Source organism: Trichosurus vulpecula, chromosome 8, assembly GCF_011100635.1.
Source record: "Trichosurus vulpecula isolate mTriVul1 chromosome 8, mTriVul1.pri, whole genome shotgun sequence".
In the NCBI taxonomy this organism is placed as follows: Eukaryota; Metazoa; Chordata; class Mammalia; order Diprotodontia; family Phalangeridae; genus Trichosurus; species Trichosurus vulpecula.
The window spans coordinates 203,274,538-203,346,626 of NC_050580.1; the positions used below are offsets into that span (position 1 = coordinate 203,274,538).

At 41.8% G+C, this 72,089-nt stretch overlaps 1 protein-coding gene across 2 annotated transcripts; it reads left to right on the forward strand.

The window, feature by feature from the left end:
- Positions 1-22,273: 22,273 nt before the first annotated feature.
- ABCD4 (ATP binding cassette subfamily D member 4) lies at positions 22,274-57,392 on the forward strand. 2 transcript variants are annotated; one of them, XM_036736302.1, is made up of 19 exons: positions 22,274-22,377; positions 29,594-29,712; positions 34,986-35,113; positions 36,554-36,693; positions 37,445-37,561; positions 38,171-38,296; positions 39,721-39,771; positions 41,821-41,915; positions 42,169-42,290; positions 42,748-42,839; positions 44,878-44,967; positions 45,404-45,603; positions 46,621-46,712; positions 47,970-48,006; positions 49,931-49,980; positions 50,629-50,681; positions 51,275-51,351; positions 55,629-55,744; positions 55,972-57,392. In XM_036736302.1, the coding sequence occupies exons 1-19, from the start codon at positions 22,331-22,333 to the stop codon at positions 56,038-56,040; spliced, it is 1,821 nt and encodes a 606-aa protein (XP_036592197.1). In that variant the 5' UTR covers positions 22,274-22,330; the 3' UTR covers positions 56,041-57,392. The 2 variants fall into 2 exon arrangements, with proteins under 2 accessions (XP_036592197.1, XP_036592198.1); XM_036736303.1 differs by lacking the exons at positions 22,274-22,377; positions 29,594-29,712 and having other exon boundaries at positions 35,042-35,120; positions 55,972-56,421.
- Positions 57,393-72,089: the final 14,697 nt, after the last annotated feature.

The window sequence follows — 72,089 nt, forward strand, 5'->3', positions numbered from 1 at the left end:
CAATTCTAGACTTACCTCACTGATTCCCGCCCCCAACCCCCAGAAAGGAGGAGGTAAGCAATTTATCCTTAATCAATCAAGGGTAAAGACTCACTAAGGACTCTAGCAAAAGTGGTGCTGGGACAAATTTCTAACCCTCATCTTCATAAACCATTCCCTCACACAATGGAAGACCTGTATTGACCTCTAAAAAACCCTTTTCACTCATTGGTCTGTACTGACCATTCAGTCTGACCACATGCTCTATATTCTCTCAGTTTTCACTAGGTGGCTCAGTGGATAGTGTGAGTACTGGACCTTGGAGTCAGGGAGACCCAATTTTGAATCTTGCCTCAAACACTAGGTGACCTCGGATAAGTCCTTTAAGTACTTTTAGCCTCCTCCTTTGTCAAACGGGAATAATAGTAGGGCTTTTGTGAGGATCAAATGAGGTAATTTGTGTCAAGGTTTGCTTTGCAAACCTTAAGGCATCATTTGAATACCAGTTATTCTTAGTGCAGAAAAGAATCACATAGTCCAGTCCTTGCACCCGATGTGATGTAGTAGAAGGGGCATTAGATGAATTATTACTCACTATTTAGCCTGAGTTTTTATATACATTATGTTACTACTTAGGTGTTTCTAGGGGAGTTGTTTGACAGGCCTCAGTTTCCCCATCTGTAAAATGAAAGGGTCAGACAAGACAAATCCATATGGGACAGATAGGACTGACCTGGAAGCATCTCTGATGAGTTTTGAAAAACTTGATTGAATCTGCCTAGACCTCTAGCCAGAGCAATACGATTTTGATATTTAACAAACAGCGCTAGAAGATAAATAATAATGATAGCTATATTTACACGGCACTTTAAGGTTTGCAAAGTGCTTTGCAAACATTAGCTCGTTTTGTTCTCACAACAACCCTGAGAGGTAGGTGTTATTTTTGTCTTCATTTTGCAAATGAGGAAACTTGAGGCAGTCAGACTTGTCCAGGTCTGTGACTTGCCCAAGATCATATAAGTAGTAAATGTTTGAGGTCAAATTTGAACTCAGGTCTTTCTGAGTCTAGGTCCATCATTCCAGCTCTATCCACTGCACCACTGCTTCTAATAAATGAACGAAAGAGCCTTAAGTCAACAAGCATTTATTAAACACCTACTATGTGCCAGATACTGTGCTAAGCACTTAATCTAAAGTCAAATATAGGAGTGAGAAAGTCTCCTTTCTAAGAGGAAGAGGCAATAAATATAAGAGAATGGCAGCCAGGGATGCCTGTTTAAATTTGGGACATTACGGGGATAGTGAGAAAAATAGGAGATTTGACTGATAAGCCCTTTTTGGTACTATTTGAAATATTGATTTGATTATGATTTGGGTAGAGTGGAGGGTATGTATAGGAAAAAGGCAAGAAGGTGGTTGGAGGTGGAATGTGAAGACTGGCTGGAACCAGCTAAATATAGTGGGGCATGGTAGTCATTGGCAGCTAGGTGGCACAATGGATAGAGTGCCAGGCCAGAGTCAAGAAGACTTATCTTCCTGAGTTCAAATCTGGCCTCAGACACTTGTTAGCTGGGTGACCCTAGGCAAGTCGCTTAACCTTGTTTACCTCAGTTTCCTCATCTGTAAAATGAGCTGGAGAAGGAAATGGCAAACCGCTCCAGTGTCTTTGCCAAGGAAACCCCAAATGGGGTTACAAAGAGTCAGACACAAATATAGAAGACTAAACATGGTACTCATTAATTAGGACTACAGGACATTAGGGTGGGATTTCTAGAACTGAGACTATTAAAGTGGCCCAGGACAAGTCTGTGGAGGTCCGGAGGTCTTGAAGGTACAGGGACAGGCAGGGGAAAACAGATGTTTTGTAGTGATCATTGTTACTTTGAAAGAGGTTTTTAAAAGCCCTCATCAGTATTATAGCCTCTCTAACTCAGTTTGCTTATCTATATAATGGAGAGGCTGTACCTGATAACCTCACAGGTCCCTTCCAGATCTAAATCTATGAGTTCTATTCAGTTAACTAGAGACTTTTGTTCAGTCATTTTAGTCATGTCCTACTTATAGTGACCCCATTTGGGGTTTTCTTGGGAAAGAGAATGGAGCGGTTTGCCATTTCCCACTCTAGCTCATTTTACAGATGAGGAAACTGAGGCAAACAGGGTTAAATGACTTGCATGGGGTCACATGGCTAGTAAGAGTCTGAAACCAGATTAGAATGAGTGTTCCTGACTCCAGGTCCAGCACCATATCCACTGCGCCACCTAGCTACCCCAACTAGAAACTAGAAACCACACACACATGAGGGATGCACACGCATGCGTGCACATGAGGGATAGACACATATATATACATACACACGAGGGATACACACACACACACACATTAATTCAAATACTTCGTATCTGTTAAACATAGAACACTGGTGCATTTCAATTAATATGATATAGCCCTGATAATTAGAGTGGAGGTCCAACTTCAGTCAAAGGGACTTCTGGACTTTCACAACAATATTTAAAACTGAAGCTATTTGCTGAGATTTTCCTTTTCCTCCCTCCTCTCCTTACCTCTCCCAGGTGCCATCTGCTGCCACCTTTTATGTCACCCCTGTTTCACATAAAGAGATGGCTCTTCTCCTTGCCTTCTTCTTTTCTCCTTCTCTACATTCCCAAATGATCCCATTCCATTTCTCCTCCTCCTCCTCCTCCTCCTCCTCCTCCTCCTCCTCCTCCTCCTTCTCCTTCTCCTTCTCCTTCTCCTTCTCCTTCTTCTCCTTCTCCTTCTCCTTCTCCTTCTTCTTCTTCTTCTTCTTCTTCTTCTTCTTCTTCTTCTTCTTCTTCTTCTTCTTCTTCTTCTTCTTCTTCTTCTTCTTCTTCTTCTCCTCCTTCTTCTTCCTCTTCTTCTTCTTCTTCCCCCTCTATCATCCCTACTCTTTTACTTGTCTTCAATCTCTCATTTTCTGCTGGCTGTTTCCCTACTGTGTTACCTCCATACTCAAAAACCTCTCTCTTAGTCCATCCATCCCTTCTAGCTATAGACCCACATCCTTCCTCCCTTTTGTGGTCTTTGAGACAGCTACTTACAATAGGTATCTCCACTTCTTTTCCTCTCACTCTCTTCTTAACTCTCTACAATGTAGCTCCATTTAGCAGAAACTACTCTCTCCAAAGTTACTAACGATCTCTTAACTGACAAACACAATGGCCTTTTCTCCATCTTCATTCTTCTCAATCTCCCTGCAGCCTTTGACACTGTTGGTCATCCTCTCTTCTTTCTAGGTTTTTGTGACACTACTTACTCATGGTTCTCCTCTCTATCTAACTGCACCATCTTAGTCGCTTTTGTTGAATCTTCATCCAGCTCATGTCTGTGAACCACAGGCATCCCACAGAGCTCTATCCTGGGCCCACTTCTCTTTATCCTATTTCACTTGGTGATCTCATCAGCTCCTATGGATTTAATTATCATCTTTATGCTAATGATTCTCCCATCTACTTATCCAGACTTAACTTCTCTGCTCACTTCTAGTCTCCCATTTCTAACTACCCAATGGATATCTTGAATTGGATGTCTTATAGCCATCTTAAACTGAGCACATTATCTTCCCCTTCCCCCAAACTCTCTCCTCTTCCTAATTTCCTGTTACTGTCAAAGGTAACATCCTCCCAGTCTCCTATGGTTGCAACCCAGGTATTATCGTCCACTCCTTAATCTTCTCTCCCGCCCCCCCCCATCCCTCCCACATCCAATCCATTGCCAAGGCCTGTTGATTTTTACCTTGTAACATCTCTTGTAACATGTCCTCTTTTCTCCTCTATTACTATAAGTACCCTGGTGCAGACTTTCATCACCTCACACCTGGACCTGTTAGTGGGTCTGCCTGTCACAAGTCTCTTCCCATTCTAGTCCATCCTCAATTCAGCTGACAGAGTGATTTTCCTAAAGATCAGGTCTGACCAGGTCACCACACCTCAGTAAACTACAGTGGCTCCTTATCCCCTCCAAGGTCGAATATAAAATCCTCTGTTTGGTATTCAAAGCCCTTCATTACCTGCCCCTACCTTGCCCTCCTTCCCCATCTTCTTACATCTAATCCTCCCACCTCCACATACTCTATGAACCAGTGACACTTAGTGTTCCTTAAACAAGGTATTCCATTTCCTGACTCTAGACATTTTCCCTGGATGAAATGCTCTCCCTCCTCATCTTCTACCTCCTGGATTCCCTGGCTTCCTCCAAGTCCTAGCTAAAATCCCACCTTATATAGGAAGTCATTCCTGATCCCCCTTAATTCAAGCGCTTTCTCTCTGTTGATTTTTTTTCCAATTTATCCTGTATACAGCTTGTTTGCATATAGTTGTTTGCATGTTGTCTCTCCCATCAGACTACAAGCTTCTTGACAGCAGGGGCTGACCTTTGCCTTTCTTTGTATCTCCAGTACTTAACATAGTGCCTGACACATAGTATGTACTTAGTAAGTCTATTGACTAACAGTCTCCTGAAAGAAATCCTGAACTGAAAATATCCAGGAATACCTTAGCCAAAAATCAATAACATAACATAACATAATCTATAATCTAAGTAAAATAAAAATGCTTCAAGCAGCCAGAAAGAATGAGTTCACATGCAATGAAGCAACAAACAGGATTACATAATATTTTGCAGCAACTACTACATAGGAAAAAAAATATTGGAATACAATACACAATACAGCAAAAGGTAAAGCCTTACAATAAGGAACAACTTACCTATACCATCATTATAATCCTATAGAGGGGAAATGGGTATTTAATAAAGGATTTCTAAGCATTTTTGATGAAAAGACCACCTCTGAGTAGAAACATTAAAACAAACATAAAAATCAAGAGAAATATAGAAAGGTAAATACATTTGAACAATTGGAAGGAGCTTAATGAAGATGAACTGCTTAGCTCCTAATAGAAAGACAAAAAACCCACAGGTTTCTTTTAGAAATTTCCTCTTTTCAAGGGTCACAGAGAGCGTTAAGTAAGAAAAACACAGTACCTGAATATGGTTCAGTTTTCTCCAGTTTAAAAAAGGAAGGGGGAAAAGGAAGGAAAAAGAAACTCAGTCAGGGAGAAAGGACAGAGAAGAGGGAAGATCATACTATTTCTCATAAATGGATTATAGTACTCAAGAGAGAGAATATATGAACATGGAGGAAAATGAAGGGGAATGAGCATCTCATGGCATTAATATTATCTAAACCAGAGTAAGGAGGATCGAACATAGACCTGCATACACACAGAATTTGATGTGGAAATAGAGCAAGCTCAACAGGGAAACATTTGGAGGCAAGGAAATGGAGAAGGTGGGGTAAAAGAGGGTAGAATTAGGTAGGAAATCCAGTAAAAACAAACTTCAGTTTTGGAGAGCTGAAAGGAAAAAGAAAAAGGAAGTATAAGAACCCACAATCTAAGAAAGAGTGGATATGAAGAATTCAGAGAAGCATGGGCACTGATGTATATTGAAGCAAGCATGAACTCAATATCTACAATGACCAAAATGTTGTGAATGATAAAAATACCAACATGCTAACCCATGGCCAAATGCTGTATAATTATGACCAAGCTTGGCCACCAAGAAGAGATGAGAAAATATACTTCTCTCACCTTTTTTAGCTGAATAGGAAAAGAGGAGGGGTCTGCAAATATGGAACATAGCATATACTATTGGGATTTGGCTAGTTTTGTTGACTTGCTTTTTTTTTCATTCTTTCTCATTATCATAAATGTTAGCTCACTGGGTAAGGCAGGGGAAAGGACATATTTGGAAATGAAATAAAAACAAAATTTATTGCCTAAAACTTAAATAATTTTGTAAAGGATTAAATGGCTAGTTAGTAGAGGCAAAAAGAGGTGAAGACAGATTTCCTGGCTCCCAACTCAGTATTCCTTCCAATGATTACCTAGGCTTCTATGTAGTAAACCTCTGGCCAGAACGTTAATAATGACTTGTAGAAGGAAGAAAAGAAAAGCTGGGTAGCTTTGAAAACAATATGTAGTATTTATTATATAGGTTTTCTTGAAATAGAAATTTATTGTACTATATTGAATCCTCTGTTATGCTCTGCTGTGTGTACATAGAAATGCTCTTTTATTTTCTTGTTTTGTATTTAAGTTTAAAATGAATCAAAAAATTTATGAAAGAAAAAGAATAATAATTTGTGAATTCTTCCTGAACTCCCTCAATAGCTCGAAGTTCAGAGGGGTTAAATAATTTGCTCATGGCAACCCACTAGGTAGGTGTGTGGGTGAGTGGGTGGGGAATTTGTTCCTTGGTCTTCTGGATTCCAAGGCCAGCATTTAGTACTACTACACCACATTGCCTTTGGTAAAAAGGAAGACTTCTCTTATAATGGGAAAAAAATCATCTTTGTAATTTACCTAGCTCTTCTATATATTTTACATTCTATTTTAAAAGCAGGCAATATTGCATTGCTCGATATTAGCCTTTCTCAAAGCTTCTTGGGTTTTTTCCCCCTTCTTCAAAGGAGGGAGCATGGGCCAGGGAGCATGAAAGATGAACAGATGATCAGCCCTTAAAGAGAAACGGCAGGGATGGGATCATCAGTGAGATAAAGCAGGAGGAAGGAGAAGCCCTTCTGAGCCTGCACTGAAGCAAGAATCTTTCTAAAATGATTTATCTCTGGAATGGGGTCCATGAGGCATGAGTCATTTCAGCCCTTGCAAAATTTACTGTGGCATCTCAATGCTGCCCTTTGTTCGCTCAAAGACCTGACCTCCCTGGCTGGTTTCCACATAGATAAAAGCAAGGGCTTCACATGGATAAACTGCAATTTTCCTTTGTACTAGGTATATTGTAGGCTTTTTTTTTCCAATCTGGGCAACTCAATGAATAAATCCAAGCTTAAAAATTTGTTTTTATTAAGTATCAGTGTCACGCAACAGAAAACCTGCTGACTTTGGTGCCAGAGATTTTGTTCAGTCGTTTTTTAACTCATGTCTGCCTCTCTGTGGCCCCATTTGGGGTTTTCCTGGCAAAGATGCTGAAGCAGCTTGTCATTTCCTTCTCTAGATCATTTTACACATGAGGAAACTGAGGCAGTTTTAGTTAAGTGACTCGTCCAGGGTCACACAGCTAGTAAGTGTCTGAGGTTGGATTTGAACTCAAGAAGATGAGTCTTGCTGACTTCAGGCCCAGTGCTCTGTGCACTATGTCACCACCTAGCTGTCCTTGGTGCCAGAGAACCAGCCTTCATATCCTATCTCTTTCACTTATTATCTGCATGACTTTGGGTAAATCACATAAGCTCTTGATTTTTTCACCTATGATAATAATAGCTAACATATAGCTTATTAGAGAGCTTCACAACAACTCTATGAGGTAAGTACTATCACCCCCTTTTTATAGCGGAGGAAACTGAAGCCCACAGAGGTTAAATGACTTGCCCAGAGTCTCACATCTAATAAGAGTCTGAGGCTGAATTTGAACTCAGGTCTTTCTGACTCCAGCAAGTGCACCAAATACCTGCTTCTGTAAATTAAGGGATTAGACAAAAGGAAGCTCCACTTCCAGACCTGTCATCTTCTGAGAGCACTTTATTTTGTCATATGGAAGGATCTCCAAATCATTACCAAGCAAGCTTGGGCCATTTGTTAGGGGTATTTTCTTCATTTCACACATCAGGAGGCAACTGAGTTCTGCCACTGGAGTGGAGAAGACTGGGTTTAAATCCTATCTCAGATACATATTCTTTTGATTAGAGTTGGCAAGACGCTCAATCCCTCACTGCCCTGGCAACTCTTTTTCTGATATTTAAAATTTTTATATTACTTCATCTCACAATATATTCCTTGCACCTCCTCTTCCCGAAGGACCATCTCATATAAGAACAAAAAAGAAGAGGGGAAAAAACCGTACAGCAAAACTCACCAACAGATCAATAAAGGCCAATATTGGATACATCAATTCATGCTCTCAGAGCTCCATCTTGGCAGAGAAGGTGCGTTCTCTTATCTTTTCTCTGGGGCCAGACTTGAGCATTATAATTTTATAGCACTCTTTTTAATTGTTTGATGATTATTCTTTGCATTAACATTGTGGGTTTGCCTCTTCCTGTTTATTTCGTTTTTTGTCAGTTTATATCTCCCCATGCTTTTCTGCAGTCACCACACTCATTGTTTCTCATACCACATTCCACAACATTCATATACCCCCATTTGTTTAGCCAAAGTCATGCAGATGGTAAGTAGGATATGAAGGCTGGTTCTCTGGCACCAAGGACAGCTAGGTGGCGACATAGTGCACAGAGCACTGGGCCTGAAGTCAGCAAGACTCATCTTCCTGAGTTCAAATCCAACCTCAGACACTTACTAGCTGTGTGACCCCGGACAAGTCACTTAACCAAAACTGTTTGTCTCAGTTTCCTCATGTGTAAAATGAGCTAGAGAAGGAAATGGCAAACTGCTTCGGCATCTTTGCCAGGAAAACCCCAAATGGGGCCACAGAGAGGCAGACATGAGTAAAAAAACGACTGAACAAAATCTCTGGCACCAAAGTCAACAGATTTTCTATTGAATGATACTGATATTTAATAAAAAACAAATTTTTAAGCCTGGATTTATTCACTGAGTTGCCCAGGTTGGTAAAAAAAAAAAGCCTTGCAGTATACCTAGTACAAAGGAAAATAGCAGTTTATCCATGTGAAGCCCTGGCTTTTATCTATGTGGAAACCAGCCAGGGAGGTCAAGACATTTCTTTTTATTTTTAATTCAATTTTATTTTATTTTATTTTCAGTTTCACATTTTTCTCTGTCCTGCATTTCCTTTTCCTCCCCACTGAGAAATCAAGAAAAACAAAATTTGTTACAAACATGTATAGGCAAGCAAAATAAATTCCTGCACTAGCCATGTCCAAAAAATAATTTAAAAAAATGCCTCAATCTGCACCCGGAGTCCATTACCTGTCTCTCTGGAGGTGGTTGGCATGTTTCATCTGAGTGTTTTGGAATTGTGGTTTGTCATTGTGTTGGTCAAGTTTCCCAAGTCTTTCAAAGTTCAAACACAGTTGTTTTGATATAAAAACCAAAAGTATTATATAAGAAATTGTGAATTGCTAGATCCAGATTACTTTTTCATGAGAACTGTATGCATGTCTAGTTCAAGATGGTAGTAACAATACTACTGTTCCCCCTTCTGTACTCCTTTTTGTTCTCTTGTGCATTTAATGTTATTTATTTATGCTTTTTTCATATCCATGTGTCTACTCACCCACCATCCTTCCCTCCAGATAGAAACCCTTTCTTGTAATAAATAAATGCATATTTGTATGTTATTTTGCATTTGTCAAGTAGAATGCATCAATACTTTGGTGGTATCCTAGAATGCATGTTTTATTCCATACCTTTGGTCAATCATTTCTCTGCCAAGAAGTAGAAGCTTTATTTTCTTATCAGTCTTTCAAAATCATGATTGGTCACTGCTTCAGTCAGAGTTCTGAGATCTTTCAAAGTTGTTTACCTTCACATTATTTTTGGGTCAGCATATAAATCATCCTGGTTCTGCTCATTCACTCTGTATCAGTTCATGCAAGTCTTCTTATATTTCTCTGAAGCTGTCATTCATTATTTCTTATGGTGAAATAATATTCAATCACATTCTTATACCCCAAATGACGTTCAACCATCCCTCAATTGATTGTCCCCAGTTGTTTGTCACGATAAAAAATGTTGCTACATATTTTTAAATATAAACAGTATTTTGTTTTTACAATTACATGTAAAGATAGTTTTCAGCATTCATTTGCATACATGTTCTTGTACATATGGATCCTTTCCCTTCCACCTTTACCTCCTTGAGAATATGCCTAATGGATGTATATTGCAGGATCAAAAAGTATGCACAGTTTAGTGACGTTTTGGAGGATTGTTCCAAACTGTCTTTCAGAGTAGCTGGGCCAATTCACAGCACCACAAATGGTTGTGTCTGTTTGTCCACAACCTCTCAATCACTGATTACTGCCATCATTTGTTATCTTCCCAGGAAACTCTTGAAGACTATAGATTACAGACAAGTTGCTGATCTACATCGTAAGCCTGCAAGGTTATAGATTTAGAAGTGGATGGGATTTTGGAGCATATCTAGTTCATCTTTCTTCTCTTCTCCCCCCATTTTACCGATAAGGAAACTAAGGTACAGAGAGGTATAATGATTTGCTCTCAGGGTCACATACTGAAAGACCCAGGATATAAGCTCTGGTTCTATGACTCCTTTGTCTCCGAATCCAGGGCTGTTGCTACCCCTGATGAAATCACAGACATGCTACTTCTCTCTCTCTCTCAGTCCCAAATTCTCATGAGAACAAGGAACACAGAAGTATTAAGGCAAGATTGCTACCTAAAAATAATAAGCACATACATATGCATGGTGTCACAAAATGCTGTTTTCAGTACCAATTAAGCCTAAGAAGTAGTCCCTTCTCTAGTTGCTTATAATCTAAAATATTGTGGACCTCACCATATTAAAAGTGTATATGCATGAACAGGAGAGGGAGAAAAAACTGGCTTAGACTTCAAAGTCCCTTTGTCCCAGTCCTTTAATTAGGCCTATGGTGAAATTATTATGCTTGCAGAGCATGTATATTTCTAGATTAATAAAGGAAACTATAGCATCGTCCTTTCTTTTTTTGTAAACTGCTGACAGGGTTGTTTCATGGATGGGCAAATGAGGCTGAATGTAAATACTGCCTGATGGCTATTTCTGTTCCACAGAGAGTCTACAGAGACTGTTCAAGATGAACCTGCCAACATCTACAACTCAAGTAAACAGCTGAAGATGTTTTCTGCTGGGCTTCTTATTCCTCCTGGTGGTCCCACTATAGTCAAATGAGTTGTCTTGCTGGGAAAATAAAAAATAAAAAAAAAATCCAGGCTATTTTACTAGAGGTCGCTAGGTGGCGCGGTGGATAGAGTCCTGGTTGTTTGCTTTCCCAGAGGACCAATGACATCATGATGTCTGGACGTCTGTGGATTGGATTGAAGCGAGGCAGAATTGCACAAAGTCATCGGCCTCACTTTCTCTTCCTGAGTCACCAAAGGCCAAGACAAAAGTCAGGATGATTGGTGATGGCCCAGGAAGCAGTGGATGACTGGCATTTTTGATGCCTGACCAAGCTCGAGGCGCTGCACGGGGCAGGCCTGCTTCAGCTGCCTTTATGGCCACTGGAGCAAAATGTTCTCATCTGCCCATTCCACTGGAAGAAACAATATGCACATGTTACAGAGAGACAGATTTAGGCTCAAGATAGAAAGAGTAAATTCCTAATAAATCCTTTTTTGTTGCTGTTGAGTTGTTTCAGTCACGTCCGACTCTTGGTGACCCCGTTTGGGGTTTTCTTGGCGAAGATACGGGAGTGGTTTGCCATTTTCTTCCTCAGCTTATTTTATAGATTCACTGGACCATAAACCTCCAAGAGTCCACAGCTGACACTTCTCTCTGACATGAGGGATCTACTTCCCGTCCCTGTCGCTGTCTTTCCACACTCCTTTTCAGGTATTTCCTTTGCTATTGCTCCACCTCCAGTCCCTGGTAAAACCACAGCTGTAATCTCTGGCTCTCCCAGTCTCACAAAGGTGATGCCTAGACTTGTCCACCTTGGAGTTACTCATTCACCTAGGAATAAATGCAAAAGAAACAGTCACCAAGTGATCGCAGACACCTGGCTACCAGGTAGGGGAATGTAACCAGCTGACCCTCCTCCCCCTAGCAATTCAACAAGAAGCCTTTCCTGATACCCTTTAATACTAGTGCCTTCCCTCTGTTGATCAACCCCAAATTATCTTGAATCTATCTCATTTGTACATAGTCATTTGTATATTGTCTCCTTGGTTAGACTGTGAACTCTTTTAGGTCAGGGACTGTCCTTTGCCTTTTTTTGTGTCCCCAGCCCTTAGCACAATACCTAGCACATAGTAGGTACTTAATATAGTCTTTGACTTGAAGCTGCCAAGGAAAAAGACAGAGAAATGCGTGTATTGAATTTTTTCTATGCACACTTAGTTCTATCTGGGCCCCTCCTAAAATCATTGATTCTTCTCTCTAGCCATTTAAAATACTCTTTATTATCACACAGTAACAACCACTGGGTCATCATGGAAACTGTCCCACCAAAGTTTCCACATGGATGAAATGGAAGCAGGCAGGGAATATCTGTACATGCTTCAAAGTTCCTCAATTACATAAATATATTTATTTGTTGTTCACCCTTGTTCTCTAAAAGGATCAGCTTACGTGTTATCTCCCCTAATAGTATGTGGACTCCTTGGGGGCAGACACTTTAATTTCGGACTTTGCATCTTCCACATGTAACACAGTGCCTGGCACATAAATGGTACTTAGTATATATTTGTCACTGATCCAATGTCTCCTCCGATCTTATCTTTTCCAGGGTAACATTCTCAGTTCCTTCAACCTAATCTCATGTGACATGGGCTCAAGGCCCTTCCCGATCCTGACTGTCCTTTTGTGGACATTCTCTAGCTTATCAATGTCATTCTTAACCTGATGTGCCCAAAACTGAACATAATATGCCACATATGGTCTGATCAGGGCAGGGTAAAATGGGGTGGTTTATTACCTCCCTGGACAGGGACACTATGCCTTTGTTAATTGCAGCCTAAGATTGCATTAATATTTTTAACTCTCGTATAAGATTTTTTATTCATATTGAGCTTCTGGTACATTAAAACCCTCAGATTCTTTTCAGCCTCAACTCCCCTATTTTGAACTTGTGAAGTTGATTTAAAAAAAAAAATAATTTATTTTTAATTTAATGATTTAAAAACATAATTTAATAATAAATACAAATAATAAAATAGAAATAATAAATATAAAATATAATTTAATAAATACAACTTAATAATTTAATAAAATAAGCATTTCCATAACATGTGTAAAATCATTCTATATATGCTTCTGTTTATTGGTTCTTTCTCTGGATGCAAACAGCATCTTCCTTCATATGTCCTTTGTAGTTAATGTGAAGTTGATTTTTAAATGCCCAAGTATAAAACTTTATATTTATGCCTATTGAATTTCATCTTAGTAGATTCAGCCCAATATTCTAGCCCATTAACAACTTTTTTGGATTCTAACTCTGGCATCCAATGTGTTAACTATCCCTCCAAGTTTTATCATTTATATATTTGATAAGTATGCCATCTTAAGGAAGGGAGTGTATTCAGTGAAAAAAGCAGTGGCTCTGGAGGCGGAAATACTGGCTTCAGATCTAATCTCTGCCATGTTACTTGCGTGACCTTGGACAAGTCACTTAACTTCCTTGGGTCTTGGTTTTTTCATCTGTCAAATGAGGAGGCTGGACTAGATGCCTCAGAAATCCCAAATAGCTGAGATCTACAATCCTCTGAGCTATGCCTTTATTCAAGTAATTGATAAAAATACTAAACAGCACATATCCCTGGGGTTCTCTATTGAAGACTTTCAAATGAGGAAAATAGCATTTTAACCCTGGAAGAGACTTTGAAGGCAATCTAATTCAATCATTAATTTTATAGATAAAAAAAATCCATACCACTTTTCCTATCATTTCTTTCCTGGTAAGCCTTCTATATCCTCCCCCATTCCTCAATTCCTATAGGATAAAGTCCAAACTGCACAGCTTTGTATTCGAGGCCTTCCATAATACAGCTCCAAATTTTCAGCTTTTTGCTGAACTACTTATCTAGAAAAGCACTACTGTCCGGTCAATAGTTGATGCTCCTTGACCTAACTTGCACCTTCTGATCTTTATAAATTTGTTCATGGAATACAGTTTTGTTCCATCTGCCACAGTTTGTTTATCTATGGAAATCCTACTCGTCTTCGTAAACCTCAGTTCAAATGTCACCTCCTCCACGACCATGTTTAGAAGTGATCTTTCTCTAAACTCTAAATATACTTTACTTTGCTTATATCACTTATGTAATACTTTCCACATCCTACCCTCCATTGTTACTTGTGCACATATCTCTTCTACCAGACTATAAGCTCTTTTTTTTTTGTTTTTTGGCTGGGCAATTGGGATTAAGTGACTTGCCCAAGGTCACACAGCTAGTACATGTGTCAAGTGTCTGAAGCTGGATTTGAACTTGGGTCCTCTTGACTCCAGGGCCGGTGCTCTACTCACTGCGCCACCTAGGCCCTTGTCTTACACATTTTGGCCGACTGCCACACATAGGGCTGTCAAGTCAACTAAGCTGAACCAGCAAGACCCCCTGGGAGGTGATGTGTGCCAAGCAAATCAAACCACAACCACCATTTTCTCTCAAACCCTGAGTGAGATAGGCCAGGATCCTGAGCCTAAGAGCCTTGGGATGGTAGTGCTCCTCTCTGAGACCACCAGACCTGCTTACAGCCCAGCCTCCACAGTCATTATTAAGGGCATAAATCCATGGTGGAGAGGGGCTCACCTTCTTTATTACCACCATTGACAGCTACCAACAGTCAGATAGGCAGTGGAGCCCTGGGAGGCACAGCTCCTCCCAGACCACAGTACCTGCTTCTGACACAGCCCTCACAGCTTTCATCAAGGGAAGCAACTTATGTGGATAAGGGTCCGGCTATCCCCATCAAATGCCAACCAACTGCTACCCACAGGACAGACTGAAACAGCAAAGCACCCTGAGAGAGACAAGAGGTAGCATGTACCAGGCAAATCAGATCATTACCACCACCACTTTTACCACCATCTCCCTTCAAATCCTGATGGAGACAGTCCACAGCCCGAACCCAAGAGCCTTGGCAATACCAATGTTTCCAGCTCAGTGCCCTCAGCCCTCATCCAGGGAGATAACTCCCATGTAAATGAATCCTAGAAGGCATTCTTGAAGGGGCTATGACTACAGCTCCTGAAGACCCAGAGAAGAGAGTTCTTGCCACCAAAGTTACTGTCACGGTCAAATGGTTCTAACTCAGAAATTGGCATGATATTATCAGTGGAAATAACATTAAAGAAAAGGCATGACTATCTACTTCACCTCCATCTCCTAAGAACCAAGGGACTTTTCCATCTGACTTGTAGTTGAAACCTTCCATGTATGTTGTCTTCCCCATTAGAATGGGAGTTCCTTGAGAGCAGGGACTGTCTCACTCTTCTATATTTATCCTCAGTAATTTGCACACAGCAAGCACTTAATAAATGCTTTATCCATTAATTCATTTATCTTCATATCCTCCACTTCATCTAGTACACAGTAGCCTCACTGCCTAAGAATTAGGAGGTATTGTGGAGATCATTTAGTCCAACCTTCTCATTTGACAGATGAGAAAATTGATTAGATGTTCAGAATCTGTTAATTTAATGAATTAACTCAATGATCCTGTGATCATGAGTTCATTCTTCAGGTTTGGATTTGAAACTTGGGAATTGAAGGCATGTGGTATGACTGGAGAAGGAAATGACAAACCACTCCAGTATCTTTGCCAAGAAAACCTGAAATGGATCACAAAGTTGGACATGACTGAGAAATGACTGAACAAATGATGGTAGCCTTTTCTGCACTATTTAAATATTCAAATGGATCTTTCATCTCATTGTTTGGGATGTTCCCTTCAGTAACACAGATCACAAGCCATCCATGCCTGTCAATCCTACTGATTCTTTCTGTCTGTATCAGGGGTGGGGAACCTGCAGCCTCCAGGCTGCATGTGGCCCTCTAGGTCCTCAAGTGCAGCCCTTTGACTTAATTCAAACTTCACAGAAAAAGATCTCCTTAATAAAAGGATTTTTCCTGTAAAACTTGGACTCAATCAAAAGACCACACCCAAGGACCTAGAAGGCCACATGTGGCCTGGAAGCCACAGGTTCCCTACCCATGGTCTATGTCTTTCCACAGAGGTCTATTCAACGTGCTGGAGTCTTTTTCTCCATTTCTCTGATATAGCAAGAATACAAATGGAAGACTATGCTTGTTTGCCTATCATCCTTTACCATTATCTCAAGTCCAGTTCATCTTATATACTTCTCTGATGCCATCTTTCACTCCTCTTCTTCAAAGTTCTTCATTTGTTATATGTTTCAGTCTCCTTACCCACTTTGCACTTCTCTATTGCTTCTCCTGTTGTTATTCAGTTGTTCAGTCATATCTGACTCTTTGTCATCCTGTGAACCATACTGTCCATGGGGTTTTCTTGGCAAAGATACTGGAGTGGTTTGCCATTTTCTTCTCCAGTGGGTTATGGCAAACTGAGGTTAAATGAGTTGTCCAGGGTCACACAGGTAGTAAGTATCTGAAGCCTGATTTGAACTCAGATCTTCCTGACTCCAGGCCCAGTACTCTAACCACTGTACCACCTAGCTGCCTCATTGCTTCTCTATATGATATTAATTTTCAATTTTTCAGAGAGTATTCCATGTATCATGGCCATATAACAGCACTATTAGAATATTGGTATTAAAAATATGGACCTTTGTTTCTGGGAAAAGTTTGAGGTCATTAAAAGAACTTTATAATATTCCTGAAGGCAATATAGCCTATTCTTCTCCGGTTTAATTCTGAGCCAAACTTGTCTATTGGTACTGTCTGTGCCAGATATACATGCTGATGGGCATGTTTTATAGGTTTTCTCTCCAGTTTCATGTCATATTCTGGGCAAAAGATATTCTTCATCCACTTGGTTTTCCCCGTGTGGATAATCAGGACAGATTCTTCTGCTAGGAACCTTTGCAATATTTCAGGTCTGGATGCAACCAGCATAATATCATCTGCAAAGAGGAGCATCTGGACAACCACTAAACCCTCTGGAGAGCATATATCTCCTTGTTTTGCGCCTTACCTGATGTATATAGATGATTGAATAAGGTTATTCCTATCGTTATGTCTTTCAAGGAGTCTTAAATGATTTTGAAATATGAATAGGAGACAACTTGTTGTAAAAGAGCCATACTTAACTACTAAATCAAATGCTTTTTCATAATCAACAAACAATAAGCATGATGGACTTAATATTCTCTATAACTTTTAGTCAGTCGTGTGATGGTGAAGATGTGGTCCACTGTGGAATGCTATTTGCCAAAGCCTGCCTGTTCCCTACTAATATTTTCATTCTGAAGAGATAATTCTCATAAAATTTTAATGTAGATGGATAAGAAGGCATAACGGTCAGTAATTATGTTCTATGTTGCCTTTTTAAATATTAATAAAGTCTATTTTTTATATCTTTTTTATATCCCCTCATTCGAATCCCTAAACAACCTTATAACTGTGCTGCCACCAGCACAGATCTCTCTTATGTGCAATTGGCTACTTTTCCCTTTATTGTTCCCTTTAGAGGAGGGAGGTGGTAGTCAAGGGAGTGATGGTGGTGGTTTGGCTTTCTATCTCCTTTTCAGGTATATCTGGGAGTGTAATATTAGAGTCCAAATGTGAAGGGTCTACTACCCCAGATGATGAAGAGTTTGTTAAAAAAATCTTTGCAGGTTTTTCCACTTTTATTCTATTTATCATTCCCCACTCTCCTTCCCATTTTCATCCATAAATGCCCTTGGGATGATTTTGGTTGGTGGGATCTCTTGACAAGCTCTTTTAAACCTGATTTTACCCTCCACTATGTCAATCTGCTTAATGAGACAATACCGTTCATAATCTTCCATCATCCTTCCTATTTTGTGTAGCTGTTGTTCAGTTGTTTCAGACTCTTTGTGACCCCATTTGGGGTTTTCTTGGCAAAGATCTTGGAGTGTTTGCCATTTCCTTCTCTAGCTCATTTTACAGATGAGGAACTGGGGCAAGCAGAGTGAAATGATTTGCCCAGGGTCACAAGCTAGTAAGCGTTTGAGATTGCATTCCAACTCATGGAGATGCCTCTTCCTGATTCCAAGCCTAGTGCTTTGTCCACTGCGCCACCTAGATGCCCATAAGCTCTTGAAATCACCCAAAATAATAGGCAGATAATAAGGCATTAAACTAACTATAAAGGGGCAGCCATATTTGTCTAACCCCTTAGAAGTGTGAAGAGGTTTCTGCATGACTAAATTGGAAGAGGATCCTGCCTAGCCATTGACCAGAGGCCATATTTGCCATGGCCCTTAAAAGGACAAGGTCATCACTCTGCAGTCACTCCAAGGTGGAGGAAATATAGGGCAGATAGGAAAAATTTTGTGAAATACGACCTCTAGTTTTGCTGTTGTTTGTCCCTTATTCTCAAAGAGGACCAATGACATCATGAGGGAGATATCTTGATCTGCCCATGAATTGGATTTAAGTGAGGCAGAGCTGAGCAAAGTCATCAGCCTCACTCTCTCCTTCAGAGTTACTAGAGTCCAGTGGCAAGACAAAAGCCAGGATGACTGGCAATGGCCCAGGATGCAGTGGATGACCTTGGCCTTTTAAAATTAAGGTCTTTCCCAGGTCTCAGTTTGTCTGAGGTAAGCCCATTTAATGACTAAGGGATAGGTAAGAATTGAGACAAAAGATGGCACCTATACTAAAATGTATCTGGGGAGGTGGACCAGCATTTTCTCTCTTCTATTCCTCACCTACATTCCACAGGCAGAACTTATTGCTTCACAATCAACATTTTGTAACAAGAGAAGGGATATGTGGGCACATAAGCCCATCTGGCACCCAGAAAGGGATGAGTTGCAGTCCCAGAGATAAGATGGCACAGCCAATAAATACAAAAACAATTATGAAGGTGGCAGAACGTAGAAGTTGACTGCACTATTTGGTACAGGGTAATTTCTAACATATAGTCCTGCTTCTATCCAATATTACTTCTTTCACAAACTGATATTTCTAAGAATAAGGAGAGAGACAGAGAGAGAGAGAGATACAGAAACAGAGACAGAGACAGAGAAAACGAGGCAAGATCTATAAAAGAATATACAAATTGGTTAGAAGAGGAAGTTCAAACCTAATCCTTCAGAAGCTTTAATTCCATGAGGAACACAGAGATATTAAAGGAATAAATGAAGGTATAGACCATGAATCAGAGGGTGAAACTTCAGAATTGGAAGGGAAAAGGATTGATGAAGAGAACAAAGCAAAGAAAAACTACTTAGGGAAAAAGAGCACAAAAAAGTGAGAGGCAGCTTGAATGGTGATACCAACACCCCTGTAATGTTGCATTTTAGGTCCCAAAGGGATAATTAGGCAGAGATGTCCTGAAAATAGTTGGAAATTCAAGACCAGAGTTCAAAAGGGTTGGAAGCAAAGAGAGGGTGGTCAGAAATGAAGACTGCAATTTGTGAATCACCTGAATCTTGACTACTTTGAGTGGCGTTGATATCATTCATACTGCTTTTGAGACCATGGTTATGTTTGACTTTTTCTTTTTCTTTTTTCTTATCTGATTAGTTTTTTAAAACATATTTTAAAATTTTATTTATTTATTTTTAACTTTTTTGTTTGTTTGTTTTTGGAGGCAATCAGGGTTAAGTGACTTGCCCAGGGTCACATAGCTAGCAAGTGTCTGAGCCTGGATTTGAACTCAGATTCTCCTGATTCCAGGGTTGATGCTCTATCCACTAAACCACCTAGCTGACCCTTTAACATTAATTTTTTAAAAATTTGAGTTCCAAGTTCTTTCCCTCCCTCCAGTCCCTTCTTACCCATTAATTACCCAATAATATCTAATTAGTTAGCAAATATCATTGACACTGAAGCAATGTACCTAGTTCATCCATCCTTTCCCTCATACTCCCTTAGCCATCCCACATAGTAGTTATATGAACCTAGAAGGTCTCTTAATCTTTTTGGGTTTTAGTTTTCTCATCTGTAAAATGGTGATAATGCCCCCAGCCAAACACACCTTTGTTTTGGAGGCAATCGGGATTAAGCCACTTGCCCAAAATAAAAAATTAGCTTTGTTTGGTGTATTCTATCCCTAACCTATAGCCTATCATCTCTATATTTTAAACCCTGTCCAAAAAAAAAATCCAAATCCATTCTTGCCAGCTGTTCACTTTCTAAATCTTTTTCCTCTTTTAAATCTCTTGCCTTTGTTTGTCAGCAATAATAAAAACACTGCCACAAAGGCAACATCTTCCAGTACAAAAAGGATTTTGAATTAGACTGCCTGGGTTCAAATTCTCATTCTATAATTTACTACATATGACTATGGGTAAGTTACTCAATGTCCTCAAGTGTTTGTTTCCTTATTTCTAAGATAAGTTGTAATTGATGACCTCTAGGTCCCTTTCAGTTCTAAATCTATGATTCTGTGAATGTTCACTATGCTTGGCACATAGTAAGCACTTAATAAATGCATGTCAACTGAATGAAAAGACATTTATTTATCACCTACTATATGGTACTATGCTACACACTGGGACACTGCCCTCAAGGAGCTTACTTTCTATTGGGGAAGACTATATATACCTAGGAGAATAGTGAGCAGGGAAGTCTAGGTTGTCACAAAGATAAACTGTAGGACAATACATTTCGAGGACCAGTGGTAGTATTGATTTGATTACTGTACTCAGAGCAAGAAGCACCATGGAGGTTCAGCAAGGCAAATGGCAAAGGGCTAGATGAGCTGTGAAACATGTTCTAATGGGGCTAGTTAAGATTGCTGTTCCGTCACGCACTAATCAAGGCAACCCAGTACCAGAGCAGGAGTTCCAAAGCTGGGTAGATTATCTCCCTCAGCAATGAAAGAAGGGATCGCTGTTGTTCATCCTTTTTCTGGAAGAGGACCAATGACATCATGAGGGTGACGTCTTGTGAATTGGCTTGTGAATTGGATTTAAGTGAGGCAGAGCTGCACAAAGTCATGAGCCTCATTCTCTTCTACAGAATCATTGGAGTTCAGTGGTAAGAGTCAAGATGACTGGCAATGGTCTAGGGAAGAAGTGGTAATATTAAGAGGAGAGGAGAGGAAAGGGGGAATGAGAGAGCAGGTAAGGGTAGGGGATAGATCCTTTGGGCAACATCCACCTTCAGAACTAGGGAAGGGGGCAAGGAGATCCATTACAGAAGGTGAAGAAAGATAAGTTTAAAGAGGTAGAAAAATTAGGAGTATATGTGGAATTCCAAGGCTGCTGGAGGAAAAAAACCTACTGGGGTGGGGAACCTGCAGCCTTAAGGCTGCACATGGCCCTCTAGGTCCTCAAGTGCAGCCCTTTAACTGAATCCAAACTTCACAGAACAAATCCCCTTAATAAAAGGACTTGTTCTGTAAAACCTGGACTCAGTAAAAAGGCTGTACCCAAGGACCTAGAAGGCCACATGTGGCCATAGGTTCCCCACCCCTGATAGCCCTTTCTCCATCTCACCAAGATGCCCACGTAGGCATGCTAGCAGGGTACTTCAGACTCTGCCTGTCTTCCTGTCCTTCTCAGTTTTGCCTTTTGTGAGGAAAAGGAGCAGGAGGAGCAGGAATGAAATCAGGGCTGTCTGGAAGAAACACAAGTCACTGGTACACCTTAGCAGTCTGGGGTGGGGAACCTGGCAGCCTCGAGGCCACACATGGCCCTCTAGGTCCTCAAGTGCAGCCCTGTGACGGAATCTAAATAGCTCAGAACAAATCCTTTTGTTAAGGGGGTCTTAGAGTCTTATTTTGTCCGTGTGTGTGTGTGTGTGTGTGTGTGTGTGTGTGTGTGTGTGTGTGAAATCTCATCACATGGAAAAAGTTATTCACTTCCAGAGAGAGAATTGATGAACACTAAGTGCAAATTGAAGCATTCCTCTCCCCGCCAATTTTCTTTTTTTTTCTTGCCTTTTCCCCGCCTCTAGCATGATTAATATGGAAATTTCTTAAGGAAAATGTTTTGGGAGACTTCAAATGTATGAGTATCATTTTGCTTGCCTTCTCAATGGTTAGGGGAGGATCTGGAGAGACTTTGGAACTCAAAATTTAAAAATAAATTAAAAAAATAAAAACGTTAAAAATAAAAATAAATCTCATCACACATATCTTGTCCTCGTTTTTGATGTTTTAGATCTTATCTCACACACACCCCCTTTGTCCTTGTTTTTGATGTTTTAAATCACATCACATGAAAAGTGTCATCCACCGATGAACTCTGAACTCTGAGGGAAGCCTGAAGCTTTTTTTTTTTTTCCACTTTGTTTTTCTTGCCTTTTCCTCCCTCGCGTCCAGGTTTTCTAGACCGCCACAACAGCATCTCTATGACCCAAAGACCCTCCTCTCTAGCCTGCAGCGCCTTCTCTATGGTCACGCCTCAGGCCCCGCCTCCCACCCTAGCCACGCCCCGGTCACGCCCCCTCCCCGTCCCCTCCAGTCCCTTCCCCCCTCTCTAGCTCCTCCCCCTCCCGCCCAGTCCCGAGAGCCGGGTTGCGCGTGCTCCGAGGGGAGGCCGGGACTCTGCCCCGGGAGGAGCCGGCGCGGGCTCCGCTGCTACACAGGCTTCATGACGCCCCCGGGGGCAGCGCGGGGGAACACGGACCCAGCCGCCCGGTGAGCTGCTCCCCCTCCCCTCCCGGGCTCCCGGGGAGTGCGGGCCTTAAAGGAGGGGCGGCCCGGGGGTACGGGATCAGGGCAGCTCGGGACGCGGGAGGTTAGGCAGTGAGGAGGGTCTGCTCCGCCGGGGAGGGGTGGAAGCCCCCGAGAAACAACCCCCAGACCCCGGGAGCTGAAGACACGTCAGAGTCCAGTCCCTGCATTTTACAGATGAGGAAACTGAGGCTCGGGGAGTTGGGGAGCTTGACCAAGGTCATCCATAATAACACTTTACTATCGGACTTTCGGGTAAGTCCAGAGTTATACCATGATCTCTTCCGAGCCTCGAAACAACCCTGGAAGGAGGCGCTAGTACCGCCTCCATTTTATGGATGGGGAAACTGAGGCACGGAGAGGTGAATTGGCTGTGCCAGGGTCACACAGTTAAGGAAGTGTCCGAGGTGGAATTCGGACGCAGTAGCCGCTGCCCTCTGCGCACTGCACCCTGCACTCAGTTACCCTTACAGTAGTTAAAGTGCAGAGCCGACACTCGAACCCAAGTCCAAGCAATATCCTTTCCAGTGTTCCTAGACTTGGGTCAGCTTCCAGCAAAACGTCGAAGAATGCTCCGGGCGTAGCGTGCGGGATTAACTGAGTGTCACCCAGAAACGATCTCAACCCTCGCTAAAAAGAACAATTAAAAAAAAACCCTTAATTACCTTAATGAGCTTACTAAAAGTTTTACAAACCCGTAAGTACCCCGGGGTCAGCGGTCCTTGTGAAGGATTTTGGTCGTTATAACGCCTGTAGATACAGAAGCGGAAAGGAGATGGGGCGGACTGTCTCCGGACCCCGGGGTGTTCCTTAAACTATCGTCATCCTTCAGAAATAAATTCATGATGGGAGATTGCTTTCTTGTGGCTGTCTCACAGCAGAGTGCCGAGAAAAAATTCGTGTTAATCGAAGGGGAATCTCAGATAGATTTGTTGAACACCAAGCGTTTCCATTCACAGGGTGCCAACTGCGTGCTAGGCACTCTTAGGCCCGGGGGAAATGGGTCAGTCGGGTTCTTGCCCTTGAGGAGCTAACCTTTTAATAAAGGAGTACACCGTATTTAGGGGGTCAGTGGCCAGGGAAGGAAAATTCTGGTCTAGGCCGGAGGTTCTTACCCTAGCACCCTTTCAGCAGTCTAGTGGAATCTATTACGACCCCTTCTCCAAATAATGGATTTTTTTGGGGGTGGGAGTGCCTTTGTTTTTGGTTTTGGAGGCAGTTGGGGTTAAGTGACTTGCCCAAGGTCACTCAGCTAGTAGGTGTGTTAAGTGTCTGAGGCTGGATTTGAACTCAGGTCCTCCTGACTCCAGGGCTGGTGCTCCACTCACTGCACCACCTAGCTGCTCCGGCTCCTGTCTTCCTGACTCCGGAGCCAGCTCTCTATCCACCTCTCCACCTAGCTGCCCTAGAATAATGTTTTTAAATGCATAAATTAAAATGACAAAATTACATAGGATTACAAAGGAAACTTACTATGTCTAAATACGTTTATTACAATACATTTTAAAAGTCCTCAGATCTGAGGATAAGAACCTCCGACGCAGAATCACTAGTCAGATCCTAGATCAGATTCTAGTCTGATCGAGGAACTGTGAGTGGAGGTTTAGGGTGGGAGACTATCTAGCCCAGATGTGGGGAACTTGTGGCCTTCTAGATCCTTAAGTGTGGCCTTTCGACTGGATCCCTGGGCTAGCCCTTTTCATCTATTATCCTTACCTATTCTAGGAATATGTAACTAATAAGGAAGGGGCCTTGGGGAAGGCTCCACCAGCCAAGGCAGAGCAGATATTGAAATGCGCCTGGAATCCAGGTGGATGAGACCTGTCAAGCCCTGCCGGCAAATAGCTTACGGTGTAGCCTTTTGGGAATGTGTAGACACACAAAAAAGATCTTAGGATAGGAACCGTCACGACACAGTATACGACTGGAAGCAGCCTGGTCTGTAGTGACAAGGACTCTAGGCTTTACTCACTTAACCTGTAACATTAGACAGTCACTTATTATTATTATCATATGTGCCAGAGGTATAAAATACTGTAAGTCATGAGTTCATAGGAATAATCAGTATTTTATTACATCAAGTACAGGGTATATGTATGTCCTGAAGCAGATTTTTAAACCCTAAAATTCAATTCAGCCCACATTTATTATGGTCCTACTATGTGCCTTCATGCACTGGATACACAGAGCCCACAGTGAAGTAATTACTGCCCTCAAGGAACTTATATTCTACTAGGGAAGAGGAGGAAGGTGAGATATATATACACACACACATACATGTATGCTTATGTGTGTGTATGTATGTATGTGTATATATACATATATATATATGTATATATATGTGTATATATATATATATATATATATATATATATATATATATATATATATATATATATAAAATACCTACTATGTGCCAGGTACTAGAACAGTTATTATCTCAGTTGATCCTCACAATAACCCTGCAAGGTGCTATTGGTATCCCCATTTTACAGTTAGGGAAACTGAGGCAGAAAGAAGTTAAGTGACTTGCCAAGAGTTATAGAACTAGTAAGGAACTAAGGTCAAATTTGAACTCAGGTCTTCCTGAGTTCCTTCCTGCCCACCCAGCACGCTATTCTCTGCACCACCCAGCTGCCCCTGTATATAGAAATTCCTTTCACAGGCCCCATAATGATGTCACTTAAGTGGATTTATTATAACACCGAGGTATACTCCCTCCACTGGTATGGATTGCATACGCTCTATGCCTTCTCATGGACTTAGAATCAGAAAAATCTGTTTTCAAATCCTACCTCTGTCACCAGCAGTGTGACCATGAGCAAGGCAGGAAAATTTTTGAATTTGCTTCTTCCTTTGTAAAATGAGGGTGAGAATACCTGTATCACCCCCACCTCACAGGTGCGTTGTGAGGATCCAATGAGATGGGTATAAAATGGCTTTGTAAACTTTAAAAATATATATAAGTGCCTGCTGTTATTAATATATATGTGTGTGTTTAATATATATGTGTGTGTATTTTTAATTGATGTAAGGAGTGTGATGAGGAAACTCCCTCTACCCGTGCAGATCGATAATTTGCAGTACTTTATCATTTTTAATTTATAGTTCGAGCTTCCTGGGACTCTGAGAGGTTCAACAAATCTCCCAGAATCACAGGACCAGTAAGTGTCCGAGGCAGGGCCAGCTGTAGGTCTGGAGCTGGAAGGAGCCTCTGAGCACATCTGATCCAGCCCAGGTGTTCCTTACTCCTTATTAATATTATCCATGCTGCTATTCTTGCCTATGTTCTCCTGTTACTTCCCCATAAAGGACCACCCAGTCCACCGGAGACCCCTGGGTAACATTGTAGCTGTAGTGATCGTCCCCCAAATATGGCACATCCTTCACCTCCCCATAGAGCATAGAAAACCTTACAAATATCGCAGTGCTTTGTGGCAAGTAAGCATTTAATAAGTGTTCTCTCTCTGTGTGCCTCTCCCCCTCTCCCCATTTCCTTCTTCCTTCCTCTTTCCCTACCTTTCTTCCTTTCCTCCCTATGTCTGTTATTCCTTCCTTCCTCCCTTCCTTCTTTCCTTCCTTCTTTCCTTTCTTCTTCCCTCCTTCTCTCTCTCCCTCTCTCTTTCTTCCTTTTTTCCTTCCATCCTCTCTCATTCTCTCTCCCTCTCACTTTCTTTCTTACTTCCTCTCTTCCTTTCTCCTTCTCTTTCTTCCTCCCTCCCTCTCTCCCTCTTCCTTCCCTCCCTCTTTTCTTCATTTCTTCCTTCCTCTCTCATTCTCTCCTTTTCCTTTCTTTCCTTCTTCCTTTCTATTTCTTCCTTTCTCTCCTCTCCTTTCTTCTTTCTTTCCTTCCTTCCTTTCTCTTTCTTTCCTTCCTCCCTCCCTCCCTTCCCTCCTCCCTCTTTCCTTTCCTTCCCTCCTTTCTTTTTTCCTTCCTTCCTTCCTTGCTTCCTTCCTCCATTCCTCCCTCCCTCCTTTCTTTTTTTCCTTTCTTTGTTTCTTGCTTGCATGCTTGCTTTCTCCCCCAGAAACACAGTAGACTACCTTGATTTAGATTTGGGCTTATAGAGGTTGGTGACATTTAATTCACAAGTTGTAGGTTACCCAAGTGCCTCGCTACTTCTGCCTTTCTCCTATGTCTTCTGGGCATTTTTTTAATGTTCAGTAACTGATTCCTGGGAGGCTGAGGGACAGCCAAGGAAGGAGAAGTGACACTTAGCTGGAAGAGACCTCAGAGATTGTCTTAGTCCAACTCCTTCATTTTATGAGTGAGGAAACTGAGACCCAGAGAGGAGTTTTAATTTTGCCCAAGGTCATGGAGGTGGTGAGCAGCATCTTAAGGATTCCAACCCTGGTTCTCTGCCACCAAATTCAACACTGTACCAATTTGCACCATACCAAGCTGGAGCCCTCAAACTAGGTTGGCAATGAATGCCTCTAAAAACCAAGAGCAGCCCCTGTCTCCTCCTGGGACTGACAGCTCCAGTTTGGGACTTGGAAGGGATAGTCAGATAACCTGGACTGTCACCAGTGAGTTTGAGAAAAATGATTTTTCAGGCTGCCCTCAGGAGGAGGGTGTACCAAGGACTTGGCAGGCTGAAAGTGTCGACTAAAATGAATTATTTGGGGGTTTCAGTTGTCTTTGTTAATACTTGCTCTGCCTTCCCCAACTCTAAACTAGAGATGGAAGTATAAACGTAACAGATAATATAACATAATATAAACTAGAACAAACAAAAGGGAAGTAGGAACAGAGAAAGGCCAATTAGATAGTAAAGTAGGGACCGTCTGGCTGTTCACCGTGTCTGCTCTCTACTTCCTAAGCCTCCACATGCTTCCAAAATGAAGGAGGGATTTTGGCCATAGAACGGCAGAGCACACAATAATAATAGCTGGCATTTATATAGTACCTACTGTGTGCCAGGCACTGCAAATATTTTCTCATTTGAGCCTCACCACAACCCTGGGAGGTAGGTATGATTTTTATTCCAGTTTACAGAAAAGGAAACTGAGGCAAATAGGTGTTAAGTGACTTGCCCAGGGACCTTCAGCTGGGGAATCGTTTGAGGATGGATTTGAACTCAGGTCCTCCTGACTCCAGGCCCAGCTCTGTATCCACTTTGCCACCAGGTACACATGTCCTAAACCTTCTTAAGTGACAACTTTTGAGATTTGGAGGGAGAAGCACAGCACCTACTTTGGCAGAAGGAAGAAATCTCTCAGAGAAAAAAGAAATGTATGATAGAGATTCAGGGTTTCATATATAATCCTCTTTTTAAAAAAACCGGGTTGTTTTTATCAAAATATTCACATTTGTTGATGTTTAAAAAAAATAAAATTAAGGAAAAAAGACAGAGGGCAGGGGCCATCTGCAGACTTTGGTACTGACAGTCGCTGATGCTGAATCAGCAGAAAATTGGTACCAGCAGCTGACGCTGAATCAGCAGAGTATTCAACCCAGGACAAGACTTGCTTCATACAGTGATTTCATTAGTTTAGCAAACTCCCAGTTAGGAAAGCTTCCTCTTCCAATGTTGATTGGCACCTGTTCTCTGAGAGGCTTCGAGAGATGCCTGGATCACTGAGAAATTGAAGCGACTTGCCCCTAATCACCAAGCCAGTCCTTGTGTAGAGTATAAAGCAGAAAGCGTTGGAGTGGGGTGGATGAGGAGCATTTGGGGTTGAAGGAGATTAGAAGACTGGAGTTGGGCTCTGGGAGGTTGCAGGGGCATGTTTGGGGTTTTGCCATTGGTCTTGAACTTGAGGCTTCTTCAGATCTCCCTTCCTAGATCCTTTAGCTCTCGTCCTCTTATAGCAGTTTTTCCAGTTTTTTTTTTTCCTTTTCTTATTTGTGACACAGGACAAAAAAAATTAGACCCATGGAAGATAGCCAGGGGCCAGATGATCAATTTCTACTGCTTTCATCAAGGCCTAAGATCAAAGGCTATCCTATCCCAGAGGTCACTTGGCAGCATAAAGAGGTTCTCTTTTCTGGTTTTCAAAGACGGTAGGTAAGGAATACGTGAAATGAGTAATGAAGGAAGGAACGCAATTTCAGTCTCAGGTTTGTTCCAGGAAGGACTTATGGCTCCTCTTCTTATTCTCTCTGCCAAACCCTGAAACTCATGGGATTCTAGGTCATAAAATCACAGATTTCAGAGCTTGAGGGGACCTCGGAAGGCATCATTATAAGAAGGTGAAAAGGAACTCAGATGGTGGCGTTTCATGGTAATGAATATCATTGTGCTGTAAGAAGCAGCGTGTGTGAGGACTACAGATGGAGAAGCTGTCATGAGCTGATGAGGAGCAAAGTAAGCAGAGCCAAGGAAACAGCCTTATTTAAGAAAAAAAGAAAAGGAACTAGGAACAGAAGAATACAGTTTTCGTGACTTTAAAGGCAGCTATGAGAAGCAGCATTACATAGTGGATAAAGAACCAGCCTCAGAGTCAGGAAAACCTGGGCTCAGGCCCTGCTCCTGACACATGCTACCTGTGTGACCATGGGTGACAGTCTCTCAGTAATCCAGGCGTCTCTCAGCCTCTTAAACTGTAGAACAGGTGCCAGTCTGCCCTGGTAGAGGGCACAGATTTTGTCCAAAAATATCGTTGCTTTTTCACTTAAAAATTGGTAGAGGAGAATCCGTGGGTACAGATTTTTGTGTGGTCCTTACTTTGCTGTATTTTATATACCTGGAGCAGGTCGTCGGGAGAAGCCTAGCGAGGTGCTGCTGACCTAAGCTTTCACAAGAAGAAAGACAGCTAGGTAGGCCGGTGGAGAGAGTGCTGGGCCTGGAATCAGGATCAATTAAGTTGAAATCCAGCCCCAGACACAGCTGTGTGACCCTGGGCAAGTTACCTAACCTCTGCCTGCCTCAGTTTACTCATCTGTAAAATGCAGCACCTATCTCTAAGAGTTGTTATAAGGTTCGAATGATATAGTAATTGTAGAACGCTTAGCACAGTGCCTGGCACACAGTAGGCGCTATATAATTGCTTATTCCTTCCCCTCCCTCCCTCTTTCATTTTAGCCTGATCAACATCAGTAATTCCCTGCATGGGGTCCTGAACATTACAATCTAGACAGACTTTGTCCGATCTCCCCCCGGGCGGGTTTCCAGTCTAAACTTGGTGGGGACGCTCTAGCTCGCTAACCTTTGTTCTGCGTCTTCCTTCTCTTCAGGCCCCGACTGGACCTCCACTTTCTCCGACGCTTCCTAAAGATACAGTCCATCTTGTTTCCACATTTTTCATCACAGAATGTCTTGATGTTCCTGACCCTCCTCTGTGTCACCCTGCTGGGTAAGAGAGTGTGTGTAGAGGACAGAGCACTTCCCTAGGCCCCGCCCGTCCCCATGAACTTTCTTCTTTCTTCTCTTGTTCAAATAATAAATAATAGATATAATAATAAACAACAATTAGGATTTATAATGCTTTAAGGTTTGTACAGCACCATAAATTTTGTCTCATTTAATCCTCACAAAAACTCTGAGAGATAGCTGCTGTTAGTAGCCCCATTTTACAGATGGAGAAACTGAGGCAGGCAGATGTTAAGTGACTTGCCCAGGGTCACACAGCTAGTAAGTGTCTGGGGCCATGTTTGAACTCAGAAATATGAGTCTTCCTGACTCCAAGCCCAATGCTGTATTCATTGTGCCACCTACCTATCTCTGTAAAGGGTGTCCAAAGAATCTTTTGGGACTAAGACTTTTGGGACGCGCCTCGGCATTAAAGCCCTTTACCACCTGGCCTCTTTCTATTTTTCTACTTTTTAAATCTATTACTCTCCTTCTTGAACTCTGTGGTCTGTCTGTACTGGCCTCCACGTTCTTCATCTAAAACTCTACATTTGCCGTCTTGTTGTTTTTGTCCTGTCATCTCCCCTCTCCCCACCCATCCCACCCCCCATATCTGGAATGCTCTCCCTGTCCACATCAGAATCTTAGAATCCCTGGCTTCTTTTAAGACTCAGCTAAAGCAAATAATGCTTTCCCTCTAAGGCAAAGGTTTTTTTGACGTGGGGTCCATGGACCCCCAGGGGATCTGTAGATATCATGAAATTGGACAGGGGAAAAAATTACCTCTTTATTTTCACTCACCTTTAACTGAAATGTAGCATTTCTTTCAACTGTTTTGCTAAATATTTCCCAATTACATGTAAAAAAATTTTGACACACATTTTTTAAAATTTTGAGTTCCACATTTTCTCCTCCTCTCTCCTTCCCCCCTCAAGAAGGCAAGCAATTTTTATTTCATTTATACATGTGAGGTCATGTGAAACATTTCCGTATTAGCCATGTTGCAAAAGAAAACACAAACAAAATAAAACAATAAAAATAGAGGAAGTAAAGAAAATATGCTTCAATCTGCATTCAGAGTTCATCAGTTCTCTCTCTGGAGATGGATTGGATCTTTCATCATGGGGCCTTTGGAATTGTCTTGGTCATTGTTTTGGTCAGAGTAGCTAAGTCTTTCACAGTTGATCATTATTACGACATTGCTGTTACTGTGAACAATGATTTTCTGGTTGTGTTCACTTCATTTTGCATGAGTTCATGTAAGTCTTCCCAGGTTTTTTCTGAAACCATCCTGCTCATCATTTCTTTTTTTCTAAATAATATTTTATTTTTCCCCCAATTACATGTGAAAACAGTTTTTAACATTTAAAAAAAAAATTGTGTTCCAAATTCTTTCCCTCCCTCCCTTCCCCATCCCAGAGATAGTAAGCAATCTGATATAGGTTATACATGTGCAATCATGTAAAACACATTTCTGTATTAGCCATTTTGTGGAAGAAAACTCAAACCCCCCAAAAGAAAGTGAAAAATAGTTTGACACAGTCTGCCTTCAGACTGCTCACCATTTCTGATTGCACAATAGTATTCTATCACAATGCCGTGGCTTGTTAAGTCATTCCCCAATCAGTGTGTATCCCCTCAATTTCCAGTTCTTTGCCACCACAAAAAGAGCTACTATAAATATTTTTGTGCAAATAGGTTCCTTTCCCTTTTCTTTGATCTCTTTGGGATACAGACCTAGTAGTGGCATTGCTGCATCTAAGGGTACGCATAGTTTTATAGCCCTTTGGTCATAGTTCCAAATTGTTCTCCAGAATGGTTGGACCAGTTTACAACTCCACCAACAATTTATTATCGTCCTTATTTTTCCACATCCCCTTCAGCCTTTGTCATTTTCCTTTCTGTCATGTTAGCCAATCCGATAGATGTGAGGTGGTATTTCAGAGTTTTTAAATTTGCATTTGTCTAATCTGTAGTAATTTAAAGCATTTTTTCATGTAACTATTGATAGCTTTGATTTCTTCCTCTCAAAACTGCCCGTTCATGTTCTTTGACCATTTATCAACTAGAGAATGGCTTTTATTTTTATAAATTTGGCTCACTTGCCTATATATTTGAGAAATGAGGCCTTTATCAGAGAAACTTGCTGTAAATTCCTCCCCTCCCCCAGTTTCCTGTTTTCCTTCTAATTTTGGCTGCATTAGTTTTGTTTGTGCAAAAGCTTTTTAATTTCATGGAATCAGAATTATCTATTTTACTTCTTGTTTATCTCTGTCTCTTGTTTAGTAATAAACTCTTCCCTTATACATAGATCTGACAGGTATATTTTTCTGAGCTTCCATAATTTACTTATAGTGTCATCCTAAAGTATGTCTAAATAATTTATCCATTTTAACCTAATCTTGCCATACTGTGTGAGATGTTGGTCTATGGCTCGTTTCTGCCAAACTGCTTTCCAGTTTTCCTAGCGATTTTTGTCAAATGTTGAGTTCTTATCCCAAAAGCCTAGATCTTTGGGTTTATCAAATAGTAGATTACTGTTGTTATTTATCACTGTATATTGTATACCTAATCCATTCTACTGACCCACCCCTCTATTTCTTAGCCAATACCGGATTGTTTTGATGATTACTGCTTTGTTGAAATCTGGAACGGCTAGGCTGCCTTCATTAACATTTTTTTTTCATTGATTCCTTTGATATTCTTAGCTTTTTGTTCTTCCAGATGAATTTTGTTACTCTTTTTTTCTAACTCTGTAAAATAATTCTTTAGTAGTATGATTGGTATGGCACTGAATAAGTAAAAAAGGTGGAATTGTCATTTTTATTATAGTGGCTCAGCCTACCCATGAGCAACTAATATTTCTCCGGGTATTTAGGTCTGTCTTCATCTTTGTGAAAAGTATTTTGTAATCATGTTCATATAGTCCCTGAGTTTGTCTTGGCAGGTAGACTCTCAAGTAATATATATTTTCTGCACATATTTTAAATGGAATTTCTCTTTTTCTCTCTTCATATTGAGTTGGTAACTGTTACGGGCTCCCGAAGCCTCGCAACTATACTCGGGGTTCTCCCCAAGCCCCAGGCCTTTGCCTAAGCAAAGGACCTGATCTCGCGGACAATGAATGGGGCGGGAGCCGAAAGATGGTGAGTGACTCCGAATTTTATTTCAGCAAGCAGCACCCTTATATCTTTAGTGACGTAGGTACATTCTTTGGTTATGTGGGTGAAGGACAGGTAAAAATCAATACACTTGGGTACTAGGACCGCCCCGACTCCACCTACTCTCCTCCCCTTCTCTTCCCGCACTTAACCGGAAGCTCCCTGCGGGCAGGCAGTCCAGGCAAAGAACCAGAAACTCCACGTGCTCTGGCAAGCCCAGACAGAGAGCCGGAAGTTCCATGTGGTCAGGCAGGTCCAGGCAAAGACCTGGAATCGCTAGAGAGGCAATAAAGGCAAGACCCCTCCTCCTGGCTCCACCCACTATCCCAAAGCCCTGAGTCTATCTCAGCAGGCCCCTGGGCCTGGAGGTCTGAGGAGGGCAGGGCTCAGCTCTAACTCGGCCTGCAACAGGTAACATATAGAAGTACTGATAATTTATGTGGGTATATTTTATATCCTGCAACTTTGCTGAAGTTGTTAATTGTTTCATTTAGTTTTTTAGGTGATTCCCTAGGGTTTTCTAAGTATACCATCATATCATCTGCAAAAAATGATAGTTATATTTCTTCATTGCCTATTTTTATTCCTTCAATTTTTTTCTTGTCTTACTGCTATAGCTAGCATTTCTAGTACGATATTGAATAGTAGTGATGATGATGGACATCCTTATTTCACTCCTGATCTTATTGGGAAGACTTCAAGTTTGTCCCCGTTACAGATAATGCTTGCTCTTGGTTTTAGATTGATACTGCTTATTTTAAGAAATTGATTCTTATTCTTTCTAGTTTTTTAATAGGAATAAGTGTTACATTTTGCCAAAGGCTTTCTTTGATTCTTATTCTTTCTAGTTTTTTAATAGGAATAAGTGTTACATTTTGCCAAAGGCTTTTTCTGCATCTATTGATATAATCGTATGGTTTTTGTTGTTACTGTTCTTGATATGGTCAGTTATACTGATAGTTTTCCTCATTTTGAACCAGACCTGCATGATCATAGTGTGATCTTTCTGATACATTGCTGTAATCTCTTTGCTAGTGTCTTATATAAATTTTTTGCATCAATATTCATTAAGGAAATGGGTCTATAATTTTCTTTCTCCGTTTTTGCTGTCTCTGGTTTAGCTATAAAAACCATATTTGTGTCATTAAAGGAATTTGGTAGGACTCCCTTACCTGTTTTTTCAAATAGTTCATATATGGTGTTGGGATTGAGTGTTCCTTAAATGTTTGGTAGAATCCACTTGAGAATCCATCTGGTTCTGGGGATTTTTTTCTTAGGGTTTGTATTAGCAAGGCAATAATCACAATATAGACGATAATTGTCAATATGCCTATATGGTTCTATATCGCAAAATATAAGAGACTCTGCATGTAGAAGGCAGAAGAAGTAAACCATTTATTCAGACACCAGAGAACCAGATCCCAAAACCAATAAGCCCAATCCATCATAGCAGCAAAGAACTCAATACACTATCACAGCAGAGAACCACTCTGTCCCATTAGCCTTCCTCCTGCCTCCTGGGGCCTTGCCACAAACACACTCACAGCACAGGTAGCATGCCTCTGTCTGCTCTCTCCCTCAGCTCTAACTGCTCTCTCAGCATTTCCTGTAACATACTTTTCTTTTTCTCTCAGCAAGTTCCTCCTACCACATATGACTTAGGCTTCCTGTGATGTAAGCAGGTCACATGGGCCTATTAATGGGTGGTAAAGATCTTCAAATTTAAATTATCATTACAGGGTTAATTATGAATTTTTTTAAAAAAAATTATTCTGAGATGGGGCTTCATAGGCTGTTTCACCAGACTATCTAAGGGTCCATGACCCACAAAAAAAGAACCTCTGCTCTAAGAATACCTTCCTTCTCTTCTATCTATCTTGTGTATATTAATTTAGATGTTAACTCCTCCACTAGAATGTACACTCCTTGAGGACAGGGTTTGGATTTGCTCTTTTTTTTTCTCCCCAGCACTTAGCTTAGTGCCTGGCATTCAGTTAGCACTTAATAAATTTGATTGATTGGTTGGTTGATGGGGGCTTGAAGAAGCCAAAGACTTGGAAGAGATCCTTACCTGTGTTGTCTGTTATTTGCATTCCCCCTGTCTTTCTTCCCACAGAACAGCTGGTCATCTACCAGGTGGGGCTAATACCCAGTCAGTACTATGGTGTCCTAGGAAATAAGGATCTGGATGGATTCAAGACCCTGACATGTCTAGCCCTTGTTCTCATCGTGGTCAACTCCACAGTAAGAGGTTCCTTGGTCCTGTTCCTGTTTCCTTCCTCCCTTCCCTCTTTCCCCACTTCTGCCTTTGTGTTTGGAGCTGGGTGCCCTCAGGGGATTAAATTGACTCAGGCAAGGGGAAGGGGTTAGGATGTGGTCAGGCTCCCTCCTTTTAGGGGGAAGATCAAAAACCTCTGTGCCCCGGCCTGCTTCTGCCTGAAGAATTGGGTGTTGTAACTCCTCCCTTATTTAATCCTCTTCAACCGGAGCACAAAGTAGCTGGGTGGGCATCAAGGTGCTTATGACCCTATGGGAGCTTGTAAGTAAGCACAACTCGGTGGTATAGGGTATGGAGCTACAGGTCTGCAGTCAGGAAGACCTAATTCAAGTGTCCAGCACACAGTAGGTGCTATAAACACATTAGTGATAATGGTAATTATAATGGCTTATTTCAGTGTCAGTTAAGAGGAAAGACAGTTATACTGTTTATCTTTCACTCTGGGTTGCTCAGAACACTTTAAAGCTACACTCTTCCTTCCTTCCCCCTCACCATATCCCTAGGATGCAGGGAGGGGGCAGGGCTGCTTCTCTCCATTCTGTAAAAACTAACACAAAGTGACATATCCCATGTTCCACTGAAAGTCAGCCTGTTTCCCTGGTACTTCTTTGGTCATCATCATTCATTGGCCAATAAACGTTTTGTTATGAAATACTTCTATTATACTGAGACCTTTACTAAGCTCAGGAGGAGGGGCTGAGGGTGGGAAGAGGGGATAAATCAAAAAGGAATTAGATAATGATCCCTGTCCTCAATGAACTTAGAGGCACACGTATATTAAATTTGCTTTTGAACACTTCCAAAGTGACCTCTCCCCTTCCCACAGGGGCATTTTTAAAAACTGCAATTTTGAGATTCCATTGATTTAAGGGGACTCCTGATAAGAAAACTCCCTCTCCTGACTTAAAAGCCCCAGTTGTGCAATTTGTGGTGTTGGAGTGTTGCTTGGGGGTACTGAGTGGTTAAGGGATTTGTCTGGGCTCATACAGCCACTGTGTCACAAGGCTGACTCTGAGGCTGGCTCTTCAGGTATTTTGTATTTACTTATCTGTGTGTACTTTATTTTCTCCCCATTAGAATGTAAGTTCCTTCAGGAAAGTGATTTTTTTTCTTTGTTATCTTGGTGGTCCCAGCCCATAGCATAACTTGATCTGCCACTTGATATGATATAGGGGGAAAGTTCCCAGTGGACACGGAACAAGGAATGATCCAAGTGGGTTGAGATTAAAACAAGGGAGGCTTCTTGCTGGAGTTGTGGTTTGAGCTGCCTCTCTAAGGAAATGATCTTCCTCATAATATTCACTCAAAAGAGGTACTTTAATAAAAGTGCTTAGTATAGTACCCAGCAAATAGTAGGCGCTTAATACATGCTTATTCCCTTTCCTTCTCTTCTCCTTCCCGGACAGCTGAAGAGCTTTGACCAGTTTATCTGTAACCTGTTGTATGTGAGCTGGAGGAAGGACCTTACTGAGCACCTTCATTGCCTTTACTTCCGTGGCCGAATCTACTACACCCTCAATGTGATTCGTGATGACATCGATAATCCGTAGGCTTCTCCCACTGCCTCTTACCTAGGCTGGTCTCCCTTTTATCCTCTGCCTTTCTGGGTGTTTGGTTTTTCTCATTGGGATTGGGAAGAAGTCATGTGGCTGTGAGAGTCTAATTACCTTCAGGGAAGTTTTCTTTCAAAGTCCCCTTGCTTGCTACTCTCCAGCCAGGCACTTTGGGGTTCATATAGGAATTACCACCCAATGCCAGGTGGAACTCCATGAGGAAGGCTTTTAGTGGGTGTACTTTCAATCTCTTTACTTCCTCTTCTTACCGTTCTTCCCCTTCCTCCTCTGCTCCGGGGGTTAACCCAGATTTTAAGTCCTGTGGTTATATGTGTACTTGTGAGGGACTGAGACATACGGGACGCTTCTTTCTTGACTCAAATAACCCAACAGACTCTTGGTTAGTAGATATTGTTTCCCTCATGTCTTGTTTCTCAAACTTTGTCAGGACAAACTGAGGCCCCAAAGGAGCAGCTGCCAAGTAGGGCCTTATTTTAAACTCAGTGTAAACTTCTCTGAGAGTCCTAGATTCCCAGGATTGATGGTGTGCCACTTTCAGAAACCAGTCTAAGCTATACCTGGCTTCCATCTGATCTTGAGCTCATTTCTACTAACAGTCCAGGATAAACAGCTGTGGATCAGGATGAGGGGGGAGAAATTGGCTTATCTGTCCTTTTGTCCCTGTGATCTCCACTCACAAAGTTGCCTGGTTCACACTGCTCTCTCTTCTCTCTTTGGATGCAGGGACCAGCGCATTAGTCAAGACGTAGAGAGGTTTTGTCGGCAGCTCAGCACCATGGCCAGCAAGCTGATCATCTCCCCTTTCACCATTACCTACTACACGTATCAGTGCTTTCAAAGGTAGGGCCTCTGGGGAGGGTTGGCTCTAAATGGTCTTTCCCCAATATTCCCTCTTTTCCAGCCGATGCTTTCCAAGGTGTCCAATTCCTGAATGTTAAGGGTTCCAACTTAAAGTATTTTCCTGTGCCATGGTCAGGAAATGCTTCTTGGGTTCTTTAAGACCACCCATCCTAGAGTGTTTCCTGGCTTTCCATATTTGGGATTCCAAGTCTCCTTTTTGCCAGAAAATTAACCCAAGAATTCCCATAGCCTGGAAAGGAGGGAATGACCTATGTTAATAACTTTTTCTTTTTCCTTCTTTTTCTACTTTTTAAAAGTAGAAGTATTCTACTTTTAAATTATTTTTATTGATATCCTTTGGTTTTTACATCATCTTTCTTTCTAAATATATACTTCCCTTTCTTATCCCTACCAAGGCATTCCTTGTAAGAAAAAAAAAATTTAGTTCAGCAAAACCAACCAATCTACATGTCAGCAAGTCAGTATTCCCAGTCAAAGTCACTCATCTCTGAAATGAAGGAAGAGGGAGGTTTTCTCAACTTTTCTCCAGGGCCAAGCTTCTTGACCAATGCCATTTAATTTTTTTTTTCTTACTTTTTGCTCTTTCAGCACGAGCTGGCTTGGGCCAGTGAGTATCTTTGGTTACTTTGTCCTGGGGACCATAGTGAACAAAGTCCTGATGGGCCCTATTGTTTCAAAACTGGTGCAGCAGGAGAAGCTGGAAGGAGATTTCAGGTAGATGCTCTTTGCTATCTTTCCTTTCCCTTGCCATCTTAAAAGACTCAGCATCTCACCCAACCCAGCTTAAGGACATCATTTTACCCATCCATTCCTGTTTGTCTTTTTTTTTTTTTTGGAGGGGGGAAGGCAGGGTAATTGGGGTTAAGTGACTTGTCCAAGGTCACACAGCTAGTAAGTGTGTCAAAGTGTCTGAGGCCAGATTTGAACTCAGGTCCTCCTGACTCCAGGGCTGGTGCTCCTCTTTGTCTTTTAGCCCCAGTTGGGATGCTCCACTACCTGTTTGTCCTTTCCAGTGTACCTTTGCAGAACTCATTACTGGTGGAGTAAACAGTTCAGCAAAACTAACCGACAAATTTTAAAAGTCTGAAATTATATGGAGCAGAAATATTGTGCAGAGAATAGAGCACTGACTGGAAATCAGGAAGACCTGAGTTCCAATCCAGCTCCAGACACTTCGTAGCCCTGTGACTCAGGGCAAATCACTTAAACACTGTTTGCCTCTGTTTCCTCATCTGTAAAGCAGGGATAATAACACCCACCTCTCAGGGTTGTTTTGAGGATAGAATGAGGTAATATTTGTAAAAGGGTTTTGTGAACCTTAAAGTGCTATATAAATACTAGCTGTACTCCTTATCCCTATCCACAGCCCTGCAAAGAAGGTGAGGAGGTATCTTCTCATATTTGTGGGGGTTGGGGGAGGGGAGCGCTTTGCATGGTTATTAAAATTTTGTATTGTTTGGCATTGGTTAATTGTTCTCCCCCGCTTCCTTCTCTTTTTCCTCTTCTTTCTCTTTATTTTTTTCATTCTTTTCTTCCTTTCTCCTCCTCCTCCCTTCTTTTCTTTTTCTTCTCCTTCTTTTCCTTTTCCTCCTTCTCCTTTTCTTCTCCTCCTCTTCTTCTTCTGTTTCCTCTTTGTTCTCTTCCTTCTCTTCCTTTTCCTCCTGTTCCTCCTTTTACTTCTCCCTCTCTTCCTTCTCCTCTTCCCCTTCTTCCTTTCTCTCTTTCCTCTCCTCTTCCTTCTTCCCAGTTATGTGCTGCCATCCTACATATTGGTTCTTACTTCCCTTTGCATCATTTCATATAAGTCTTCCTTCAGCATAGCCTTTAAGAAACCTGGGCCACTGCCATGCCACGATGTTCAGCACCAGAGTAGAACTTTAGTGGATGTTCCCTTCTGTTACTTTTTTCTAAAGTGAGGAACATAAAACAGTGCCTTATAACGTACTTCTCATTGTTGTGAGAATAAAGTGTCAGGAGTTACGTATGGAATTGTGTTTTGGCGAGGAGGTCACTTGGGCCTCTCATCTTACACTTCTTCTGTGGCTCAGAAAGGGGAGTAGACAGCGGACTCAAGGATAATGACCCACGTGTTATCAGGAGTTTTGTTCACTGACCTTTGTCTCCTTTGGTTCATCCAGGTTTAAGCACGTGCAGCTTCGGGTGAATGCTGAGCCAGCAGCTTTCTATAGGTAATAACAACGGGTAGGTTTGTGTTTCTTTAGGTGCTCAGGGTAGCGTACGCTGCCGTGAGTTGAGAGTTGATCTGGGTAAGTTTCCTGGCTGATTCCATCCTGCCAGAGTCTCCCCCTTCAGGGAACTGAAGCAGCCTCATGAGCCGCCTTCATTCTACTCTGCTTTATCTGTTAAGCCGTAAAGACCTGTGCTGTTTGGTGCTGCCATTCCATATTGAATGTGAATGAGTGTGACTCTCTTGTGACTTAGCTTCCAGTGCCTGCTGTCCAGTGTTGGTTTTGTCAGGAGTTCTTTGGAAGAGTCATGCCGTGAGTCATTCCTAATATGGTGGGAGCCACCTGGTGGCCTGTTTTTACGAAAGACTCACATTGCTAAGCCACTTTTGTAGTACTCTGAAGAAATAGGCATAAAACCCACTGTTGCGTAATAACTCATAGAGCTTCCTGCTCCTTTAAAATTGTTATTTCTAAAAATATTTTTCTTGTTAGATTATATATTTAGAGCTGGAAGAGATCATCCGGTCTAACCCTCTCATTTTACAGAAAGGGGTATGGGAGCCCAAATTATTAAGTAAGTAGCAGAGTCTGAATTTGAGCCCAAGTTCTCCGATTCCAAATCCAGAGGTCTTTCCGCTGTACGAAGCTGCCTCCCAGGTCTTCCTGGGCTGCACAGATCTTCACCCAGGATGGAACCATTATGGCTCCCAAAGCACTTAACTCCAGCTGCAGGTGGGGAGATCTCTACCTTGGGGGAAGTGTTTTTGATGAAAAACTTAGAAGTGGTCAGTGTAGTTTAGGGGCTAGACTGAGCATTCTGGTGACTTTGACGGCCCATAAAGCGTTGCCCTATTGTTTCTGTTTTTCTGCCTGTAAGCTGGAGAGAGTAAGTGTTTGTGATGCAGTAGCTAAACCCCTGAAGTCTGCAGCCGGTTACTCGCTTTTGCTGCTTTAGAATGTCATAGGTTGGGAGCCCAATTTATCAGAGACCTGGCTCCAGCAAAAATGTCACAAGTTGAACAACAAGGGTGTGTGTGTGTGTGTGTGTGTGTGTGTGTGTGTGTGTGTGGTCCATGGTTTCTGGACTCACCCTTGAGAGGCACTATGGTATGGTAGATGTCTGGAAGATCTGAGTTCTAATCCCATATTAGCTGCGTGACCCTCTTTCAGCCTCATTTGCTTCATCTGTAAAATGGACTACTTAGTTCATAGGGTTGTTGGGAGGATCAAATGGCTCAGTGTAGGCAAAGTTCTTTCCAAACCTTAAATCCTACATAAATGCCTATTCCTGTTGTTAGGAAATCACCTCCTTGAAGGTTCCTAAAGGGCCAGCTTGATATCCTGCCTCCATGACCTGTTTAAACTCCATATTAGGCTCAGGGTCTAGTCTTTGGACAGGGTTACATACATTATAGAAGTTTATTCTCAAAGAAAAAAGGAGCTATTCTTCCTTACTCTTTGCCTTGTTTGGGCCAGGATGATAGGTCTGTCTCAAGGCCCAGAACTTTTATTCTTAAAGTGTTCTCTGCCTCTTTCTTTAATACCCCGTGGGGCTACCAAGAAGCTTAGAAATCTGTTTGAACCATCCCCAGCCCTATGTGGTAGAGTCGGCTTTGGTCTAGGCCTGCACTCCCCCTGCTGGTGGTTGGTGGAGAAATAAAGTTTCCAAGCTCTTAGGAAAGGTCATTTGATTCTTTCAGGCCCTCCATCCCCCAGCTACAGGAAGGTAGAAGCTTCCTGTTATTTTCCTCTGACCACCTTTGGTATGGCCTTTTGTTGCCACAGTCTCACATGTTGAGAAACCTCTCTAGGGGAAGGGCCAGTCGGTCAATAAACATTAAGCACCTACTGTGTGCCGGGCACTGTGCTAAGCAACAAAAGCCCCAGATGCTGAGGTCCCTCTGGTGAACTTGGGCCCCGAAGGATGGAGTAGGATAGAGTAAAGAAGGGAGAAGGCACCCAGTTAAATTATAAGAGATTCCTCAAGTCTCGGGTAGCCTGGTAAAACCTAACTGGGACCCATAATGCATCATAGCTTTGCTTTTTCAGAGCTGGGCATGTGGAACACGTGAGGACAAATTATAGGCTGCAGAAACTCCTGAAGACTCAGAAGGAGCTCATGTCCAAGGAACTTTGGCTCTATAGTAAGTGGAGAGGGCCCTGCTTTCTGGGATACCGTGGGCTCCAGGGTACATTATTGGGGTGTTCTGTCCCTTTTGCAGTTTTCCTGAAATGGTGAAAGGAGATGGCCATTTCCCAGGTGGGCTGCTGGCTTCTTGCTTGGGCTCCAGGACAGCTGGGAATCAGCTTCTGCCTTTCTGTCCTGGGGCAATGGAGCTGTTCTCACTAAGTACAGGGATTGGTTGTAGTCTTTTTAACCCGGTCTGTAATGCGCAGTTGGCATCAACACCTTCGACTACCTGGGCAGCATCCTGAGTTATGTGATTATCGCGATCCCCATCTTCAGCGGTGTCTATGGAGACTTGACCCCGGCAGAGCTAAGTGCTCTGGTTAGCAAGGTGAGTTGTTAAAGACCCCACGAGGGCTCCCCACCCTTGTAGGGGATATATAGTGACTTGGAGAACACAGTCCCATCCAGAACCTCTCTTTCCTTTTTTTTTTTTCTGGCTTGGCTTTGGGTTATTATGGGACCTGTTGAGGGTGGTCTGTCTGGTGCCCAGAAAGAAAGAAGAGAACCCCAAGCCCAGGAAATGTATGTCTGGAAGGGAGCTAAAATGAGGGTTAGGAATTGTATATAAGGGGAAGCAGACAGTGGAGGAAGGAGTGGGCTTTGTGTCATCTCAAGTCATACCTGTGCCAAGACTGCCTGGCATTTCACCAAGACCTTCATGGGATAAGCTCCCTAGTCACAGGGCCACCCCGCTGATTCAGCACTCAGTCACTTAACAAGCATTCATTAAGCCCCTACTGTTTGCTGGACATTGTGATCAGATTTTCCTCTGTGTCCTCCTCCAGAATGCCTTTGTGTCCATTTATCTCATCAGTTGCTTCAGTCAACTCATCGACCTCTCAACAACCCTCTCTGACGTGGCTGGCTATACACACAGGTGAGGCTCAGTCCAGCTTCCCTTTGACTGGGGTCCAGGAAGAGAGCTACAGGCCAGGGAAATGCGTGTCTAGAAGGGAGCTGAAAGGCTTGCTCTTCATGATGCGGACGACTTCCAGAGTTCCAGGCCCCCCTCACCAAGCGCCCACCTATGGAGCATTTTATATTGGATTTCCCATAAATATCTCAAACTCAACACGCTCGACATCCCCAAAGCCTGCTTCAGCTTTTATTGACACACACTGTCCCGTCACCTTGGTTCCTGACTCCCATTACCCTCACTCACACTACCCCACATGTCCGATTCTGTATTAAATCATCTTGCTTGTATTTCCATAATAACTCTCAGATCCGTTTTCCTCTCTCCAGTCACACGGCCGCTGCTGTCTAATTGAGGCCCTCCTAATTGGTCTTCCGGCCTCGAGTCTGTCCCCTCTCCAGTCCATTCTCCACGTAGACACCAGGATGACTTTCCAAAAGGAAAGGATCTGACTGAGTCACTTGTCATGTCTAGAGTCATGTCTGACTCTCAATGACCCCATTTGAGGTTTTCTTGGCAGAGATCCTGGAGTGGTTTGTTATTTCCTTCTCTAGCTCATTTTATGGATGAGGAAACTGAGGCAAACTTACCTATGGTCACACAGCTATCTATCCATGTATCTAACTACACACATATGCACACATGTATACATATGTGTGCATATATATATATATATACACATGTATATATAGTATATGTGCATGTTTATGTGTGATATATACACATAACTATTTCATGTGTTTTTGAGTCTTCCCTGATAGAATATAAACTCCTTCAGGGTAGCTAGAAGCACTTTTGTCTTTGTATGCCCAGTGCCTGGCATATAATAGCTAGGCACGTCATTTATTGAGCACCTACTATGTGCCAGGCACTAGTATAAGTATTGGAGATAAAAAGAAAGGCAAAAAACAGAATCTACTCTCAAGGAACTCAGTTTAATGCGGGGGGAGGGAGCACCATGGAAGCAACTATGTACAAACAAGCTATGTATAAGATCATTTGGAAATAATCAATAGAAGGAAGGTAGCATCAGGAAAGGCTTCTTGCCAAAAAGGTGGAATTTTAGCCCAGACTTGAGGGAAGCCAGAAAATGGAGATCAGCCGGGAGATAATTCCAGGCATGGGGAACAGATAGTGAAAACACCTCTAGTTGGGAGATGAGTATCTTGTGTGAACAACATCAAGAAAGCTAGGGTCACTGGACTGCAGAGAATGTGCAGGAGAGTAAGGTGTAAAAAGCCTGGAAAGATAGGAAGGGGTCAGGTAATAACCTGGGCTTTAAAGGCCAAAAAGAGGGTCTTATATTTGATTCTGGAGATAAATAGTCACTGGAATTTATTGAATGGGGAAGGGGTGACACGGTCAGACCTGCACTTTAGGAAAATAAATTTGATGGCTACGTGGAGAATGGGCTGTAGTGGAGAGAGACTTGAGGCAGGAAGACCAACCAGCAGGCTATTTTCATAGTCTAGGTGTGAGATAATGAGAGAGTCTGCGTAGTGGCAGCATCAGAGGAGAGATGGGGACATATTCAAGAAACGGAATCAACAGGCTTTGGCACCAGATTAGGTACGGGGGTAAGAGAGTCGAGGAATCAAGGACAGTCCCCATGTTGAGAGCCTGTGTGACTGGGAGGATGGTTGTCCCCTATAGTAATAGGGGACTTAGGAAGAGGGAAGGATTTGGGGGAAAAGATAATGAGTTCAGTTTTGAGGATGTTGAGTTTAAAATGCCTGTGGAACACCCAGTTTGAGATGTCTGATAGTCAGTCAGATATGCATATTGAGGTTAGGACTAGATAAATAGATCTGAGAATCGTCTGCCTAGACATGATAATTATATCTGGAGAATGGATGAAATCACCTAATGAAATAGGATATAGGAAGAAGAGAAGAGGACCCAGGCTAGCCTTGTCTGTGACACAAGAGAAAAGGGATGTCGCAGCTCGTTTGTCGCCCCTCTAGGCAGAGAGAACCCCAGGGTTTCCTCTCTTTTCTAGAATTGGGGAATTGCAAGAGACCCTGGTGGACATGTCTTTAAGGCCTCGAGACTGTGATTCAGAAGACCCGGATGAATGGGATTTTAATGAGTGAGTAATGGCCATGAGCACTTACATTACCCACAAACATTTACAAATGGCGTATATGACACCTTGGATTAGAGTGACATCCAGGCCACAGGTTCAGCTGCATCTCAGGTATATACATGCTGAAATGCTAGTCCTCAGGGAGAATTGTCTTCCTCGTGTTGAAAGTTCACTGTTACCAACCAAGGTCCCTCCAATACTCCCCAAAGAACTCTTCGGGGCTGACATGGCACACCTCACTGATTTCAGAGGAAGCCTAACAATCCCCTTCCAGTACTCCCAGTAGTGAGATTGGGAAGCCCTGAAAAGAGTGACTGTCTTCAAAACAATGCGGATTAATTGTCAGTAAACAAGAGGCAGTGCCCACAAACCTGCGGCTGCCTCATGGGAGCGTGGTATCATTGTTCCTTTTCTTCTTTCTACCTGTGTTTGACTTCAGGGCCTCAGGATCAAAGGCAACAGACACAGCCTTTCTTCTGGACCGGGTCTCCATTTCGGTCCCCTACTCTGACAAGCCTCTGATCAAGGATCTGAGCCTGAGAGTTTCCGAGGGGCAGAGCCTGCTGATCACAGGGAACACAGGCACCGGCAAGACTTCTCTGCTCAGGGTCCTGGCCGGCTTGTGGGAGAGCATGCGTGGTGAGGACTGAGCCTTTTTGCAGCTCAAAATCTCTGAGTTGAAGGTGGGAAGGCCCTAGGCTACCCATCAGGTAATCCTGATACTAGGGTCCCCAAATTCTTCAAATTAAGGACACTGGGAGATAGGAGGACAGAAGAGACAGGGGAAAGGCAGAATAGCAGGTGGTTTTTTTGTTTGTTTGTTTTCATATTAAATCTATTTTCACATTAGTCATGTTGTAGAGAAGAATTAGAACTAATGGAAGAAACCACAAGAAAGAAGAAACAAAAATAAAAGAGAGAGCAAATAATATGCTTCAATCTGCCTTCAGATTCCATAGTTCTTTCTCTGGAGGTGGACAGCATTTTCCATCATGAGACTTTTGGAGTTGTCTTAGATCCTTGCATTGCTAAGAAGAGATAAGTCTATCAAAGTCAGTCATCACACACTGTGGCTGTTACTGTGTACAAGGTTCTCCTGGTTCTGCTCACTTCACTCAGCATCAGTTCATAAAAGTCTTTCTAGGTTTTTCTGAAATCCACCTGCTCATCATTTCTTATAGCACAACAGTATTCTGTCACATTCATATACTATAGCTTATTCAGCCATTCCCCAACTGTTGGGCATTCCCTCAATTTTCAGTACTTTGCCACCACAAAAAGAGCTGCTGTAAATATTTTTGTTCATGTAGGTCCTTTTCCTATTTGTATGATGTCTTTGGGATACAGACCTAGAAGTGGCATTTCTGGGTTAAAGGGTATGCACATTTTTATAGCCCTTTAGCCGTAGTTCCAAATTGCACTCCAGAATGGTTGGATTAGTTCACAACTCCACCAACAATGCAGTAATGTTCCAATTTTCCCACATCTTCTCCAGCATTTATCATTTTCCTAGAAGGCGGTTTTTGTCCCACTTGAAGCAAGGACCTTAGAAACTCTGTGACTCATCCTTCAGCTAAATCAGCATGCAGATTGAGGCCCGGTGTTTCCTTTGGGTCTGAAAGTGATGATAGGGGTGTCTCTTTTGGGCTTTTGCAGGTACTGTACAGATGCTGACATACTTTGGTCCTCACGGAGTGCTGTTTCTGCCACAGAGACCTTTCTTCACAGATGGGACCTTGCGTGAGCAGGTCAGTCTTGCTAATACTCACCTACTCCCTACCCCTACCTCACTGGTTGGGGAAGCTGGTGACTGTATCAGAGGGGAGATTCAGACAACAAGAAGTCGGTTGGTGGTGTGCTCCCATAGCTCTACCTTTCAGGTCCCAGGGGCTTCTTGGGAAATCTCATTCAATTTTCATTCAACACACATTTATTAGGTATCTGCTAAGTGTTCACTATGTTGGGCGCTGAGTGGAATATAAAATGCGATGCATGGTCCATGCCTTCAGAGGGCTTTCAGTCTGTCCCTCTTCACCCTGGAGCTAAGGGAAAATAATAATAATGTTGTGTTCCAGGGACTCAAAAATGCTTTATGCCTTGTGATAGCTCTGTGCTGAGTGCTACAGGTGTTGTTATCTCCGTGTTTTACAAATAAGAATACAGATTCAGAGAAATTAAGCCATATGGTTGCAGGTAGCCAGGTACTGTCGGGTCTTTCTGACTTCAGGGCCTGGACACTGTCCACTGTGCACACACAGCTCTTCTGTGACCTTGTCCCTGTGTTGCTTCACCCCTGCGCTAGAACATCTGACCTATCCCACTTTTTAAACTGTTCATACAATGAACTGGTAAGGCTTGCTATAAGAAAAGATTTACAAACCCTTGGTGCTGTCCTAAAGCAGAATGGACTGCCTTGGGCATAGTGGATGCCCCTTCACCAAGAGGTCTTTGATCAAAAGCCGATTGTCCACTTGTCATGAGTTTAGAGGTTACCTAGTCCAAACAGCTCATTTTACATATGAAGAAGCTGTGGCCTAAAGTGATTAAATGGTTCGCCCAATGTTGCAGATGTATTCTTACTTCAAATACAGGGGTTTCTTCCCACAAACCCAGACCATTGTGATAGAGATGCCTATACATGGACAGCTAGGTGGTGCAGCGGATAGAATGTTAGGCGTAGAGTCAGAGTCATCTTCCTGAGTTCAAATCCAGCTTCAGACACTAGCTGTGTGACCCTGGGCGAGTCACTTAACCCATTTGCCTCAGTTTCCTCATCTGTAAAGTGGGCTGCAGAAGGAAATGGCAAGCCACTCCAGTGTCTTTGCCAAGAAAACCCCAAATGGGGTCACGAAGAGTTGGACACAACTGGAAAATGACTAAACCAAAACACCTCCCAGTTGGACTAGATAACTTCAGAGGTCCCTTCCAACTCCGAAATCCCATCCACTTCCCCTGGGAACCAGGACTCTCCTCCAGTGTATGTAAAACATGATTGTGTTTCTCAGGTGATTTATCCTTTGAAAGAAGTCTACCCCGTGTCAGGTAAGCCAAAGATGACGCATCACCTCAGACCTCCCTGTCCCCCTGCTCTCTGTCTTCTCCATCCTTTCTTGTCCCAGTGTCTCACGTTTGTCTTTTACGATGGAGTCACCCGTCGGGCTTTCTTGTTAAAGCTCGGGTTCCTTCCTGCCATTCCGTGCTGGGTGTGATATGCGTCTTGGCCTCTCTGGAGTCTGACTTTCCCTTCCAGGGCAGAGGTTCCCACTCACAAGGCATGGAACGGTTATCCTTCTCCTGATGATAGTTAATTATTGATAATAGCTTGCATTTATACAGTGCTTCACAGTTCACAAAGTGCTTCACGTGGTTCCACATTCAGTTCAGTGGAGGGTTTCTGCCTTCCCAAGAGTCTCTGTCTGTCTTGGGTCCTGAGTAGACCTGTCCTCCTCCTAGTCTGCCTGGAACAAGCTTAGGTAATAGCTAGTAATAATAGCTGACACTTTAAGGTTTGCAAAGCGATTTACATATATTATCTCACAAGAGCTTTGTGAGGTAGCTGCTATCCTTATCCCCATTCTACAGGTGAGGAAGGGAAGCTAGGCGGTGCCATAGTGCACAGAGCTCTGGGCCTGGAGTCAGGAAGACTCATCTTCCTGAGTTCAAATCTGGCCTCAAATACTTACCAGCTGTGTGACCCTGGACAAGTCACTCAACCCTGTTTGCCTCAGTTTCCTCATCTGTAAAGTGAGCTTGAGGAGGAAATGGCAGTATCAAAGATACCTCCAGTATCTTTGCCAAGAAGACCCCAAATGGGGTCAGGAAGAGTCACACATGACTGAACAACAACAACAACAACATGGGAAGAAACTGAGGGCTGGAGAGGTTGAGTGACTTGTCCTGGGCCACACAACTAGGAAGTGTCTAAGGCTGGATTCAAACTCAGGTCTTCCCGACTACGAGTCTCGTAGTACTCTATCCCCCTGTTTCCACAATCCGGCTAGCAGCTTCTGTGGGGGTGCAAGATCCACCCACAGCCAGCACCCAGAAAATTGCCAACAGCACAATTTCTTTTGATCTGCTTAACTAAGGAAAGCAAGGTGAAGGGGTTGACAAGCTTACTTTAATTCAGCACACAAATATTATTCACTTAGTTCAGGGGAAAAAGCCAGCACCCTGAACTTCAGAGCAAAATACAAACAAATTACAAATGTCAACAGACAGACCCAATACAATTCATAGTTACCAACATCTAGGTTCAGCCCAGGAGCTCAGAACCTCAGGGCTGGCCACCACTGCTGTGGCAAAGAGGTCCAAAGAACAGACAGCCAACCCCTGGTTTTTATATCTTTTTCAGCATCAGGGGTGAGTCCCACATGCGACTCACCCACGTGACCTAGAATTGTCACAAAGAGGCAGACTTAAACCCAGTGGTCTAAAAGCCTCTGCTCTCCCAGACATGTAACCTAGGCCCTCCCTGGAGTTAGCCCCACCTTGGGCCCCACCTTAGTTTTACACCTATTAGGGGTTTGGGCCTGGGGCTTAGCACCTAGTAAGGCTCAACGAATTACTCAGAGGGAACAAAAGCCAAACTATTCAAAGGCACTGGTTGAACTAAGTGCTAAGGAGCCCATTTTTGGTTACCAACCTCCCCCCCCATTTCACCTTTGTTCAGTCGTTTTTCAGTCGTGTCTGATTCTTCATGACCCCATTTGGGTTTTTCTTGACAAAGACACTGGAGTGGTTTGCCATTTCTTTCTCCAGGTCATTTTACAGATGAGGAAACTGAGGCAAACAGGGCAAAATGACTTGCCCAGGGCCACACAGCTAATAAGTATCTGAAGCTGGATTTGAACTAGGGAGGATGAGTCTTCCTAACTCGAGGCCTAGCATTCTCTCCACTGCACCGTCTAGCTGCCCTGCTTTGTCACCTAGTTGCCTGTAACTTGGGGGGAAATCTATTTTCTAGGTTCTGCCGATGATGAGAGAATCATGAGATTCTTGGAATTAGCTGGCCTGGTGAGTCACTGCCAAAATTCCTATGAAAGTCAGCTCCAGGTCATTTCCTCTTCCCTGAGAAGTCCCAGAACAATAGAATTGGTCCCAATAGCTAACCTTTACATAGGCTCTTAAGGTTTGCAAGGTGCTTTACATAGGCTTTCTCATTTGACCCTCACAAGTCTATGAAGAAGGGGTTGTTATTATCCCCATTTTGCAGAGAAGGAAACTGAGGCAGAGGGAAATTAAGTGACTTGCCCAGGGGGTCACACAGCTAGCAAATGTCTTAGGCCACATTTAAACACAGGTCTTCCTGAATCCAGGTCCAGATCTGTCCACTGCCACCTAAATGCCTCCCAGTGAACAGTGTCTGCTTTGCAGATTATTGCTTCTGGGTAGCAGAGTCGCATGAGCCTGACCCTACTGCCTTTGCAACGTGACTGGTAGTGTCCTGTATGTCTGCTGTGAAAGACAGGGATGCAGGCAGCTGAGACTTCCAGGTGCACATCTATTTCTGGAGGGGAAATGAGAAATGAGAATGCCGGTAGGATAGGTGATGGTTAATGGTGGACTCGTTTAGTCAGTCATGAGAAATTTATTAAGCACTTACTGTATGCCAGGTGCTAAGCACCATTTACTGACATCTTCCCATCTCTGTGTGTGTTTCAGTCGAGTCTGGTGGCAAGGACAGGGGGACTGGACCAACAGGTAGACTGGAACTGGTAAGGAAGGATGGGTTAAAAAAAAACCTACGTCCTTTACGAACATGAGTCATTGTCACAGATACCAGCTCTGAGGAGTTTCCTAATTATAGAACATCTAGAGCCCACGATCTAAGCTGGCAGAATGTCCCTGGACTCTGCCAAATTAGGATGGGCAATTACCTTCAGGCTGTTACCTCCTATGTAGGCCTACACAGCATGATATTTCACCAAACAATGTAATTTTGCAATAAAATTGTGTATACAGTATAGTCACACATCACCTTAATATCATGAGATCCCTCTGTTAATTTATCATTTGGTTAACTGACCATTTACAACATCATTCCTGTGGAAATAAGTACCCAGGTGTGTCCCCATCTCATCTAACTTCAAGTTTTTTGGAGCTAGTTTTTAAGATTAGGACAGATGTGCCTAGACTTTCTGGGTCTGCTTAGCCCGCAGGTTTCATTCAAGGTGGAGAAATGGGCTCTTTTTCAAAAGTGTGACCCCTGGAGCAGTCTCTGAAGTTGTCTCTTGGATGCCTGTAATGAAGAGAAGAAAGTGTTTGACTTTTCTCCTTTAGCCACATCTGCCATCTTTCTGCCCCCCAGGTATGATGTTTTGTCCCCTGGAGAGATGCAAAGACTGTCTTTTGCCCGGCTCTTCTATCTGCAACCTAAATATGCAGGTAAGAAATAACCCACAGCAGAAGTGGTGTCAGACCATGTAGTTGTGTGTGTGTGTGTTTGTGTGTGTCCTTGAGTATGATACGTGTCCCGTGGTAGGAAACAGCATTTCACCTCATCTCCCTCACCTTCAGAGGATGAGAAGTAACACCCGAGGCCCTTTCATAGGCTTCCGCCCACGTGGTAGTATTTCATTTTCTTAGAGGAGCTCAGAACATTTTACAAATTCAGTCTTGTCATCTTTGTATGGTTTGTGACAGCTGGAGCCAGGGGAGGTGGGGTGTTGAACCCTTAAAGCAGGCAAGGATTTTTATTCCAGGCTTCTACATCCAAGGAGGGCAGCTGGACATGCCCATTGGGACAATACAAAGGATATGACAAATGGGGAATTTTAGCATCATAGAATTTTAAAACTGGAAGAGAAACCTTAGAAAAATCATGGGTCAAACCCTCACATTTTATGGATGAGGAAGCTGTCAAAAGAGAGACAAAAGGGCTCGTCCAAGGTCTAAGTGCCCGCATCCTTTGGCATGAGATAACTTCCCTGGGGATAGTACCCATTACTGGATTGTGGTGTTCCAGGGCTTGGACCTTGAGGGCTCTTAAGGGGCCTTCAAAGTATAGTATAGTCTTGTAACTGGCTAAAGGATGCCTAGAAATGGCCCTGGTCTTTTGTCACTGAACTCAGCCTGTTATTAACATTTCTACTTCTTTTTATCATCAAACGCAAATATCTAAAATATTTTTTATTTACAAGTTGTTTTTATTTTAAAGTTATTTGTTATTGTATTTATAATTTCATTTCATTATTTAATGTGTATATTGTGTAATATAGCCTATATAAACATCTATATATGTTTGTTTAACTCAATAATGTAATATATTATTATTTATTAACTCTATAATGTAACACATTATTTATTTATTAAATCTAAAGATGAATATTCATCTTTACCCTTTCCACGAGGCCCTGCATCCTGGGATAGGTAATGCAGTGAATGGGTTAGTCTTGGAATTAAGAGAGACTGAACTGAGGGTTCCATTGGCACTCCCTCTAGTGAGGCGGGCCTGTCAACTTCCCTTATTCTAAACCTTTCTCCTCCTGGAGTTACTACCCTCCATTCTACCAGAAACAGGACTGGCCAAACAGCACTTGACCCTGGGTACTTGCGGTTAGATGACATCAGTTAGCGATGAGGAAACTGGGAAGTAGGGGAGAAATCCAGAGAGGAGCTATATTCTTCATTAAAACACGGTGCAGATAATCCTACCATCTCTTCATATAATTCTTATATCATTTATCTCATAGAGTTATTTTGAGGGGACAAAAAAGGAAGAGAAAAAAAGTTCAGCAAAAGCAATCTAATCCAATTATTTTAAAATGTATTGCTATCTTGCTTTTTTATATTACATATTGAATATATGGAATATATTTACATATTCCATATATAAGTATTTTCTATCAATTCGTAATCTGTATTTACCTAGAAATGTCATATAGACGTTTATAGATTTTGGTTCTCTATATTTAGATAAATATACAGATATTCCATATCATATATTAAATATGCATATATTCCATATAGGCATAAATATATGTGTTTGATATAAATATATATTCTGTATTATATACCTGACATTTACCATAATATAACATATTTATAAAAATTTAATATATTTAAATGTAAATATATTTAATATAGCTTTAATATTTATAAAATATATAAGATACTAAAAACATATAAATATATTCCTCATTCCCAACCCAGTGACCATCTCTTGTATCATTAATAAGAAAGAGAAAGCAGTTCAGCAAATCTAATCCTTCAGCTGATGCTCATAGGATGTACGATGTTTGCACACACATAATCCCCCGCATTGGCAAAGAAGGAAGGGAAGGACATTTATCTTTTATTCTACAGAGCTGAGCTTGGTCATTATAATCAAACAGCATTCAGTTGCATCTTTTTGGTTCTTTTCATTTCCATTTTGTCATCATTTTATATTTCTTTGTCCAGGTTCTGCTTAGAGTAGCTAGGTAACTCAGTGGAAAGAATGCTAGGCTTGCATCAGGAAGAACAGAGTTCCAGTTCTGTCTCAGACAATGACCAGCTGTGTGACCCTAAAAGCATCTGCCTCACAGAGGATCAAATGAGAGAACATATGTAAAGAAAGCACTTTGAAAAGCTCAAAGCAGTATGTAAATGCTGGTGGATATTACTACTACTTCAAGCTTCCTAAAAGCCTTCCTACGCTTTTCTGAATTCTTGAGGAGAGTGCCTTGTAAACGTCTAAGTACTCTATATTTAAAAATGCATTTTTATTGCTATCTTTTGTTTTGATATTACCTAGATTTTCCCTTGTATCTCTCCTCTCCCTTCTTCTGGAAAGTCATCTCTTATAACAAAAAATTTTTTTAAAAAAAGGAAGAAAAAAAAGGTTTAGCAAAAACAATTCAAAAATAAAACTGGTATTATGATGCAATATGCTGCATTCGTGGAGCCTCACCAGCCCTTTCTTTCTGCAGAAAAGCCAGGGGAGCGGTCTTCTCAGATTTCTTCTTCGGAACTGAGCTTATGCTTTTTAACTTCAGAACATTCAATCTCTTGGTCCGTGGTAGTTGGTTCTCTCCACGTATGCTGTTGTAGTCATTTCGTAGATTGTTTTCCTGGCTGCTCACTTTTCCTGAGCTCATATAAGAGTCTCTTCCTTTTAAAAAATATTTTCATTTGTTTCATTAAATATTTCCTAATTACATTTTTAAAAAAAATTTAACCTTTTTTTTTAATTTTGATTTCCAAATTCTCTTCCTCCTTCCCCCAACCCTTGAGAAGGCAAGCAACATGATACCGATTATACATGTGAAGTCATACGAAACATATTTCCACATTAGCCATGTTGCAAAAGAAAACACACCATATAAGTCTTTTAAGTCGTATGTGGATGAGTTATTTTTACTGTTAGAAAATCGAGCTGCTACCAATTAAGGGAAGAAGTTTCCCTCCACTCTCAGCACCATGCAATAGACCCTTCCCAGTGACCATCCAGGCTCTCCTGGGCTGGAGATCTGTTTCCCTCTGCTATTTCTTGGGTTCCGCAGCTCTAGGACTTGTTCAGAGCCATTTTTTACAGGTGTTTGGAGGGATTTGGGGGAGAGCTTAAGCAAGTCCCTCCTTTCCTGCCGCCATCCTGGCTCTGCCCACCTCAGAAGTTTTCCCATCATGTAAAGCAACTTGCAGCCTCTCTCAAGGCTGTCTGAGGGGCAGTTGGGTGGTCCCACAGGTAGGGCAGAGCACTGGCCATGAAGTCAGGAAGATCCGAATTAAAATCTGGCCTCAGACATTTACTAGCAGTGTGACCCAGGGCAAGTCACTTACCCTGTTTGCCTCAGTTTCCTCATCTGTAAAATGCAGATAATAAGTAGCCCCCTACCTCCTAAGGTTATTATGAGGATAAAATGAGAGAATGTTTGTAAATTGTTTTGCAAATCTTTAAGCGATACATAAATGATAGCTATTATCTATCATTAGTGGATCGAGCACTGGACCCAGAGTCAGGAAGACTCAAGTTAAGGTTCTCCTTCAGACCCTTACAGCTGTGGGATCCTGGGGAAGTTACTAAACCTCTGCCTGCCCCAGTTTCATCATCTGCAGAATTGGGGTTATTATGGGGATCAAATAAGAATATTTATAAAGCCATGTAGCAAAAGAAAACACGCCACGTAAGTCTCTTAAATCCTATGGGGATGAATTACAGTTAGAAAATTGAGCTGCCACCGATTAAGGGAGGAAGTTTCCTATTGTGTAAAGCAGCTTGTGGTTTCTGCAAACCTTAAAGCAATGAATATAATTAATTAAATTATTACTGTTATTAATGCTAGCTATTATTGCCTGCCTGCCTTTGACACAGATAGTGTAGGAACAAAACGTGTTGAGCAGGGCTAAGTCTATCGTGGTTGGTCATCGCACAGCGCTTTTGTTACTGTGTACAGTGTGCTCCTGGCGCTTACTCTGTCCTGAACACTTCACAGATGCGATCCTCACAACAGCCCTCTGAGCTCGATGCTGTTATTATGTCCCCCTTTTACAGTAGAGGAAACTGAGGCAAACGGAGGCTAAGCAGCTTGCAGGGTCACTCAACTAGTAAGTGATTGGGACTGGATTTGAACTCGGGTCTTCCTGACTGCAGGACCAGGGCTCTATCTACTGCACCACTTAGTCTTTGGTGTAAGAGAAGAATTGTAGTCTTGACTTCTTGATTTCTTCCCATTTCTCCTTAGTGTTGGATGAAGCCACAAGTGCCCTGACCGAAGAGGTAGAGAGTGAGCTGTACCGAATCTGCCAGCAACTGGGCATGACGCTCATCAGCGTGGGCCATCGACAGAGTCTAGAAAAGGTGAGGGGTCAGGCCCCTCCGCACCAGGGGCTCGTACTGACCAGGCTTCTGTGTCCACAGTTTGAATGTGGGGCGGGAAACACGAAGAGCAGGGACCCGAGAGCTGTGGAGTGGGAGGAAGGGGTGGCCGGACGGGGCGGCTGGACGGGGCAGAAGCCTGACGTCACACCACAGGCATCCTAAGATCCGGTCTCTCTGCCGTGCTGGTGGCGTCTGTTTTCTTGTAGTTCCATTCTTCGGTTTTGAAACTTTGTGGAGGAGGAAAATGGGAATTGACCCTCACCAAAGAAGAATGAAGCAGCCGAGGAGTCGGGCAACTTCAGGAAGGAGCCAAGCCCCAGACAGCTCGTTTATGAAAACGGATTGAGTAAGATAGGACTAAGCCCCCGAGTAGGCTTCCTGCCGCTGCTGTTGCTGCCTTAACCTTGGCAGAATCTACTTGGTGCTCAGTGCCTTTGGGGGGAAATCCCCCAGCCTCAGCCCAGACCCTGCACCCTTGAAATGCGTAGCTGTGCAAGTCCCTGAGATCATGTTTGCTGGAGACACCACTTTCCAATTCTCAGATAAGGTTCTCAAAGAGCACTGAATCGGGCCTTGTCTGGTCCTGGCTCTGCTGCCGACTGAGCCTCAGATTTCTCATGTGTAAAATGAAAGGGCTGGATTAGATGGGGGGAGGGAAAGAGAGGGAGGGGGCTAACATTTTTATATAGCACCTGCTGTGTGCCAGGCCCTGTGCTAGGTGGTTTTTACAAACATCTTCCCATTTGATGCTCCCAACAACCCTCATTTTACAGTCGAGGAGACTGTGGACAATGGAGGTTTAAGGGACTTGTCCAGGGTCACATAGCTAGTAAAAGTCTGAGGCTGGATTTGAACTCAGGTCTTCCTGATTCCGGGCCTGGATTCCAAGCACTGCAACACTGTTTGAACTTCCCAGATTACTAGAGTCCAGAAATGGGAACTAACAAGGTGGTGATTTAATAAAAGGTTTTAAATGTTAAATTTTTAACACTTCACTTTACTCTTATAACCACTTAAAATTTCAACTAGTCTTTTTTTAAGTTACTCATTTAATGGTTTTAAAGTGTGAAATTCAAAGCCTAAGAACTTTCTTAGCTGGTTCTCTGCAGATTTTTAATAGTCAGCCTTTAATGAACAATAACAGCAGGACTTTTTGTGCCCTTTTATTTCTTGGGAACTACAGTCCTAAAGTCCCTTAGGCCCTGTGTTAGAAATCACTCTCATTTTGTTGGGGGTTATGAGTGGCAGTGGTCCGGGGAAGACTTCTGCCTTCTAAGCATCCATTTTCTCTGGTGGTCAGCTGAGACCAAAAGAAAGAAACGAGCAATGCCGCATTATTTGGTCACAAGTCAGGTAATTTCCCATTTTAACTTAGACAGTATGTTTTGTATTTGTATTTGCATAATCCTTAAAGGATTAGAAATTTCTCTTCTCTCTTTGCTCACCTAGACTCTTAACTCCATTCAGATTTTAATCATCTTTTTGCTGGGACAATTTTTTTATTAAGGACCTGAAAAATGTCAACAAATAAGACAAAGAGGTTGTATGTGTGAAACTGTGAATTGCTATTACATATATGTGACTATTTCTTTTGACTAATAATATATTAAATATATATTAAATTTTACGTGAGTGTGCCTTGCTTGTCTGTGTCCCTCTTCTGAACTTCTGTCTGATCTCTTCTGTGTATTTTTAAATACTTAAATATTTCATTGAGAGTCTTTTTTTTTTTTACATCTCTGTCCCTCCCTTCCCATACCACTTGCTCCCCTCCCCAAAATAAAAGCCTTCTCTTATAACAAATAAGTATAACCAAGCAAATTAGATCTATACTTGGTTGCATTTGAAAATGTCTTATTCTGAAACCATAGTCCTTTACCTCTCTGCCAAAAGGTAGGAGGTCATTCCATTGATCCAGATTCATAGGTCTTCCAAACATTCCTTTGCTTCCTTTACATTGCCTGAAATATTTCAAAAGCCTCTTTTTGTGTAAACAGTATCTTATTTTTTCCAATTACGTGTAAAGATAGTTTTCAACGTTTATTTTTTATAAGATTTTGAGTTCCAGATTTTTCTTCCTCCCCAAGACAGCAAGCAATCTGATACAGCTTATACATGTGCAATCATGTTAAAGATATTTCCACATTAGCCATATTGTGAAAGGAGAAACAACAAAAGGGGAAAAAACCACACAAAAAAGTGAAAATAGTATGCTTTGATCTGCATTCAGACTCCACAGTTCTTTCTTTGGATGTGGATAGCATTTTCCATCATGAGTCTTTTGGATTTGTCTTGGATCATTGTATTGCTGAGACGGACTACATCAGTCATAGGTGGATCATAACACAATATTACTGTTACTGTATACAATGTTCTCTTGGTTCTGCTCACTTCTCTCAGCATCAGTTCATATAAGTCTTTGCAGGTTTTTCTTGAAATCCACCTGCTCATCATTTCTTATAGCACAGTAGTATTCCATTACATTTGTATACCACAACTTGTTCAGCCGTTCCCCAGTAGAGGGGCATTCTCTCAGTTTCCAGTTCTTAGTCACCACAAAAAGAGCTAAACAGCCTCTTTTTAAAAATTAAAGTTTTATTGATATTTTTAGTTGTCATTTCCCAGTGACTCTCCCCTGTAAGAACCCTTCCTCGTAATAAAACAGTACAATTTAGCCAGACAAATCAACAGAATGTCTCATGCAGCACCTATAGTTGACCGGCTCTCTTCTGAGAGGAGTCATTCGGTCTCCACTATCAGTCTTCCAAAGTTGTTCACCGCGCTGGCCAGAGTTCTCATGGCTTTCACTCGGACAGAGGTCTCTCCTGACTATCTATCCAGTACTCTTTTCACCAAACTGTGATGCCTATTACCAATGCATTCTATCATCATGACACACAAATAAAATGTTACTTCTCTGCTCAGAAATCTTTAGCAACTTCCAGATCAAATTCAAAACCCTAAGAAGTGCTCAAAAATGTATTTAAGTGAATAGAACACAAATATCTGACCAGTGTGCTTTTAACAAGAAAGTACACTCTGAGCATATACTTACAAGAGGCATCATTTATGAGTTTTAAAACATGTGTATTCATATATGTTTGTATGCAGTGTGTATATCTATATAGAATATTCCATATAATTACATATACATATATAATGATATATAGATAGCCAGGTGTTTTATTATAAAAGATAATTCATAATTTAAAAGACATCATAAAATATTCCACAGTAATCACTAATATTACTCAGAATTGAATGTATTCTTTCCCAATACTTTAATCTACTTTTGAAAACAGTTTAACACACCAAAAGCATCTGTTATCTTTTTTCCAACATTATCCTGAGATTGTCCTGCTCAGGACTTATCATTGTAGTCAGCTGCTTATCTAGCCCAAGAAAACTGTGATTTTCCATAATATACCAAAATATTAAAGGCACTGGCATTTCCTTTTTCTATGCAAGTTGCTTTTATCTTCAGTAGCTTTTTAATAGGTCTCCCTGCTTCTGCTCTTAACCTCTCCTATTCAACCTTCTCACAGCTTCCCAGTTGATAATTTCTAATATACAGATCTGCTCTGTCATCTAATCTATAATATCAGATCTAATGTAGCGAAGAGCTCACCCCTGAACTCTGAAATCTTCATTGGCTCCCTATTACCTCTGGAATAAAAGACAAAATCCTCAACCTGAGGATTAAAGTCTTCCTACCTTTCTGGTCTCATTTCATGTTACTCTACTCAGTCTTTTCCATTTTAGTCAGCTGTTCCCTGAATACAACATTCTGTATACTGCCTCTTGTTGCGTTCTATGTCAGGAATGTATTTCTTCTCTCCCTCTGCCTCTTAGAATCCTTAGCTTCAAAGCACAGCTCAGGTGCAGCCTTGTACCTGAAACCCTTTCTGATAGCCCTAGTTATCACTGCTCTTTTCCTCTTAATTACTTTATTACTTTGGATGTGCTCTCTGTTCTCTTATCTCTGTATATGTTGAAACTGCTCCTCATAGAGAGGAAATGGCTTTGGATCTCCAGCTATGTGCCTTTGCACATAGTAGGTGCTTAATTGATGAATGGAACTGAATTGACTGGAAGTTTCAAATTGAAACTTTCTGCCAATTTTTCATTGAAATTCATCTATCCCATGATATGTGTAATTAAGTCACGAATGACCCAAACTGAACTTGTTACAATTAGTTAAACAAAAGAATTAGCTCTGCCTAAGGACAAAAGGCTTCTTAGTCCCTCCATATTATTTCACCAAACATGGAGAAACCACTGCCAAAAAACCATCTGTTCTTTACCACTCTCCTTTCAGAATGAGTAGGAATAAAAGAAACCTTTTGTCCTCCAGCAGTTACCTCTAACAGTGGTCACAGAGCTCCTTGGATTTTACATGTGGTCTCTCTTCCTACCATGGTATGTCAAAAGAGTACTATTCAGAGAGAACTGAACACTAGGCCCAACTCTGTCTCCCAGTTGGTGCTATCCTCTCCTCCCCTTTGAAACCCACACCTGCTTGCTGAACTCTTGACCAAGAAGATCAGATAATGAGCATAAGCTTCTCTGAAAAACCAATGTATTTCTGGAGCTTCACCTTCCCCCTTTCATCTTTTTTTGTGTCCCATCAAGGAAGCTAATGATTTTATCTGTCTTTGAGTTCTACAGTAAAATTATGCAAAAGTATAAAGTTCCTCGTGATCAGCCACATATGCCTTGTCTCTATTCCCTCCTCCCCAGAAGGCCAACAAGAAACCTTCAACTCTCCCATTTTTTAATAAGCCATGACTAAGTGCAAAGAACTAGGTTCCAGTCTCACTCTGACTAGCTCTGTGACCCTGATAAAGTCCCTTAATTTCTCAGTGTCTGACAACTCAGAAACATAGAATTTCAGCATTTGAAAGGAACCTTAATAATTATCTAGTCTATATATTGTCTATTAGATTAGATAATCTGTAGATTATCTAATCTAATCTATATTTGAAAAGGAATCCCTATTTATAACATCTCCAACAAGTGGTCATCCAGCTTCTTTTCAAAGACCTCCAATGAGGAATGACTCTGCCACCTCCCATTCCACTTATGAATTGCTCTAATTGGAAGTTTTTTCCCTTGTGTTAAGCCTAACTTTATTATCTCTTTACAGTTTCTACCCATTGTTCCTAGTTCTATCTCTTGGGGCTAAACAGAATAAATCCAATCTCTTTTCAGGTTCTTGGAGACGGCCATTATGTGCCCCCCCCCCCAACGTTCTCTTCTCCAAGGCTAGAGGTCCCCTGTTCCTAGGACGTATCTACCAAGTTAAGGAGTTAGCAAACTATGGCCCAAATGCCAAATCTGGCCTGCCAACTTTATTTTAAAATGTAAAAACCATTCTTAGCTCACTGGCCACACAGAAGCAGGTAATGGGCCAGATTTGGCCCACGTATCATCATTGCCTATCCCTGTACTGTTACAGATATATTGGTATTTAAGTGGTAGAAGAAATTCCCCACTTTGATTTAATCATCTACTCTTCACTTTGTGTAATAAATACCATTGAGTCTTATCTCACCTCTTACCTTCCACATCAGTGTTAATTGATGTTGAAAGCAATGCAGTAGTTGCTTTCTTACTGGGCTAAATTGTGAAAATATTTTACTGCAATATCTTTATTTTTCATTGTTCTTCCTATTGTTAAAATAAATCCTTCTCACTCCCCACACTGGCAGATAAATGTTGACTATTGGGTTGCTTTATAAACATGTCCCAGCCGGTCCTTCCACATCAGTCTGTTTTGGTGTACAGGGTCCTGTGGAAACATGCCTATGCTAGCAGTACATGCCAACATAGTCTCTCAGCTTGCAGTAGTTGGTAGGGCAGCCAGATGTTTCTAAGAAAGAGAATAAATTTGTGGAAGTAGAGTCATCACCATTGCTAAAATCTCTAGACCCTTGAAAATAGATAGGGAAGTAGCTTAGCTTTAATTGACACAGGTTGCATATTCAGAAGGTGCCTTGTAGAGAATCAGACCCATTGGCTCGCATAGTTCAGGACTGCTGATTGGCATTTCTTCGTGTTTCATGCATAAACTTTGGAGCCAGCTTTTCTGTCTCGTTAACAAGGTGTCACACTGGACAGAGTGCTGGAGTCTGGAAAGCCTGAGTGCAAATACCTTCTCAGATACTTACTAGTTTTGTGACCTTGAGCAAGTCCCTTAACTTCTGTCTGACTCAATTTCCTCAACTTTGAAATGAGGAGGGTTGTGAAGATAAATGTTGTTCGGTTATTTCAGTTGTGTCCAACTCTTTGTGACCCCATTGGGGGTTTTCTTGGCAAAGAAATCGGCAAAAATTCCTTCTCCAGCTCATTTTCTAGATGAGGAAATGGAGGCCAACGGGGTTAAGTGACTTGTCCAGGGTGACACAGCTAGTAAGTGTCTAGAGAACAGATCTGAACTCCGGTCTTCTGATTCTAGGCCCAGCGCTCTATCCACTATGCCATCAGACTCCCCTCGAAGATAAATGAGATCATTGGAAAACACTCAGGACAGTGCCTGGCACATAGTAGGTGCTTAATAAATGCTTGTTCCCCCTTCTTCATTTACTTTAACTTTAATTTTTAAATATTTCCCCAAACAGCTGTAGTTCCTTCCAGCTTAAAATTTTGAATATATATATATATATTATACAGACATATGTGTGTGAATATGATATACATGTATATATATACATATGTATCTATAAGTATATAGATACATAGCTTTAAATTTAGCACTTTGGAAATTGCCAGGTGAGGACTGAAGTGATCCCTCTTTTGGTCTATATCCAAATTCCAGCTTTGTTGAGGTTCCTCAGTACTTCAATGACAAGGCCATCATTTCTGTACTTTAAGCTCTTTTGTGTCTAGAATTATCAGACATTATGAGAATGACCCCATTTTTAGACATAATCTTACTTAGTGCAGTGTCTCCCGTTTTCACATGGCTGCCAAAGTGATATACTCAAAGAATGGGTTTGGTCATGCTACCACCCTGCTCAATAACCCCTAGTGGCTCCCTATTGCCCTATGATCAAATACGAATTAAGTCATTTAAAACCCTTCACAACATGGCTTCATCCTGTCTTTCTAGGTTTTTTGTTTTTTTGTTTTTTTTTTTTACATTACTTCTCTTCCCTCGCTTTGTGGTCCAGGCAAACCGACCTATTTGCTATCCTTCATGTATGACATTCTGTCTCTCATTTCTGAGCCTTCATGTATCCTGGGCAAGTCACTTAAACCCCCTGGACTTCTCTGTAAAACCAGAAGATTGGACTCAACGGGAAGGACTTTCCTAAATCCATCATCCTACAAGTTAGTTCTCATGAAGCCACAGTCTCAGGATAGCTTTGCTCAGAAGTCAGCCTGTATATGTGTGCTGCTGGTCTTAGGGAACCTCCCATGGGTTTGATGGGCCAGATACACCTAACACTTCTAACTGGAGAAAACTGGTAATCTCATCATGATGCAGCTTGACCTGGCTTCGGATACTCAACACCTCCTTAGCATTGGCATTTTCGCTTCTCTCTGATTGGAGGGCTGGAGGCCAGAGCACTAAACTCCTCCCAAAACCTCCCTTTATAGAGGGCTCAGCATTTTCCAAGTAACTCTGTTCTCCATTAGCAACTCTGCTTGGTTTCAACTGAATCCCGGTGGCCTCTCCCCTTTTCAGTTTTCTTTTGTGTATGGGCTTTCTCTATTAGATTGTAAGCTCCTGGAGGGCAGTGATTGGGTCTTTCTTTTTCTTATTCATCTCCCCAGTGCTTGGCACTTAGTAGGTACTTAATAAATGTTTGATGACTGTTCTAGATCAGGGCTTCCTAAACCATTGGTCCAAACCCCACCCACAGTTTAAGAAAAAGCACTGATTCTTCCAAACTACCCCAACATCTCCCCAAAGTGGTCGTTTCAGCTTCTTAATGGAATGCCTCCAAGAATGGGGAAGTCACAGAATGGCAAAGTAGGCCATTCTATTTGCACACAGCTCTGATGGTTAGGAAATTCTTCACTGTCTAGGACAAATCTGCCTCCTGATAACATGCATTCCCTCAGCACAACAGATCAGAATTTGTTCAAGGCCCCCTTGGGCCTTGGGATCAGTGTCAGAGAACAAGGCCTAAATACTTGTTTCTCTGTTCTCTATATCAGCAAAGCAAGTTAAACTACCCAAATGTAAACTTTCATTCTACATTACACATACAGACCTAGGGAGACAATGAAAAATAAACAAAAATACCAATCCAACATTTAAAAAAAAATCCTTTACCCTGTCATTGTTTTCCTAAACAGATCATTTGCCAAGAAAATTGCTATCACCATCACTCCTGGAAGCGTCTGAAGTTCAGGTCAGGGCAAGAAAACAATCTTTAACCAACCTAGACAGATACCAAAGATGATAAGAAATAATCCACAAAAAAAAGAAAAAGAAAAGTTAAATGGGTCAAAGTCCTCTTCTACCCAACCAGATGCACAGGCTTGGCCTGCAGCTCCTTTCTTTGTCTCTGAATTACATGGGCTGATCCACTAATAGAGAGACAGGGCCCTTCAGGATAGAATTATAAAACTTTGGAGCAGGAAGCAACCTTGGAGATCATCCAGAGCTTCTTAACCTTTTTTTCAGTCACGAATCCCTTTGCCAGTTGGTGAAATCTACGGACCCTTTTGCAGATTAATGTTCATTTAAATGCATGAAAATAAAATGCATAGAACGACAAATCAAATCAACAAGCATTTATCAAGTACCTCCTAAAAAGGCAAAAAATAGTCCTTATTCTCAAGAAACTGTAAGTCTTATCGGGGAGACAACATGCAAACAGCTATGTGCAAACAAGATGCATATGGGATAAACTGGCATCTCAGAGGGAAGGCAGTGAGTTTAAGGAGGCCTGGCTTTAAGTTTGACTTTAGTTGAGACTTGAAGGAGGCCAGGGAAGCCAGGAGGCAGAAATGAGGACATAGGGCATTCTAGGTACAGGCCAGCCAGTGAGAATGCTCAGTTTGGGAGGTGGAGTCTTGTTCGAGGACTGTATGAGGAGGCCTGTGTCACTGGTGGAAGAGAATGAAAGGTGGAAGGAGACTGGAGGCTGGGAGAGGTTCTTAGATTAGATAATTATTCAGGTCCCTTTCAAATACTGAAATTGCATGATTCTGAGTCATCAGGCACTAAGAGATTAAGGGACTTGATCAGGGTCACAGAGCTAGTCAGACTGAGACTGGAACCTAGATCTTTTACACTTAGCCATAGCTAAGACTGGACACAAGATGGCTTAAAGTACAGAAATGATGGCCTTGTCACTGAAATACTGAAGGACCTCAACAAAGCTGGAATTTGGATATAGGGCAAAAGAGGGATCACTTCAGTCCTCTCCTGGCAATTTCCAAAGTGTTAAGTTTAAAGCTATATATCTATATGCTTATAAATACATATGCATATATACATATACATCATATTAACACACATATATGTCTGGCTTTGAAAGCCAGAGGATTTTCTATTTCATCCTGTAGGTGATAAAGAGTCATTAGAGCTTATTGAATGGGGGTTGGGGTAGAGGAAGGGGTTAGCATGGTTGGCCATGAACTTTAGGAAGGTTAATTTGACAGCTGAGAGGAGGATGCACTGTTAGTGAGGAGAGGCTTAAGGCAGGGAGAACAACTGGCAGGCCATGGTCATAGTCCAAGAGTGAGGGGATGAGGGCCTGCACCAGGCTGGTGGCAATGTCAGAGGAGAGAAGAGGTTGTATAGAAGAGATGTTGCCAAAGTAGAATCAATGGGACTTGGCAACTAATTGGATATGGGATAAGAATTCCTTAGGGGGCACCTAGGTGGCTCAGTGCATAGAGCATTAGGTCTGGAATCAGGAAGATCTGAGTTCAAATCCAAACTCAGATATTTACTAGTTGTGTGACCCTGGGCAAGTCACTTAACCCTGTTTACCTTAGTCCACTGGAGAAGACCATGGTAGCCCACTCCAGTATCTTTGCCAAGAAAACCCCATGGACAATACGGTCCACAGAGTCACGAAGAGTCTGACGTGACCAAACAACTCAACGATAAGTAAGAATCCTTGATCTATTCTGAAGGAATTTTGATGAAAAATCCCATCCACCCCCAGAAAAAGAGCTGATGGAGTCTGAATGCGGTTTGGAGCATGCTTTTGTTACTTTCTTATTCTTGGGGTTTTGCGTTGTTGTTATTGTTTTAGTCTTCATTTTGTTTTGCAGCATTGGCTAATATGGAAATGTTTTGCATGACTATACATGCGTAATCTATATCAAATTTCTTGCCTTCTCAAGGAGTGGGGAGGAGACAGGGATGAATTTGGAACTCAAAATTTTGAAAACAAATGTTAAAGTTTTCATTTACATGTAATTGAGAAAAAAAGATAAAAATACATTAAATATACGAAAATTTAAAAAAAAAAAAAAAAAAACCCTGATCTAGAACAACCCCCTCATTTTACAGGATCCTAGGAAAGAAGCCCAGAGGGATTAAGGGACGGGCTCAGGCATGGAGTGAGTTGCAGAGACCTGCTTCTTAGTTCAGTATTTAAGCAGCACTGTTCCGGTAAGGGAAGAGGTCACGAGTATTTTTTTTTTTATTTCTTATTGATGTTCTATTTACCCTATTGTCATTTTCCAAAGACTCCTCCCTACTGTCCACTGAACCCTCCCTTGTAACAATTACACATCAACAAGACATTGGCTTTGTCTGACTATGCATGCCTTATTCTTATACCTTTAGGCAGAAACTGTCTATACTTTAGTGACCAGATCTCCGAGCTGCCTCTCACAACACGACAGCCACAAAAAGAAAAGTGGATGACAGAGGGTGATGTGGGATTTTAAATGACACAGATTCTCCTAAGAGTGGTAGGGGTAATATGACCCTACCAGATTATTCTGAGGGGTTATCTCCTTTGGTACTGTGAACTTAGGATTCCTTTTAGTGTGAGGGAAAGAAAGACGAAACAGAAATAGATGATTCTTGAAGTAGTAGGATCATCACTTTAGAGTAAGAAGGAACCTCAGATTTCATCAGGTCAACCCCCTCTTTTTACAAATGACTGAACTGAGGTCCATAGAGGCTAAGTTACTTAAGGTCACACATGTAGGAAGTGTTGGAGATAAGATTTGAATCCAAGTGAGTACTGGAGTCTTTGAATATTTCATAGTTTTTAAAAAGTTACCAACCCAAACCCCTTGGGCAAGTTGACCAGTTTGAACCATTGGGGCTTCCAGAGGGTAGATTTTCCCTCAGATCTTAGTAAAATATCCTTCCTGAGACTTCCTTAAGTTTTCCTTAAGATTTCTTAAGTCTCAAGACTGGAATTGGTTCCAAATAATATGAAGGACATACAATCAAGTCTTACAAAGATGCCAGCAAGAATTATTTAAGAGGTTTCAAGAGAGACTGACAATAGATCCATAAAGGAACACACACACACACACACACACACACAATGGGTTCTGAGCCAGAAACACAGCAGGAAATCTCTTGATCTGGACTGAGGCTATTAGTGATGCTAAGATTTGGTTCAGTGAGGTTCTTAGCCATCACAGCTGCTTCTCCTGGTGTAAGTAGACCTGACGGTCCTGTTTTTATCAGAACCCACATTCCCTTCTTCACCTGACATTCTATAGATAGCTCAACCTATATCAGTTATATCCTTTCCCATTATCTTTCAGGTCCCGCATGGATAGCATCTGAAATGAAGATAGTTTCCCCAGCACATCAATGAATCAGTCACTCAATGAGAATTTATTAATTGCTTGTTAAGTGTCAGGCACTGTCCTAAGCACTGGAGAAACAAATACAAAGAGTGAAACAATCCCTCCTCTACAGGAGACAATACACATAAATATAAGTGCAGAGAACAAATACAAGGTAGTTTAGGGAGGATAGTAGTAACTGAGGGAATGGGGAAAGACTTCTTATAGAAGGTAATGCTTGTTGCTGTTGTTTGTCCTTCGTTCTTGAAGAGGACCATGACATCAGGAAGGTGATGCCGTGACTTGCGGTTGACTTGGATTTGAGTGAGGGAGGGCTGTGCAAAGTCACGAACCTCACTTTCACCTCCAGAGCCATCTGGGTCCAGTGGCCAGTTATCTATCAGGATGATTGGAGATGGCCCCTAGGTAGTGCTTGAGCTGAGTCTGGAAGAAAGTAAGGAATTCATCAGGTGGAGGTGAGAATGGAAAGTATTCCAAGTTTGGGGTGTGGTCAATGCAAAGATAGGAACTGGAGGGACAAGTATGAAAAACATGGAGTTTAGCTAAATGGTGGTAGGAGGTGGGAAGGGTGGTAATGTATAATAATCTGAAAAGGGAGGTTGGGCCAGGTTTTAAAAGGCTTTAGAAACCAATCATTAGAATTTATACATTTCATCCTAGAGGCCATAGTGAGCCACTGGAGTTTATTAAGTACTGGAGTGACATACTGTAAGCCTGTGCTTAAGGAATATTACTTTGCCAGCAGGGCCATCTCCAGTTGTCCTGATCTATATCTTGCCCCTTGACCCAGATGACTCCAGAGGACAGAGTGAGGCTGGTGACCTTGCACAGCCCTCCCTCACTTAAATCCAATTCACTTGCAAGTCATCACGTCATCTTCCTGATGTCACAGTCTTCTTCAAGGACAAGCAGCCACAAACAACAGTTACTTTGACAACAGTGTGGATGATGTGGGGGGAAACTTGAAACGGGGAGAGCAATTAGGAGGCCACTGTAATAATCCGGACTAGAGGTAATGATCAAAAAATATTTTTAGACCTGTATTACAATATAATTGGTTTTCTTTATATTTACTTTACGCATTTAAAAACACTACTTTAAGAGGGGGTCCATGGGTTTTACCAGACCGTCAAAGGAGCATATGATGCCAAAAAAAGAAAAAGTTAAGAATTCGTGATCTAGACAGGATCCCAGTGGAGAAAAGAGGTAAGGACATGCTTCTTTTTCCATTACAAGGGACTTATTGAGACCAGAAAACATATTCTCCTTCTGCACCCTTTCCCTGTCCCCATGGAGCCCTCTACTGGTCCAAAGATAGGGCTGCAGGCACTGACTCAAATTCTCAACTACGTTCTGCATCTCGGTTCTGCATCTCGGCTCTGCCCAGCCAGTGGTTTCTCACATTAGTCCCACCATCAAGCCTCAGCCTCCTGGGAGTGATGAGCACCATTTCCAGTGAAATAGAAATTCCCAACTTAAGGAAGGAACAGAGCCAGAAAAACCTACAGACCAAAGAGACTCAAATTGGTCTCCTGTGATAGGCTTCTCATGTACTCTTTTCCCCTGATAAACCATTATCTGCCTTTATTCTTCTATTTTAATTCATTCATTAAGCAAACAATTTTTATGTGCAGAACTCTGCTTAGCTTTAAGGATTAAAAAAAAGACAAGATAGGCCTTCCATTAAGGAAATTACATTCTATTGGGAGAAATATTATCTACACAGATATAGCCTCCACCCCAGCATGCAAGCACTTATTACACCAATAAGTGAATACAAAGTTTATTCAAAGTAATTTTGGATAGTCAGATGAGTGCCTGGGGGCCAGCTTTTATTCCCTTTTTTAAAAATTAAATATATGTTTTTATTATATTTTGAGGTCTAAGTTGTCCCTCTCTCCTTCCCTCTCTCCCAACCCTGCATTAGAGAAGACCAACACTGGACATAGATATATGTGTGGAACCATACAATACATACTTCCATGTATCAGTTCTTTCTCTGGAGGTGGATGGCATCCTCCTTCATAAGTCCTTCATAGCTGATTTGAATATTCATATTACTCAAAATAGCTTAGCCATTCACAGTTACTCTTTGAACAATATTGCTGTTACTGTACATTCAACATTTTCTTGGTTCTGCTCATTTTCCTCCATCATTTCATGCAAGTTTTCTATGTTTTGGTAAAATCAACCTTCTCATCATTTCTTTTTTATTTAATATTTTATTTTTCCCCAATTACATGCAAAAACAATTTTAACATTCTTTTTTCAAATTTCGAGTACTTAAACATGAGCTTCCCCCACCCCCAAGACCAGAATTGAGCTGTCTCAGAGAACAATTGTACATAGGCTTGGTAACCTATGGAGAAGGCTGTATTTTTAAAATTTAACAATACTAGATGACAATCAATCATTAAAACATTTATTAAGTGCCTCCTTGTGTCAGGCATTATGCTAAGTACTAGGGAATACAAAAAGAGGCAAAAGACAGTTTCTGCCCTCAAATAGATTACAATCTAATGGGGGAGACAACATGCAAACAAATATAGACAAAGCAAGCTATATGCAGGATAAATAGGGAATAGTTAACGGAGGAAAAGCACTAGGGGATCCTGTAGAAGATGAGATTTTACTTGGGATCTGAAGAAAACCAGGGAGGTCGGTAGTCAGAGCAGAGGAGGGAGAGAGTTCCAAGCATGAGGGTTGCTACTGTTTGTCCTTCCTTCTCAAAGAGGACCATGACATCAGGGAGGTGATATAGCATGCAAGTGGATTGGATTTAAGTGAGGGAGGGCTGTGCAAAGTCACCAGCCTCACTTTCTCCTCTGAAGCTATCTGGGTCCAGTGGCCAGATGTGGATCAGGATGACTGGAGATGGCCCAGGATGCCATAGGGGAGGGACCTTGGCCTTTTCAAGCTAAGGTCTTTAATGGGTCTTAGTTTGACTGAGGCATGAGGGACAGGCAGAGAGAATACCCAGAGCTAAGAGACAGAGTGTCTCATTCTTGGAACCACTAGGAGGCCAGTGTCACTGGATCAAAGAGTATATGTCAGAGAGTAAGGTGTAAGAAGAATGGGAAGGTAGGAGGGAACTAGGTTATAAAAGGCTTTGAATGACAAAGAGAGCATTTCGTATTTGATCCGGAAGGCTATAGAGGCCACTGGAGTTTATTGAATGGGATGGAGTTTGGACATGATCCAGACCTGGGCTTTAAGAAAATCATTTTAGTGACTGAATGAGGATGGATTGGAGGGAGGCAGGTAGACCCATCAGCAGGCTATTACTATAGACAGGCAACAGTGAAACCCCTCAAGGTGGGGAAGGAGCAGTCCAAAAAGATGGAAGAGCCTCTCCTCTTAACCTGTTTGTTACCACATGCCTATGGGAGTGGCACCTTGAAGTGTCATTCCCAGGCCACTTATACGACAAGAAATGGAAACGAATCTAGATTAAGGGAGAGAAAGGAGGAGCATAGGGGGTGGACTGTTTACAGGAGAAGTAGAAACCATGACTTTTGGCATTTATTGTTATTTATTTCATTATATTATTAAAACACATTTATTACATATTAATAAAATTAATAATAAATAAGCATAATTATTATTTTAATAAGATGATAATGTAACAGCCAGATGATTACATTTCATCCTCCCTCATAGTTTTCTGATACTCTTGTTGTGGTGTTGTTTGTCCTTCATTTTTGGAAAGGATCATGACCTCAGTGAGGTGATACCATGACATGCAAGTGAATTGGATATAAGTGAGGGAGGGCTGTGCAAAGTCACCAGCCTCACTGTCTCCTCTGGAGCCATTTTTTTTGACTGGGTAAAGAGGCCAGTCTTTGCCTCATTTCTTACCTAGCCTTAATCACTTAATCACATTGCCTCAGTCAAACTGAGACCTGTTAAAGATGTTAGCTTGAAAAGGCCAAGGTCCCCCACTGCATCCTGGGCCATCTCCAATTGTCCTGACTATAGGGTTGTTATGAGGATCAATGAGCTAACACAATATTACTATTCTCCTTTTTAAAAACAAAGAAACTCAGGCTGAGAGAAGTAAAATGATTTGCCCAAGGTCACACAGCTTGTAAATGTGTGAGGCAAAATTCAAAACTCAACTTATCTTGACTCCCAAGTCTCCCATCTCCCAGGCCTTTACACTGCCTATCCCTCATGCCTAGAATGCACCTCTTCTTTACCTCTGCCTCATAGAGACCCTCTCTTCCTTTAAAATATATCTTGTGCACCATCTTCTACATGAAGGATTTCCTTATCTCCCCAATTGCTAGTGGCCTTCTTCCCAAGTTACTTCATGTGTGTATATACATATTCATACAAATGGAGAAACTGAGCTTCAGTTTCCTTGTAGTTCATATTTTTGCAATACATACATACATACATACATACATATATATGGTCATGGACCTCCTTCACATTTGTTGGATCAAATGTCACATTTTTTAATTTGCAATTTAGGGAGTATTTTGTTAATAAAAATATTTGCTTTAACATTGAATAAATAGTTAATGCTCTAGCAACTGTTAATGGTATAAATCAGTCCTTGAAAAGATAT

Bases quoted from the DNA above. Each gene is read 5' to 3' on its own strand.
- ABCD4 (XM_036736302.1), top strand. From the start codon at position 22,331: ATGACGCCCCCGGGGGCAGCGCGGGGGAACACGGACCCAGCCGCCCG. The intron at 44,968-45,403 runs GTGAGTAATGGC...GTTTGACTTCAG, and splicing joins GATGAATGGGATTTTAATGA to GGCCTCAGGATCAAAGGCAA. The intron at 46,713-47,969 runs GTCAGTCTTGCT...TGTGTTTCTCAG, and splicing joins ATGGGACCTTGCGTGAGCAG to GTGATTTATCCTTTGAAAGA.